The following is a 71,629-nucleotide window of genomic DNA, read 5'->3' as shown; positions in this document are numbered from 1 at the left end:
CCAGGTACTGAGCCTGCTGTCCAGCTGAGTAAGTCAGTTCCCTGGGCTCTCAAAGTATAAATTCTGAGCCATCTCAGGGCACATGCTCTGTTTGCTCAATCTGTAAACACGTAATTATTGAACTTGCCTTCTAAAGTAACACCACACCCTGGATATGATGCAAAACCCAGCATTACAAGATAAGCTCTGTCTCAAGTTTCTGCTCGTTATAGTGCCTGAAGTATTTGCTCATAAGCTCAGGGACTGAAGCAGAAGTAAACAGTCAGGCCAGCATTATAAGGACACCTGCGTTACAAAACTGACTTTCTGGTGTTGTGAAAGCCATGAATGAAGTTCGGCAGGACTCCTGTAAGAATGCCGATTCATCCCACATCACGTTGGTCAAACAGGACTTCGGCCGTATCTCCTCCTCCCTCCCCCCGCCCAGGTCAGACTCCTCTCCTCTCATATCAGGTCGCAGCTCCAGGCGCAGAGGCTAGGTGAGGCTCGGCGGCCACACCTCACCCCCGGGTCTGTCTCCTACCCCCACCTCACTCAGCCGTCTTGGCCCTACCTGCCCTCCGTATGCCCGGCTCTCAGGTCGAGAACAAGCCTATGCACAGAACATTTAACATGCCTGGGCTAATGATTCTTTTTATCTTTAAAACTCGACAACTCTGCACACTTCCTCTGTGAATCCTTCTCTGATTAGACAGAATAGAGTCCTCCAGACCAGAGGCTCTGCCACGCCTTTGCGCTGTAGTTAGGTATGATTTTTGATTTCCTCCTCTCCCTGTCGAGATGTGACATAGCTGAGTGATTAATAGTGAGAACTTGGAAGCCAGATGACCAGGGTTGGAATTCTGAATCCACCGCGCATTAACTATGCCTCAGTTTCTTAACCCGTGACTGCTAGGTAGATAGGGGAACCAAAGAGCTCACAACAGCACCTGGTGTGCAGTACGTGCTGTTTATAAAGGACAAAAAATGTGATAACGGGCAGCAGCTCCTATCTGTCTCGGTGTTCAGGAGGCAACAGGAAGTGACAGGGCTGCCTCCATGACGAACTGTCAAGGACGTGCCGGAAATAGCCACAGCTGCATCTGTCCCCCTTGGAGGGACATGGCCTCGTGCGACCAGCTGTTCACAATTTTCAGAGAAGGGAAAATCCACATTTTTGGATTTCAAATTATTGGGTGACATTTTAAAAAAAAAAAATTTATTTTTAAGTAATCTCTACACACAAGGTAGGGCTCAAATTCACATCCCTGACTGAGATCCAGAGTCACGTACTCCACCGATGGAGCCAGCCAGGTGCCCCTTCTTGGCGTGCTTTCTAAAAATGAGTGTTTGAGCCAGAGAAAGCCTGTCTGGAGGCAGATGTAGCCCTCAAGTCACCAATCTGGGACCCCTGACATTTATGAATCTATAATGGTGTGTGAGTGTATGTGTGTTCGTGCACTTCATTTTTCTGTTTCTTTTCTATACATCTTCCTCAATTCAATATCCTAGAGGCAGTAGAAAGCATGCAGAAGGGATTCAGCTGAGTCCGGCTGACCAATGAAGGTTTGTTAATAATGAGAAACCAGTGGAATATTCCTGAAATAAAAGAAAGGGTAACTTCATGTCCCCCACATTTAGTGCCCTCTCCTAAAGTACATCTTTTGGTCACAAACCAGGCCCCGGAAATACAAATATGAACCAGGTGTCCTCCCTGATCTTGAAGAGCAAACAGATTTGTGGGGGACACAGAAATGCAGACAACTGTCGTGTTTAGAAAATGTCTGGACATGTGTTATCTCATTTACATCACAAAAACCCAATGTAGTGGGTACCGCATGTGATTTTTATACCCAATGTACAGGAGAGAAATTGAGGCACAGAGAGGTTAAATGTCTTATCCAAGATGACGCCACTAATAAGTGGAATTTTAACAAGAGCCCAGTTCTGCTGTTTGCAAACCCAAGGTTCTTTCTGCTACACTCTGATATTCTAGTGTAACCCCCATGTTTTCCAGCACTTGTGATGCTGGAGAAATCAGATTCAGTGAGAAGGTTGGTAGCCAGTGAGTTAGAAGGAAGCATTGAGAGCATCTTGGAATGTGGGCTTCGAAAAGCACCTGTCAATGGTTAGGGAAATATTTTTCTTCTCATTAATTATAATTTTTCATCTACTGAAAAAGAATTTGAGGCCACTTTCAACAAAGCATAATGCCATATATATATTTTTTTAAAGATTAAAAGAACAAAGTAATGAAGGAAAATAGGTGAAATCACTGTTTCAGAAAGTTGATGGTAAAAGTAGGTAGGACAAGGGGATACAAGTCTTCGCACTGAGCTTCCCACAAGACAAGACACATTGGCAGTGACAAGGTTTTTGTTGTTTATAAAAAAAGGTAGATTAATTTAAAGTAGAGTGTATATTATCTCCATTCCAAATCACACAGCAAAAATTGGTATTCTTATGGAAAACATTGATTTAAAAGTATACCATTTTACAAAAAAAAAAAAAAAAGGCTGATGTGCTATATTGATAAAATCTGTGGTTGATGAGAAAATTCAGAAGTTTATAACCTACAGACTAGCCCATGATTATCAATCTGAATGGTCTGGCATGTTCCATAAGGGGAAATGGAAGAAGTGGAATCCAGTTTAGAAGGATTGTGTAGCAGAGGACTGGAACCGTAATTTGGGGAAGAGCCTAACTGGGCGAACTATAGGCAAAAGAGCACCTCAGGGGCACCTGGGTGGCTCAGTGGATTAAACCTCTGCCTTCGGCTCAGGTCATGATCTCAGGGTCCTGGGATCGAGCCCCAAGTCGAGCAGAGAGCCTGCTTCCCTCTCTCTCTGCCTGCCTCTCTGCCTACTTGTGATCTCTGTCTGTCAGGTGAATAGGTAAAATCTTAAAAAAAAAAAAAAAAAAAACACTAGAAGGGTGCCTGGGTGGCTCAGTACGTTAAAGTCTCCACCTTTGGCTCAGGTCATGATCTCAGGGTCCTGGGGTCGAGCGAGCCCCGCACCAAGCTCTCTGTTCAGCAGGGAGCCTGCTTCCTCCTTTCTCTCTGCCTACTTGTGATCTCTGTCAAATAAATAAGTAAAATCTTTAAAAAAAAAAGGAACCACTGGAAGAAGAAAAGCTACAGCAGCTGTAGAAATTGTTAGACAAGGTCCAAACAGAAGTAAATAAGGGTTTTGAAAACCCATACAGACATTTATTCAACCAATATTGATTAAATCCTCATTCCATATGTAAAAAGCTCCATGCTAGGTACTGGGAGTAGGTGGGGGGAATGGGAACACGGTCCTAGTCTTCAGGTGTCTTACATCCTAGAAAGAGTCCGACATTCACCAGGTAATTCTTTCATTAATTAAAAGTAGAACAGCTACTAGGAAGAACTATTGGAAACTGTAACAGCAAATAAGAATTAACCTAACGCCAGAGATTCCAGAAACCCTTGTACACAATCCCACTCTCCCTTTCTCTCTCTCCCTCCCGCCCCACCCCCATCTCTCAGCCATGCGCACAAACACACACACACTGGGGCACACACTGATACACACACAGGTACACACACACAGACACACATAGCTAGGGTGTGATAAAGCATCTCTTGTCTTCCTCTCTCAAAGAGGCTTTCTTGGGGGCTGGCAATGCAGGAGATGCGGTTCCCTCTGGTTTTTAGGCCAACAGGCTGCACCACTGGTAAATACGATGGCCAAGCTTCCCCCCCCCCCCCCCGGAGCTAAGAGGGAGCCAGATCTAGAGGAAAAATAAATACTTAGATCGATTACACCTCCAAATGTCCGTAGATCTTTAAGTTGAGAGCTGTGCTTGATAGCTGATTAGAATGTGCAAGCCTAGAACATGAACTTGCCCGAGAGAATAGTGTTCAAAACGAGAATGACAGCTTTGCCCTGGATTGTGGGCTGATTGATATGAAGCCAAGCCAAACTACATAAAAACAGAAGCGGTAAAAGTGAAATTTGAAAAAAAAAAGTAAGATTTCAAGTCTATATCCACTGAGCTTTGATGGGCTATCAAATTATATTAGTCAATAACGTCAAATCAGAAAAAAAAAACCATAAGGAAAAGAGGTAAGAAACATTATTTTGGATAAAACGTTAAGCTAGGCAGATTTTTAAACTTTTTACTTATATAAGTATAATGTGTGGTAGATAAAAATGGGAAAACACGAACAAGTATACGAAAGAAGGTAAAAATGCAACCATATAGGACTATGTCAAGATGTATTTAAACAATTCTCTATTATTGGGCATTTGTGTTTTTTCCCTAATCTTTAACACAAATGCTTTAACGAACACCTTCATATGTATGTCTGTGCACATATCTCTCATTATTTTCTCATGATAAACTCTCAGAAGTAGAATCCCATCATTGGACAGCATTCAGATGTTTTAAAATCAGAATCGAAGCAATAGCCAAATTCAAAGCCACTTTAAATTCTTTTTTTAAGATGCTTACAACACTTTCAGACAGAGAAAGCATCCAAAATTTGATAGTAAACAGCCTTTATTTCCATATCAAAGTCAATAATAATATTGCATATATATAATTTCAAGACTCTGACATTTCTTAAAACCTCACCAAAATACTAACAGACAGCAATACCATATGGTAATAGACACTTGTCAAACAGCAAGCCTGTTTCCCATTGTAATACAACAAATATGTTAACTGACTGTTGCATTTCTGGATTTAAAATGCCGAAGAGAAAACCAGTCACACCAAGCATATACAATATTTGTATACATACGCAATCGCATTACCCACCAAGCCGAAGGGTCCTGGACCTAAACGGTTTTTTCTTTGTTGACTATGAGCAAAGTGATAATCCCTCTGGGTCTTAGTTCTGAGGAGAAAGACGACAAGAGGCAGAGTTTCCAGATTTTCTTATTTAATAGACCAATTAAACTTAAAAAAAAAAAAAAACACTCTACTAGCACATAATTCATAAATAACCTTAAAATGGGAGAGAGACAAACTCTGAGTAAGAGAGCATCCTTTAAACCAAATGCATTAAACCTGATTTTTTTTTTCAGTCTGCTCTATTGCTCATGTTTTTCTCATTCTGCCTCGGAGTATGAAGCCTTGCACTAATACACAGACTTTTGATTGAAAACAACTCCCCTAGATAACTCTTAAGTCCTTTCTACTTTTAAAGTGCTGTGCTTTGGTGGGTCTAAATTTTTAGTTATATTCTATGGAAAGAAGTAATGTGTGAGGAATTCTAAAATCTGGTCCCCATACTTCTTTGAGGCTGCTAACGAGTGAATCCCTGGAAGGGGGGGGAGAGCACTGCGCGATCCAACAGCCGCTTGGTAAGGGCCTCTGGGAGCCAGGCATTGGGATATGCAAGGCCCATATAGTGACACAAAACACAGCCTCTGCCTTCAATAGGTTCTCAAACTAGAGGGAAATAGGATGCTAAAACAGGGAGGCAGTGGGGTACCACAAGTAATATCATACAGGGGATACGCCTGGAGACATGGAGCATTTGCGTCCTGCCCAGACCAGAGTGCCGCTGGCTAGTGAGCTGGATCTTCCGGAGGAGGTGGCATTTACAGGACAGAACACATATCAGGTAGCAGAGGCTGTCTTTAGAGGCAAGTACAGCTAACGTGTAGCAATAATCCCGGAGACGCCTCGGAATCCACATCCAAGCATGATCTGGTGAGGGCAGAGTCTGTGGGTTGGAGGATTGCTGAAGACACTGTAGGGGGAGGCAAGTGGCCAGATTTAGGAGAGCCTGCAATGCTACTCCCAGGAATTTAGACTTTTTTTTTTTTTTTTAGATTTTTTATTCAGTTATTAGAGAGAGAGAGAGAGAGAGAGAGCGCAAGCATGAGCAGGGAAGGGACAGAGGGAGAGGGACAAGCTGACCCCCCGCTGAGCACAGAGCTCAACACAGGGCTCGATCCCAGGACCCTGAGATCAAGACCTGAGCCCAAGTCAGATGCTTAACCCATGGAGCGACCCAGGCGCCCCAGGAAGTTCAGACTTGAGCCCCAACACATGGGACATCACTGAAATATTTTAATCAGAGGAGGACGCTAGGGCACATCTTAACTGTTGGCTTCTTCCCCATCTCAAGTTTTGAAGTTAGAGCTGTACGGTTGAAAAAAACCTCAAGGGGAAGAATTCTCCATGAACTTTATTCATTTTAAGAATGAAGACCAGATAGTATAGGCTTGTTAAAACAAATTCAAATAGTATAGAAAGTGCACAAAATCAAAGAGGAAAATTTCAGGATTTCCTCACTCACCCCTTTAAGTCCTACTCCCTTGGGTTAATCACTATTTTGGATTTCATATATATCCATGTATTTATTTTCTAAATATATACAAAAGCATTTATATAGAACAAATACTTCTGTGAGTTCTCTAATGGAGAATGTGTTGGGTTACACATATTGGTCTGCAATATGCTTTTTCACTTAATATATTCTCAGTACAGATCAAGTGCGTTCTTTTGGATTGTATGGTATTCCACTGTGTAGCCTGGGCATGTCCTAGAGATATTTAACCATTTCCCTGCTGGTGATCACTTAGGTAGTTCCTAACTTTCTAGTCATTGATGCAGTGAACATCCTTGCCTATGTGCACACATACATCTGCTTTCCTACAGGATAGTTTCTTAGGATGGAATTACTAGGTTGAAGGATCTAGGCCTTTAAAATTTTGAAAGGTACTGCCTAGTTGCACTCTCCAAAGCTGTTCCATCTGCGCTTACCCTGAATATATAAGCGTGCTCATTTACTCCCACAACCACCAAGCTGGGTATTATCAATCATTTCCGCCAATCAATAGAAGATGTTATCTCCTGGGGTGCCTGGGTGACGGTTGGTTAAGTGTCAGGCTCTTATTCTCAGCCCAGGTGTTGATCTCAGTGTCTTGAGTTCAAGCCCCGCATTGGGCTCTACGCTGGGCATGGAGCCTACTTTAAGAAAAAGAAAAAGAAAAAAGGTGTTATATTGTCATTGGCTCCATTGATTGTTTTTTTTTTTTTTAAGATTTTATTTATTTATTTGACCGAGAGAGATCACAAGTAGATGGAGAGGCAGGCAGAGTGAGAGGAGGAAGCAGGCTCGCCGAAGAGCAGAGAGCCCGATGCGGGACTCGATCCCAGGACCCTGAGATCATGACTGAGCCGAAGGCAGTGGCCTAACCCACTGAGCCACCCAGGCACCCAGGTCCATTGATTGTTAATGAGTTTGACCATCTTTCAAAAAATTTATTGACTAAATATATTTATTTTGGTCTGTGGATTGCCATTTTACAAACTCTGCAGGTCAGAACTTCTTAGTCTGGGGTCCCAGGGGCTCCTGATACATGATACGACATTTTCTGCGTGTATTGGATGCATGCTACTCTCAGGCTAAGGCCCGAGGAACATTAGGAACCACTGATCTTAAACTGTAGTCTCACAGGAGAATGCGGAAAGAAAGAAGCAGGGCTAGAAGGAAGGATGGGAAAGGAGTGAGGTTCCATGATTTGTTATATGCATGTACACACAAACACACATGCCACTTTTATTATCTTCCCATGGTCTGTACAGCCCTTCTAGATAGCATTTCTTTGTTTGCATCCCCAGAAGACCCACCAGCCCCCGGGGACCACTAGATCACCACGGATTGGGCCAATTCTTAATAATATCCATATACATATCACAGAGGATGCTGACAACTCAAAGTGCATCTTTATTTATAGTTTGGTTCACACAAACATAAGAAAACCTTACACATACCGGGCACCTGGGTAGTTCAGTTGTTTGAACATCTGATTCTTGATTTCAGTTCAGATCATGATCTTGGGGGTCGAGCAATCGAGCCCAGCAATGGGCTCCACACTGAGTGGGGTGTCTGCTTGAGATTCTCTCTCTCCCTCTCTCTCTGCCCCTTTCACCCCGCTCCCTCCCTCCGTCTCTAAATGAATAAAAATAAAATCTTTTTAAAAAATCTCTTATACATACAAGCCGTTACCGATTTACTTGAAAGTACAAAAAAGCCATTAACTTCAATTTTATGCCTTAATTATTTCTCTAACCTACCCACAGCTTTTCATCCCTGGGACCATCACATCTCCTGTTAAGCTCTGCACCACCCTCCTACCTGATACCCCCATAGCCCTGGGATACTCCCTAATCTCATGCCTGCACTTCAGCCTGAGCTATCTTTTCATTTCAACATCCCCTAGCTGACAACCCCTCTCGCTGTTCCTCTTTGCTCCTGGCCAAATGGTCAACCCCTTAAGGCCGGCGTGCACCTGGAGCTGCTTGGTCTGCCCCGCCCACCCATTCGGCTAAGCCCCTCCTCCCCACTGGCTTGGCCACACCAGACACTCAGCTCTGCCACCGCTTAAAAATCACTTCCCTGACGTCCCAGCCCAAGTCATGCACTATGGTTTCAAGCTTTCAGAGCTTCCTGTACATTTTTTTTTTCTTAGCAGTTATCCCAAATTTGCAATTACACAGCTCATTAATGTCTCTTCCACTCTAGCGGATGAGCACCACGAAGACAGAAAAGAGCATCTGTTCTGTTCTCTGAAATCCAAGTGCTCAAAACAGGGCTGGCGGGGAGCAGGTGATTAGTAAACGCCAGTGACGGGAGAGAGGGAAAGGATGCTATTAGAAACGGTGGTCCCTTGTAGGACTTTATTTTCCTCCACACTTTCCTTCAGATGCGAGTACATGCAAATTATGTCCTGGAAACAGAAATTCGCTCTTGCAGGTCTTTTTGCATTATTTATCAGGAAGCTGCTGTGAATGGACCAAGCACTTTTCCAGGAGCTGGGGGGACACGGAGTGAGCGAAATAAACGAATCCTCTCTTTCAGCTTATCTTATAGGAGGACCAAACAGGTAGTAAACATGCCAGAGAAGTAAATGACCTAGCATATTTAGAACGTGTAAAACTCACTGACCCTGCTGTGAAAAAACTCAAGCAGGGTCAGCTGGAGAGGACAGTCAGGTTGGGGAGACGAAAACAGAGGGGGTGTGAGCACTCTCGCGAAGTTTAAAACAAATCTGAGAAACGCCAAAGAAACAGATGGGGCGCCCCATCAGCCCCGCGCCCCAGTGCCCCTCCCGCCTGTGAAGAGAGCCCCGTGGAGCAGCCTGGAGGTTGGCTTGCGGTAGCTCCCCTGGCGACCCCATGCCTCCATGTCTATCCTCAAGAACTTCCTACATTTCAGTGTTAGTCTTCCCCACGGAGCCCTCCCTTCCACCTCCGCGGAGCTGATGGATCCTTCTTCCAGATTCCTATGCCCATTTGATCATCTCTGGCTGTACCACTTATCTCTCCGTCCTGATACGCTCCATCTTCAGGGGCCTCTGCCCAGCAGAATACAGCAGTTCCTCAAGGGCAGGGACCCCCGTCCCTGCATCCAGGATCTGATCCTTTCCAACCCCTGGTAATATGGGAAGTGCTCAAAGTATTCCATGAATGAGAGGAGGAAAGAATGGACAAGGAATGAATGAAGAGAAACAGGAGTAAGTGTACCCATAGGAATTAGAACCCCTTCAGTTCTCCAGAACTTCGTCAAATTCGTGCACGCTTCCTTTTAGCACTTGGGATCTTAGGAATATTTTAAAGGGCAGACAAGACATTCTTTAGAAGAAGTCAAAATATCTGGGTAGGCAGTCAGAAGGGCTAAAATGAACAAGTCAGGAAATGATAGATGCTGGCAAGGATGAGGAGAAAGGGGAACCGTCCTATGCTGTTGGTAGGAATGCAAGCTTTCACTCTGGAAAACAGCATGGAGGTTCCTCAAAAAGTTGAAAATAGAGCTACCTTACAACCCAGCAATTGCACTACTGGGTATTTACCCTAAAGATACAAACAGTGATCCGAAGGGGCACGTGCACCCAAATGTTTATAGCAGCAATGTCCACAATAGCCAAACTATGGAAAGAACCTAGATGTCCATCAACGGATGAATGGATAAAGAAGATGTGGTATATATATACAATGGAATACTATGCAGCCATCAAAAGAAATGAAATCTTGCCATTTGCAACGACATGGATGGAACTAGAGGATATTATGCTTAGCTAAATAAGTCAATCGGAGAAAGACAACGATCATATGATCTCCCTGATTTGAGGAAGTGGAGATGCAATGTGGGAGGTTTGGGGGGTGGGAAAAGAATAAACGAAATAAGATGGGATCAGGAGGGAGACAAACCATAAGAGACTCTTAATGTCACAAAACAAACTGAGGGGGTCCCAGGGGAGGGGGATAGGAAAAGGGTGGTGTGGTTATGGACATTGGGGAGGGTATGGGCTATGGTGAGTGCTGTGAAGTGTGTAAACCTGGCGATTCATAGACCTGTACCACTGGGGCTAATAATTCATTATATGTTTATAAAAAGATTAAAAAATTAAAAATAGGGTGCCTGGGTGACTCAGTGGGTTAAGCCACTGCCTTCGGCTCAGGTAATGATTTCGGGGTCCTGGGATCGAGTCCCGAATCGGGCTCTCTGCTCAGCAGGGGGCCTGCTTCCCTTCCTCTCTCTCTGCCTGCCTCTCTGCCTACTTGTGATCTCTCTCTGTCAAATAAATAAACAAAATTAAATTAAATTAAAAATAAATAAATAAATAAACAAACCCATGCAGAGCCTCCAGGCTTCTGAGAAAAGCCAAAATAAATAAATAAATATATTTATATGTATATATACATATATATTTATATGGGTAAGGATTCATTAGTGGGATACAAAATCAATTTAATAGATCCTGAAAAGCATCTTTATAATTAACTAGAATGCATGAAAAAACAATAAAATTGGGAAACTATAAAATAAATAAATAAATAAATAATAGAATACAGATAAAATAACAGAATGCACCAAAATAAATAAGGTTAAGTGGTTTTGTGACATCTGACTCGGTTCTTCCAGAATAGCCCCAGTTTATTCCTGGTGGATCAGCATAGTTATTACTTTTGTAAATAATAATTTACCTAATTTTTACAATAAATTAGGTAATCACTTTTATTATACATACGTACATATGTATATTAGGGTTCTATTGATTTGTGATCACTGTGGACATGGATCAAAAACAGTTTCTAAACGGCCTTTCTGGAGAGGTTGAAAGTTCTGAAACTCTAAAGAAGCATCACAAAGGATGAAGGCTAAGAAGAAACAGAGGGAAGGAAAGAATACTGAAGTTCACCTGGGTACCTTCCTCATCCTCACACTATCCAGCTCAGGAGGCAGAAAGATTCTGTTTCACAAAACAGAGAACCAAAACTCCAGGGCTCAAAGACCCTGCCCAAGTTGCCATCAAGTCTTAGTGCCAGCATTGAATTCTAGGTCAACCCATGGATGGGGGGGGTGGGGGGCACGGTGGGCAGGTAAAAAGCATTTTGTTCTACACATAGGAAAGGGAAAATTGGTTTTGGTTTGTTTGTTGGTTTTTTTTTCCCCCCCCACTTCTTGGAGACCACTTTTGTAACAGCATAAAAATTTAGGAAGGGGATAAAGGAGTACATATTCCATGCTAGTGTTATAAGTTTTATAATTTAATACACATACTTTTATTTCAGAAGTATTTGTGTTTTGAACTACTTAATATTTTTACTCAGATGGAAGTTCTTAATTATGGACTGAAAAAGTGGATAAATGTTTAGGAGTGATGAAATAAGCCTTGCTAGGCAAAAGCACAGAAGATGAGCAGTTCACTGTAGATAGAGTGGTACATTATTAGCAAAGAGTGCAGGATCTGGAGATGGACAATATAGGTTCAAATCCTAATAGCTATGGGACTGTGGATAGGTTTTGAGGTTTCTCTCTGCTTTGCTTTACTCATTTATAAAATGCGCACAACAATAGTATCTACCACATAGGGTTCTTATAAATTAAACAAGAGAATTCATATACTGCTCTGAACCTGCTTCCTGGAGTGTGGTAAATGTTCAGAAATGCCAGCTGTTAAAACGATGAAAATCAAGACTATGGAAGTTAATGATGCTCCCTTTTTACTTTTTACTTCCCATTGGCATACACCTCCCTTCAGAGGTCTTTCTCTAGATTTTCAACATTTCTGAAATAACCCCTCAACCACTATGTATTGTTCCTCTTAGAGATTGTTGGACTCAATTTGTTAGTATTTTGCTAAGAATTCCTGTGCCTATGTTCATGGGTCATACTGGTCTCATGTTGTTTCATTTTTTCTCTCTTATAACTCACTCTCAGATTTTCATATTAAGGTGATGCTGGCCTCATGAAATGAGTTGGAAAGTATTCCATTCTCCCATTTTCTGAAACAGTTTGTGAAATGTTGGTATGTTTCTTAAATATTTGATAGAATTCACAAGTGAAACCTTCTGGTCTTAAAGTTTTCTTTGTGGAAAATTTTTAAATTCTTTTTTTTTTTAAAGATTTTATTTATTTATTTGTCAGAGAGAGAGCAAGCGAGAGCGAGCACAGGCAGACAGAGTGGCAGGGAGAGTCAGGGAGAAGCAGGCTCCCTGCGGAGCAAGGAGCCCGATACGGGACTCGATCCCATGACGCCGGGATGATGACCTGAGCTGAAGGCAGCTGCTTAACCAACTGAGCCACCCAGGCGTCCCGGAAAATTTTTAAATTTACACATTTAATTTCTTTATGCAATACATGGCTTCTTTGGGTTTTCTACTTCTTCTGCAGTCATATTTGGCAAATTGTGTCTTCTAAGAAATTTGCCCATTCATCTAAGTTGTTGCATTTATTGACAACAAATTTTCATAATATTTATTTATTGTCCTTGTAATATTAGTAGCATCTGTAGTATGTAACTGATATTGATCATTTGTGTCTTCTCCCTTTTTTTCCTTAATGTATCGAGCGAGGGGTTTATAAGTTTTGTTGAAATTCTCCAACTAGCCTTTGGTCTCAGTGATTTTCACTATTATTTTGTTTTATATGTCATTGATTTCTGCTTTTATCTTTGTTATTTTCTCCCTTCTATTTTTTTTTTTTTAGGTTTAATTTGTTCTTCTTTCACTTTTTTTTTTTATTTTTAAAATTTAAATTCAATTAGCCAACATATATTCTTTTCTTGTTTTTTTTAGATAGATTCTTATTGATTTTAAATCTTTCTTGTTTTCTAATATTAACATATAATGCTTTACATTTCCTTTAAGACTCTGTTTCAACTACATCTCATAAATTTTGATGTGTTTTCCTTTTCATTCAGTTAAAAATATTTTTTAAATTCCCTTGTGATTTCTTCTCTGGCCCATGTGTTGTTTAGAAGTATGCTATTTGATTCCTAAATATTTGGAGGTTTCCCAAATAGCTGCTATTGATTTCTAATTTAATTTCACTGTGGTCAGAGGACAGACCCTATGATTTAAATATTTTAAAATTTGTTTAAACTTGTTCTGTGACTAACATATGGTCTCTCTTAATTAATGTTCCAGGTGAATTTTTTAAAAAAACACATAATTCTGCTGTTGTGGGTAGAGTATTCTATGAATGTCAATTAGGTACAGTTGATTGATGTTATCATTCAAGTCTTCAATAGCCTTGCTGATTTTGCCTTCTTTCTTTATTGACTATAAGTGGAAAGTGTTGAAGACTCCAACTGTCACTGCAGATTTTTAAATTTCCTTTCAGTTCAGGTTTGTTTTGTTTTTGTTTTTGTTTTTATTTTCATATATACTTTTATCTAGTCTTCACAAAATACCCATGAAATATTGTGTGACTATTTTTATTTTACAAGGGAGTAAAGTTTTATTCACAGATTAAATGATTTTCCCAAATCCACCCAACTGATTCACTTCAGAGAATTTAAGTGCTTCCCAGAACCCTGACTTATTTTCCAGGTTTTGCTTCACGTATTTTCAAGCTCTATTACATTTAGGATTGTCATATCTCCCCCCAATAAACTGCATACTTTCCCATTATTCCTAGTATATTCTTTTTATCTTGCATGCTTTATCTGATACTAATATAGCCACTCCAACTTTCTTATAATTTATGTTTGTACAGTATATCTTTTTTTTTCCTCTTAGTTTTAACCTATCCTGTCTATATATTTGAAGTGGTTTGTTCCTACACAGCATATAATAGAATCTTAATTTTTTATCTAGTCTGTCAATCTCTGACTTTTAATTGGAGTCTTCAGACCATTTACATTTAGTATAATTATCAATATGGTTGAGTTTAAGTCTACCATTTACTATCAGTTTTCATTTTGTCTCATCTTTTCTTGTTACTTTTTCTTTTCCTTCTTCTTTTGAGTTAATTCGTACTGCTTAATATTCCACTTTATCTCCACTGTTGAAGAGAATTATTTTATTATTTTATTTTAGTGATTGCTCTACACTTTACAATATGCATCTTAACTCATAATTTACATTCAAATAGTATTATGCCGGTTCATATATAACATAAAATACTCTAAAATACTTAAGTTCATATATAACATAAAATACTTAATACTCTAGACTTCCACTGCTCTCATTCTGTCCTTCAATCTATTGTCATACATACTGTTTCTATGCATTTGATGAATCTCAAAAATACATTGTTATTATTTTTGCTTTATGTGGTTATTAGCTTTCAAAGAAATTTTAAAATGAGGAAACAAATCTTTTCTATTGTTCACATATTTACCATTTCTGGTATTCTAAATTTCCATCTGTTGTCATTTTGCTTTTGCCTAAATAATTTTGTTTAACTTTTCTTTTAGTATATATATGCTGGCAACAAAGTTCCTCAAATTTTGTTTGTCTAATAATGTTTTTACTTATTTATTTATTTGAGAGTGAGAGTGTGTGTGTCTGTGTATGAACAAGGGGACAGGCAGAGGGAGATGAGAGAATCTCAAGCAGACTCCTTGCTGAGTTTAGAGCTGGATGTGAGGCTTGATCTCATGACCCTGAGATCATGACCTCAGCTGAAACCAAGAGTCAGACACTCAACTGATGAGCCACCCAGGCACCCTTATTTCACTTTTGTTTTTGAAGGCTATTTCCATCAGTATTGAATTCCAAGTTGAGTTTTTTCTTTCAGCACTCTAACGGTGTTATTTGATTTGTCTTCTGGCTTGCTAAATTTCTGAGGTGAAGTCTATAATCATTTTTATGTCTATTTCTCTGTACTTAATGTGTTGTTGTTTTGTTTTTTTTTCCTCTGACTGCCTTTAAGATTTTCTTTTCAACACTGGTTTTCAGATATTTGATTATTGTGTGACTTGGTCTTTTTTTTTTCATGGGTTTTTAAGCTTCTTGGATTTATTAAATATAATTTCCACTGAATTTTGTAGTGTTTTGGGTATTATTTCTTCTGATATTTTTCTTCTGATAATTTTTTCCTTTAAATACTTATACATAATAATAAAATCTGTCTTAACATCATGTCTGCTAATTCCATTATTTTGTCATTGCTAGGTTTGTTTCCCTTAACTGATTGTTTTTCTTCTTGTAGTTTTTTTCTTGCTTTTAAGCATGTCCAGTGATTTTTTGTTTAATCCTGACATTGTTATTGTTACATAATTAAGTGTCTTTATTGTGTTGTCTTCCTTGGAAGAGCATTGGGCAGTGAACTTAATTGTTCCATCAGTTTGATTCCTTTGAGACCTGTCTTTAAGCTTTAATAGAAAGGGGTGAGAGCTGTGCTATCCAATGTGTTATCAAGTGCTGTGGTAGTCACTAACTGTATGTGGCTATTAAAATGTGACTAATCTGAATTAAGATGTGCTTGCTATAGGTATAAAATACACAACACATTTTGAAGACTTATTTTGAGAAAAAACACAAACTTCCTCATTAATAATTTTTATATTGACTACAAGTTGAATTGATAATAGTTTGGATTTATAGAATTAAGTAAAATATATTATTGTTTACCTATATGTTTTTCCTTTGTACTGTGGTTACCAGACATTTAAAACCACATATGTGGCTTGCATTATATTTCTATTGAACAGTGCTGCTCTAGAGCAGAGGTCAGCAAACCACAGCTCACAGGTTGGCCACTTGTTTTTTGCTAATAAAGTTTTACTGGAACACAGCCACACCCATTCACTTATGTATTTTCTATGGTTGCTTTCACACTACAAGGGCAGATTTGAGTAGTTGTGATGAAGACCATATGACCCACAACCCAAAATGATTGTGTTCTCTAAATTTAAGAAAAGTTTCCAACCCCTGTTCTAGAGTATCTCACTCAAAGGATAGTTCAGAACTATTCCTAACATATGATGATGTTAGGGTATCCTCTGAATGTTCCAAGGATGAACAAGGATTCTCTCCTTTGGCTAACCAAACTTTCTCCCAGTTTGTGTGTGCCCTGAGATTAATTCAGCTTACAACTCACCAGTCTTTTCTATCCAAACTTGTGGACTGTCATTCTATACACTTGTGTCTTGGTACTCAGCAAAGATTCAAAAGATTCCTGTACATATTTCTGGAGCAATTTTTCTGCATAGTCTCCTCTTTCCCAGAACTCTGCCACACTACCTCTAGCCATCTCAGCCTCCTTAAACTCTGGCCTGCATTTTATCAACTCAGCAAGGCTATCAGGATCCATTTGAGTCCCTGTTCCTGACTGTACAGTCTAGAAAGTTCTTCTAGGCAGAAAGCCAGGGGAATTACTGAGTTCACTTGTTTCTCTTCTGTCAGTAATCATAATCCTATGCAGACTATTGCTCAATGTCTGAAAAAGATTGTTTCATATTTTATCCAGCTTTCTAATTACTTATGGTGAGCATTGAAGTCTGATCTTTGTTACTCCATCATGCCTAGAAAGAGAAATCCCCTCTACTTGCCTTTGGTTAGGTGGAACTTTTTAGATAGCATACTCTGAGTTTTCAGACTTTCCAAAGGAAGTTTGTTGGATTTGTCTGACTTGTGTGGAGATAGAGAAGTAAGCATATATTTGCCTAAATAGTTGATGATATGCTGTATTATTGCTGACTTGGGTTTTTTATGTCCAGGTTATGACAGAAAGGACAGAAATTACTTTATAGGAGAAGGTAAAACCAGGCTAATCTTGATCTATGCATTTCTGAATTCATTTGTGCTTTTATTTTATTTTTTATTTTTTAAAGATTTTATTTGTTTATTTGACAGACAGAAATCACAAGTAGGCAGAGAGAGAGAAAGAGGAAGCAGGCCTCCCACTGAGCAGAGAGCCCAATGTGGGGCTTGATCCCAGGACCCTGAGATCACAACCTGAGCCTAAGGCAGAAGCTTAACTCACTGAGCCACCCAGGTGCCCCTCATTTGTACTTTTATATCAGAGTTACATCAAGCATATTAGCAGACCCATAAAGGATGTGCCTTGCCTCTTTTAAAAGCATATGAAAAGCTTAAGAAGTTATTACTATTAGCTCCAGATTTTATATTAACTTACACAGATAGATCTGCCCATCTCTAGGAGTTTATAGTTAAAAGAAAGAAATGGTCCCAAATAGAAACAGATGATAGATATAGGTAGAAAGGTAGAGAAAGAGAGATTCCTAGATGTTTGTTTTTTATATTAGTGATAATTCTGTGTTAAGGGATGAAAATACTAAGTAGTTGACAAACAAACAAACAAAATTTCATTAATTTTCTTGCACCTGATTATAAAAATTTCAGAAAAATGTGAGGAAAGTATGCATTTGTTGAAAACAGGAATAGAAATGATAATTTAGCCCAAGGGAAGGGAAGTGACTGGTCTGGGAAAGGCAGAAGACTGAATATGTGAGTCAAAAATAGATTCAAGAATCAGAAGGTTAGGGACACCTGGGTGGTTCAGTCAGTTAAGCATCCGACCGTTGATTTCAGTTCAGGTTATGATCTCAGCGTTATGAGATCAAGCCCCAAGTTGGGCTGGTGCTCAGCGGAAAGTCGGCTTGAGATTCTGTCTCCCTATCCCTCTACCCCTACCCCACTCGAAAAGATAAAGCTTTAAAAAAAAAAAAAAAAGAATCAGAAAGTTAAAGCAGTCAAAGGAGAAAAAAGAAGAGAGTGAAGATGAAAAAGAAAAGGATTCAGGGCGCAGTAGTGCCGGGCTCATAGTTGATGCTCGATGATGAAGGGACAGAAGAGTTGGACGGAGAGAATAGAAAAGAATAAATGGAGTGGCTGAGGGCAGGATTTGATCTTGCTGTGGAGAAGGAGGGAATCTAATGAAGACAGAGGGAAATGAAGTGATGGGTTGTGTAGGATGGCCATTTGTAACAACTTCAAGGGCAAAAAAAGTTTTCCTCTTTCTAAGTCATGCTCAAAACCTCAGATCCAAGGTCTCTTCCTTAAAGAGGTCTTCTCTGATCACTAATCTGAATTAACTCACCTGTTGCTTTCTTCTCATGGTACCCTATTTTTCGCTTCATAATGCCAATCAATTTTTTTTTTCAAGATTTTATTTATTTATTTGACAGAGATCACAAGTAAGCAGAGAGGAAGGCAGAGAGAGAGAGGAAGGGAAGCGGGCTCTCTGCTCAGCAGGGGCTCGATCCCAGAACCCCGGGATCATGACCTGAGTCGAAGGCAGAGGCTTGAACACACTGAGCCACCCAGGCACCCCTGTCAATCAATTTATGAACAAGTGTTTTGCGGTATTTGTTTAACGTCTGTTCTTCCACGAGACTGTAAATTCCACGAGGGAGAGAACTATGTTCTGCCTTTGTTGCTAATCCCTGTGTCTTCCAGACCCAGCACGAAACCTGGCACATAGTAAGCTCTCAATATTTATTGATGTATTGATTGATTAAATGCACAAATAAATGCATGAATCCATGAGTAAATGAGGTTGGACCATGTGGACATGCAGAGCAGTGAGGTCTCTGCAGCCTCGGGAGGACAGAAGCCTCATTCATCCAAGGAGTGGATGTAGTACAGTATGAAATGCCTGGGTGTTGGACTCAGAAAGTGTGAATTTAACACCTGCCTCTGCTATTTACTCACTGTGTAAACTAGGGCAAGATAATTTACCCAAACTTCTGTTTTTTGATGTCTTAAATGAGGATAATATACCTCGCATGGTTGTTAAGAAGACGGAATGAAGAAAATTTCAGAACTTTTCAAACGCTTTCTCCTGAGGCCCAACCCCCTCACCCCACCCCACCCCACCCCACCCCACCCCCTGCCCCAGGGCTCCGGCAGCCCCTGGGGCTTCTGAGCCCCAGCCCTCGGAAGGAGAAGAGCAAGTTCACATCTCTTTTGAGCTAAAGGCACAACTCCCAACAAAAGCCACTCCCTTTAAATGAGTTTCATCTTGAAAGTTCATACAAATGTTGCATTTTGGACTCTAATATATACCTATATTGTTTCAATATTTATTTTTTTTAAAGATTTTATTTATTTATTTGTCAGAGAGAGAGCAGGAGCAGGGAGAGCTACAGGCAGAACAGGCAGAGGGGGCAGGGGAGAAGCAGGCTCCCCACTGAGCAAGGAGCCCCATGTGCTGCTCGATCCCAGGACCCTGGGATCACAACCTGAGCCGAAGGCAGACACAACTGACTGAACCACCCAGACATCCCTGTTTTAATATTTAAATTACATTTTAAACTATCCACTGGTTACCTTAAGTTAAAAAAAGAAAAAGTACTTTTTTCCCTGTAAAATAACTGCATAAAAATTGGTGCTCATAAAAAATGCGTATTATCCTTTGGTTTTCCATATTTATGAACCACGCGGATTTCCATGAAATTGCCTGCCGTATGACAGTACGCCCTCCATAAGTTTCTGAATCTGAATCTGTCCACCAGAGGAGCATCACGATGGAAACAGGCAAAACAGATAATATGAGGATTCCTCCCATAGGAGTAGTGCTGAGGCGAGCTTCCTAGTCTGGAGATGAATGAAAAGGTGTGGGTCAGAAGTGACCTGGAACTTTACCTGAATCTAGCTAATCCAAAGGAAGTGATCATTGCTATAAAAAATGGAGCATTTATTTAATAGATAGCTATATATTTACTATAAATAACTGTGGTTATTTGTAATAATGTGTTACTATATATAATACTCATAAAATAATATACAAGATTATTTATAGAGAAAAGAGATACTTAATTATCAAATATTATTTTTATCTTTTTTTCTGAGAACCTAATGTTAAAAAATAAAAATGAAAAGACCCTTCCCTCTTTACATTAACATTCAGAAATTGCTTCTGACTCTGAATCAGCCACAAATATATAGCCTACACATTCAGTCACAGCTCAATTTTCCTTTCCAAGGCCTTCACCAATGAAAACATTAAGCACGGTGCCGCTCAAGCAAACACCCCTAAGAACTAACGTGGTCTGCCCTCAGTTTCCTCATTGTAAAGTCTGGGGAACTATACTTACCTCCGGGGCTGGTTACTGCATTAAATGCGATGAGGGACATGAGCATGCCTGGAACTGTGCCTGGCACACAGAGACCAAGACCACCCACGTTCTAGACTTGATTCACTGCTCTGACATCAATGCCCTCTTGTTATGGGCTGAACTGTGTCCTTCCCAAAATGTGTATGTTCAAGTCCTTACCCCCAGCTCCTCAGAATGTGACTGTATTTGCAAATAGGGTCTTTCCAAAGTAATTAAGTTAAAATGAGGGTGGGCCCTAACCCAGTGTGACTGGTGTCATTGTAAGAAGAGGAAGTTTAGATACAAACAAGTATAGAGAGAAGACAATTTAAGACACAAGGAGAGATGGCCACAAGCCAGGGAGATAGGCCTAGGATAGATCCTTCCCTCACGGTCCTAACACGGAACCAGTCTGGCTGATCGCTTGATCTCAGGTTTCTAGTCTCTGTATATGTGAGGAAGTAAGTTCTGTTGTTTAAGACAGTTTGTGGCAGTCCCCGCAAACTAAGATACCACTAGAATACAAGCTCCATGAGGACAGAGATGTTTCTTTTTGTTCTATGTTGTACCCCCAAGTACCCCTAATAAGTAATTGTTGAAATATTACATAAATGTTCAGTCTTGTACTTGGCACGAGAGTCAGCAAATATTTTATGACTGAATAAATTATGTTATTTTCCAAATACCATATCAGGATATAATCTGAGGAAAACAAAGTTACGTAAATGTATTTACATAAGCGTTGCAAAACTTTAAATATTGAATCGCACTTAGCAGATATCTTAATTGAACAGGGCAAAATGTGATACTCAAGCTGGCCTTGGATAATCTAACTTTTCAAATGTTTGACGTCTCCACTCCTTGGCCTAAATTTAAGCACTGTCCCATCTAGCTCTCACTGGTCTTTAAAACCTGTTCCCCAAGTCCACAAGCCCCCCCGCCCCTTGTTGGAACCACAGTGGCCTGGGCCTCTTCTGGCTACCTCGTGTTTCTAGGCTCAGCGGCTCTCCCAGGAAGCTTTTCCAGACCCTCTGAAGCCACAGTGATACCACACTTATTTTGGACTACCATTCAGAAAATATATCACTTACTTCCTCATACCAGTAGTTATCTTGGTGTGAAGATATGTGTCTGGTTTCCATTTTGGACTAAGGTCTCTGAGGACAGGAACCTTGAAAAATACCCAATTCCACCCCTATCTAAGTAGGGGTCAGCAAATATTGTAAATAGATTTTGAATTAAATCACTGGAAAACAGCATATCAGTGTTCACACCCAGCCACAGCCCTGACAGTATGAAGTGCCAGAGAAAGCACTGGAAAATCCAACTCTCTTTTATGTACTTGGGCACAAATCCTCCCGCAAGTGGGAAATAGGGAATAGTAATGACATTGTTAGTCTGATGTCACAGCCCCCAAAAGTATAGCACGACCATTGCCGATCAATCTAATAAACATCCACCATGCCCTATATTTGAATAATGCCGGTTTAATTAACATTGAGAGTTTCCTATCTAAGGACTTCTTACTCTCTTTTCTCTGGGTGTGTTTTTGATCAAATAGCCACTTACCTCAGATAACCAAATCAGCAGCAGGATGCGGGAATTCGCTCGGTCTCTGCCTCTGTGGGCTTCAGCAAATAGCTAGAGCATGTTTGTACAATCACAGCTAAAAGAAATACTGTACAGAACTAATTACTTTTTGTGTTATTGTTGTTTTTCACAGTCAGTGATTTTTCTGATTCCCTTGATAACAATACGTGGGCCACTATAAGGAAGTCTTTTTTCTTGATTTAAGGCAAAACCTTTAGGAAAAATGTAATATTCCTCGAGTTGCTTTCTGACCACTTGATCTCATCTTCATAGGACCTTTACAAATCCTATTATGTTTCTTTTCATTTAATTGGATCCAAGCAACAATGAAAACTGAAGATAATTGGAGAAGGAGGGCCTTAACCTCACGCGTAAGCATGGACGTCGCCATCTTTGATTATTTTCATGGCCATTCCTTTTTTAATCCCTATTCTCATTCTCTCTCCATTTTTATGTGTTATAAAAAGGACACTCTGAATGGATTTTTAATTACAATATTTTAAATATAACATTTAATTATAATATTTTCCCTAAAATGTTAGGCTCTAATAAACACTGTCTTGAATAAAGCTTACATTTTCAGGAACATAACTCAGAGATACTAAAGCAAGTAATATGTAATAAGGTATAAAACATAAAAATACAAATTGACACTATATAAATCAGAGTAGCAACGTCCTTATATAGATACTTAAGTTCTAATGAGAAAACAAGTTATTTAAATTGTAAAGTCAGTTAGCTCTTGGGATAATACAAAACTGTCTGTTAAGTATAAAGAATTGTAACAGGAGCTATAAAAAGATAAAACCCTTACCCTAATTAGCTTACAAACAACTTATCGGAGGTCAAGCTAACTAAAAATATAAATTGCACAGAGAAGCTGAGGGGGGTAGATAATTCTAGAGTATAAAAACAATTCTTAAAACTCTTTTGGAATATTTCTTTCTTAGATTCAAAAGGAAAATCTGAATTAGACTCATTTAAAAAAATAATACAAGAAACATTTTCTTTAAAATGAGCTGAACAAATATTGCTTTCCTTTTCTAGTTTGTAAAGACTATGGAATAAAAAGACTGTTATCCAGACTTGAAATAACATAATCAACAGTGCTATTGGGGCAGGCATCAGACATAGCAATCACTGTGTCTGAATTAGACAATACATCTTCATCAGGTCATCGGTACCAAATGGTCTAAGATAAAATTAGCTGGGTTTTTTGTTTGTTTGCTTGTTTGTTTGTTTTTAAGGCTCTAAGTGTACTTCTGCTTGAAGTACAGAAGAAAGTAAAGGAAACTACATTAGGAAATGTGACAGATGTTATCATCCAAATGGCACTATTCATTTCTTAGAACCATCATCTAATCAGAATCACAAAGTCCTGAGGACTAGACTTTTGGCAAAGTACCTTCAAAGGCAACAGAACAGGGAACACCTTGAGAAATTTGGGGGGTGGCAAGAAGGGGAAGCAAACTAAGATTCTACCAAAATCATCTCTCCTGGGACATGGTAATAAACCCTTGTGGAGACCTTTCCTGTTTCCTGAATCTTCTTGGGATCTTAAGATGCCCTTGTCTTTTCAGCACTAAATGAAAGAAAGTGAATTGTATTTGAGAAATTCGCCAAATAAACAAACATGGAAAGGAAAGAAAATGTGTGTATCTGGAGGGAATCTTAACCTTTCAGACATTTACAAAGTATTAGGAGAAAGGGGGTTAAAAATACATCATGGTCCATTTCTGCTCTTTTGAGTCTCTATTTTTCTTATCTTCAGCAGAGAAAAAGAAACTGATTAGATAAATTACTGTGTAGCAAAAGATGTATTTAATGAGTTTGAAAGCGTTTTCCTCCTTTTTTTAGAAAATGAATTTTCTCTCCTGTGAAGATACCACTACTAGGCAGAACCATATATTCAGGGGGGTACTGGTGACTTTTTCATGCTGGTATTCTAAAACAAAAAAAAAAAACAAAACAAAAACTTTTTTAGTGTTTCTCTAAACCTGCAAGACTTAAGAGAGGCCGGATTCAATACCGTTTAATAGCTGATAGAACCATTTGCAATAATACTGAGTAAAATCGAAATGTAAGTGTAAATAGTTCATATAAAATTATGGACAGGCTGGACAGGCCAAAATATTCTTTAAAATTTAATAAGCTAAAGATTATCCCAATGTGAGTATAAACACAGTATACATTGCAGATTTTTTTGTTCCTATCAAAACAGAGTAATTTTAAATAGGCAAAACTCACCAAAAAAGACCCTGTCCATCCATTCAAAGTTTCCCATATTTTCTCTTAGGCTCTCTACTCTTCCAAATTTTCTGGAAGTACAGGGTCTTCAAGACAAGGTGGGGGAGACACACATTGGAATGTCCATGGCACACATTTTAAAATTTTTCACAGGAGAAGCAATCATAAGCCAGTGAACACAAAATGAATCTACGGCAGGCCTCCTGTGGTATGAAGAACACTGACAAAGACAGAAATTTAAAATTTACTACCTGAGGGAAGCAAAACATGGCTAAAAGCTGGGCGGGGGTGGGGGTGGGGCGGGGGACAGTCAGGGAGACAAACAGGATGCTGGGAGGTGAGAAATAAGGGTGGGGAGTAGTGGGCGATCTCAAGAGGAACTGACAAGGTCTGTTGCTTATAGTTACCCAGAAAACTTTAAGAATAACAAACAGATGTAACTTAGGAAGAAATCGGAGAGAAGCTAGAACCCCAAGAGCCGAGGCTCCGTCCTCGCCCGTGTATCCATGATGGTGCTTTGGGAAGCTGAACCGAGCCTCGCGCACAGTCAGGCCCCGCGCAGCCCGCGGACTCTTGTGTTTCCCGCTGAATCGACAGATCCCGGCGACAGACCCAGGGACAGGGTGAGTGCGTCGACCTTGTGCTCCAGGAAGTACACTTCTATCTTTTTAAGAAATAGGAACTTGGGCTCTACTCAGTCCAACGTGCTGGGCTTTCTATTTTTGTTTTTGTTTTTAACATTTACTCCTTGGAGTGGTTTCTTAAAATAAATACGGATTATTCGGGGCGCCTGGATGGCTCAGTGGGCTAATGCCTCTGCCTTCGGCTCAGGTCATGATCCCAGAGTCCTGGGATCGAGCCCCACATCCGGATCTCCGCTCAGCCAGGAGCCTGCTTCCTCCTCTCTCTGCCTGCCTCTCTGCTTACTTGCGATCTCTCTCTGTCAAATAAATAAATAAAATCTTAAAAAAAAAAAAAATACGGATTATTCTGAGGATGAATTGCAGTTCCAAGAATCCGCACAGGTCCAGTGATTCAAGCAGCCGTGAACAAGTTAGAGTCACTAAAAGGAGATGTTCACCCTCTCCCACAGTTCTCCCCTGCGAGAGCCCTTCCCTTCTCACTGCAACCTGCTTCAAAAGTCACAAGCACACAAACACACCTCTACGTCCAGGGTGCTTTCAAGGACCCCGCCTGCAAAATTTGAGGGCCCACATTTAATCATACACAACGTACACATTTCTTTCTCGACTTCTTAAATTTTTATTTTTTTGAAGATTTGATGTATTCATTTGACAGAGAGAGTGAGGGTGCACAAGCAGGCAGAGCAGCAGAGGGAGAGGGAGAAGCAGGCTCCCCACTGAGCAGGGAGCCCAATTCGGGGCTCGATCCCAGGACCCTGGAATCATGACCGTCGGGATCATGACCCCAGCCGAAGGCAGTCACCTAACCAACAGGGCCATCCAGGCATCCCTCTGGGCTCTTTTTAAAAGCATACCTTCTTCCTCTTCCTCCTCCTCCTCCCCTTCTTCTTCTTCTTCTTTTATCACAAAAGTAGTATATGCTCATTAAAGAAAAAAAAAACAGAAAAGTATTCAAAGGCAAAGAAAAAAAATCACCCTACTCCTATCACTTTCATAGGACCATTATTACGACTTTAATATTGTCTTCAGGTATCAAATCTTTTTGAATGACGAAGATGATAAAGAACTCTCTATCATTTAAATGATCCTACCATCTGTTGACTGTTTCCCAGAACATATCAGCAAAGCTTCTAAAGTATTTGTAAGTCGGGTCTCACTGGCTGGCTGGCCTGAGAGGCTAAGGAACGAAAGGCCAGAAGTCTTCTTCCCCGGCAAGTACCAGTGAAACATGTGTGCTTTGCCATGGAGGTAAGCACTTAAGTCTTCAGAGTTTGGGGTATCGGTTTACAGCACACTTGGAATGAGCAGAAAAAGGAAGGTGGCCAGGCCACTTCCCTAGAACATAATCACACACCCTCTCTGTGCTAGCTTTGTTACTCCTGCACCCGCCCCGCAGACCTATGGGAAAGGTTCCACCCATACTTAGCTCAACTAACTTAAACCCAGGACTTCAGTGTCGATAATTTTTCCATGAGAGGGGAGGGCGGCAAACATAAAGAATCAGGCTCATTCTGAAATCAGTTGAAAAATGGCAAGTGTTTTCTCTTACTTTGTGGGTTCCCCCATTCATTACGCACTGTGCTCCCAGCACAGGAGAAATCTAGGTAGTCCCCCAATTCGAAAGAAGTCACATTCTACATCTTTATATGCATAGGTCATTGATTTGGAAATTACCATTCATTTCCCTTTCAAAGAGTATAGTGATATATTCCCTTTGAAATGATATAATAAATTGTATTTGAGATCCCTGATAAGTCCTCTCTTCCCTCCAAAGGGGGATTCGAACTCTCAATGAAGCAGAAATAGTACATTTGCAATAAAAAGTACAAAACTATTGACATATTTTATTAGTAAAATAACTAATAAACAACCCCATATGAATGATTATTTTTAACTCAAGTCATCATGATGCAGGGAAAGCAAATTTAATCATAGATAAAGGAGGCTGTGTCTTAACTGTTCTCTCCTGGTTGCTGTTGGTCACCAGGTCCTTGAAGTCTTTTTCTCATGAAAGCAAGATGTGGTCTGATGGCCTGGGTTTTGTTCTTGACCCCAAGTCCAGCCACAGTTCTGAGTAATTTTTAGGCTCCATGAACTTGCTCAGTACCCCAGTCATTTTTTTCCCTTGGTCTTACCACCTCTTCTAGTCTCCCACATTCAGAGGTACACCCTGAGCCTTGTCATCTCTGGTGCTGTGCCATCTTTAAATGTTAAGGCCACATGTCCCCACTCTCAGACTGCTCATCTCCTAACCTTTCAGGTCACTCACTACATTATTCCCAAGATGCCCTCTCCTCGATGTGTTTGAAATGTTCAGTTGCTGATCCTTTGGCCAGTGTCCCCTTCTGTTTTAGCTCTTCAACTTCGATTCCAGGATCCTACATTTCAACTGTTTTGTACCACAGTCCTTCAATTGCATTGCCTTGCCAGACACAATCCACGACAGTTCCAATTGTACTAGAAATGTTGAATTCCATCTGTCCTAGAAATGTTGAGAGCTCCTGGAGGGGTCGGGTGGGGGAATGGGAGAGATCATACATTCAGTTTCATGTTTATTATAACTCTTGGTCACCTAACCCTACCTCAATCCTTCCTGGCAAACCGAAACTGAATGAATGGATGGGTTGATGGATAACATTGGTGGAATCTGGGAGAAACCAAAGAGAATCTCCGGGCCCTTTCTAATGCTTTTGAGATAGATGACCCTTAGTCTAGCATTTCTAATTTTATTTCAAAAACATATGGCTTCACAAATCTAAGAACAAAGTTGGAGGCATCAGAATCCCTGATTTCAAACTATATCACAAAGTTATGGCAATCACAGTATCATGGTTCTGGCATAAAAACAGACACATAGAGCAATAGGACAGAACGGAAAACCCAGAAATAAACCCATAGATATACGGTCAACTAATATTTGACAAAGGAGCCAAGAATACTCAGTGGGGAAAGGATAGTCTCTTTAATAAAAACAATATTAGGAGGTGCCTGGGTGGCTCAGTGGGTTAAACCTCTGCCTTCGTCTCAGATCATGGTCTCAGGGTCCTGGGATCGAGCCCCAAGTCAGGTTCTCTGCTCAGCAGGGAGCCTACTTAGCCCTCTCTCTCTGCCTGCCTGTCTGCCTACTTGTGATCTCTCTCTCTGTCAAACGTAAATAAAATCTTAAAAAAAAAAAACCAACGATATTAGAAAAACTGGATATTCACATGCAAAAGAATGAAACTGGACCCCATAGCTTAATACTGCTTACAAAAATTAACTCAAAATGGATTCAAAACTTAAATGTAACACCAGAAACTGTTAAATGACTAGAAGAAAACATGGGAGAAAACCTCCTTGACCTTGGTCTTGGCAACAGTTTTTTGGATATGACACCAAAAGCACAAACAATGAAAGCAAAAATCAATGAATGGGACTACATCAAACTAGAAAGCTTCTTCCCAGCAAAAGAAACAATCAGCAAAATGGAAGGGTAGTCTATAGGAGAGGATATTTGCAAACTATCTACCAATGAGGGGTTGATATCCAAAATGTATTACAACTCAGTAACAAAAACCAACAAATCATCTGATCAAAAAAAATGGGCAAAGGACTTGACTTGAGTAAATATTTTTCCAAAGAAGACATCCAAATGGCCAAGAGGTATGCGAAAAGTGCTCAGTATCACTCATCATCAGAGAAATGCAAATCAAAACCACAATATTATATCACCCCACACCTGTTAGAATGGCTGTTACAAAAAACATGAGAGACAAGTATTGGTAAAGGTGTAAAGAAAAGGGAGGCCTTCTGCATTGTTGAGGGTAATGTAAATTGGTATAACCACTGTGGAAAACAGAATGGCAGTTCCTCCAAAAGTTCACAGTAGGACCACAGGATCCAGCAATCCCACTTCTGGGTAGATATCCGAAGGAAATGATATCACTATCTCAAAGAGACAGCTGCATTGCCATGTTCATTGCAGCATAATTTATGATAGCCAATATATTGAAACAAGTACTGATGGATGAATGGATTAAAAAAATGTCTCTCTCTCATTCTCACTCTCGCGCAGTATATATATAAATTTATATATATATATACACACACACATACACACACACAAACACACACACATATACACACACACGTATATACACACACACTATATATATACCCCACACACACATTAAAAAAGAAGGAAATCCTACCTTTTGCACAGATGGACCTTGAAGGCATCATGCTAAGTGAAATAAGTCAGACAGAGAAAGACAAAGAAGTGATCTCACTTCTATGTGGAATCGAAAAAAGCCAAAACTCATCGAAACAGGCGATAGAATGGTGGTTTCCAGGGGCTCGGGGGGAGATGGGGAGATGTCAGTCAAAGGGCACAAATTTCCAGCTAGCAAATGAAAAGGTCTAGGGATCTAATGTGCAGCATGGTAAATATAATTAACAATATTGTGTTATGTCCTTGAGAGTTGTTAAGAGGGTAAGTTTATGTATGTCATCACCACACACCCATACATGAGGGGGTTGAAATGTTAACTAACCTTATTGTGGCAATCATTTGCAATACATAGGTGTCTCTAACCACCATGTCATACACCTTAAACTTACCTATGCTATAGGCCAATAATATCTCAATAAAGCTAGCAGAGAAAAAAAAAAAAAAAGAAAAAACTATATGGCTTTGTTATCCTTTAAGGTAGATATTATCTGTGTTGTTCATAATTTCTTGAACACATGACACTTTTCTACCTTTGTAATATGCATTGTCAAATGAAAAAGAGAAACTTTCCTATGGGAAGGAATGGAAAAGCTCTGAAAGAGAGTAGGAGAAGAAGGAATCTTAGGAATATGTCATTGCGTAGCAGAAAGAGATCTTCTGAAATGGAGCTAACTATGATACGAGCCACAGAAGAGAAAATGGTGGTGTGCAGTAGTTTGGGTCCCTGCAGCTCTGAATCAGTTTCAACACACTGTTACTCTTTAGTTGTCAGCCATTAATCAACAGTTACTTTTGGAATGCCTTCTATTTACCAGACCCTGCCGACTAAGGATGAATAAAGAGCTCTCCGTATGGAAATCTGAAACCTTGGTTTCCTCTCTTGTTTACAAGATGGCTGCCACAGCTTCAAGAATCACATTCTCACATAACTCCCAAAGCAGGTCTAGGGGTTTATCCTTGCAAGAGTTTCCTTCACTCAGGATGAAAAACAAGCCCCAGCACACTTCCCTTCCTGTCCTACTGGCCAGAACTACGTCATCTATCTACTACTCTCTGGCCAGTCACTGGCAAAAGAGACCAGGACTGCCATGACTGGTTGGGAGCAGAAAGGCTGGGGCCAAGGACAGGCATCCTTCCCCCAGTATGTGCTGCCCCAAACTTAAACCAGACAGATCTACTGTCCTCTAAGAACAAGAGTAAGCAGCTAGAACAAGGACCAAGATTGAGATATATCGTTTCTGGGGATGGTCTTGAACAACCGAGCAAGTGCGGGCACTGTGCTAATGTTAAGGATAAAGAGAAGACCCAGGCGCCACTTTGACCATCTCACTCTACTTCTTGAAGACATTCAGGGAGAGAGAACTCCCTCCTTTTCACTATCTCAAAGGTATATACAGTTCATGGCCACTGCCACCTTAACCCTCACCAATTCTTCTCTTATTTGTTTAGTCTCTGAATGACTTCTTCCCAATTCATAGCGGACACTTGTTCATTTTACAAATATACATTGAGCACCTGGGCCACAAGGATACAATTTTGCTAAAAATAAAATGTCCATGCCCTCACAGAGTTTCTTATTTCAGAGTCATGGAAAGAGAGTTAAATAACCAGTTATAAGAAAGAGTTACAAGAGGTGGAGCGTGAGTGCTATCAGAGGGATGGTGGTAAGACAAGAACCATTTTGTTGAAAATGTCATGTAAGTCAATAATTAAAGGATGGAAACAATGTATAGAAATGAGAGTGGAAGTCAGGAGTTGGGGGAGAAAGCAAGGAGGCTAGTCCACCTAGAAAAATCAGCATGTGCAAAAGGCCAGAGGTGGGGAGAGTGAGTTGGAGGGGAAAAAGTTGAGCATTGCTGGAGGGCAGAGTAGGGTGGGGGGTAATAGAAGGAGATGGGTCTATAAAGATAGATGGAGGCCAGGTCAGCACAGGTAGTAAACTCTTGGACTTTATCCGATGGGAATGTAATGAAGACATTGACACATTCAGGTTTGCATTTTAGAAAAAGTATTCTCATTGTTCCCTTGCTCCAATCCCTTTCCCACACTTGAGCCCCCCCCCCACACACACACACACTACAAACAAGATGACCAACAAGACACTGTGGCAGTGGGCTGGACCAGAAGAGTGGTCAAAGATCGGGTAGGGATTGAAGAGGTCCAAGATTCAGTGAATGACAGTGCTCTGACTAGCTAGGGGAAGGGAGGAGTCAAAGACGACTCCAGGTATTTCTGGTGTGATAGATACCTGGATGGATGGTGGTCTCCTCCCCTGGATCCTTCATTTTGGTACAAGCTGTGTTTCAGCTGTTCCCACAGGGCACTGAACACAGTGTGTTCATTAATTAAACTTTTTTACAACTTTTCTCCTCCTTCCCCCACCTTCCATATCAAAGACACTCCCTGCTTATCTTGGATCACACTTTTCTCAGACCTATTTCAAGTTTCTCCTTTGGGTCCACACCCACATGAACAATGTAAAGAACACAGGTTTATGTGCTTTAGGTTTTCACCTATAGTGTCCTCTGAGCAAAGCCTATGGTTTTGGAGCCCCCATTACAGAGCCAGACCTGGAAATGCAATATGATTTCATCAGTCATCACTAATACGGTCTTTCAGCTAATACACATCTAAACCATCCAATGAGACATTTGAAGTTACTGATCAATGAATTGCAATTAGTAATTGACACAAATCCAACTTATTTTCCTGCATCTGTCCTTTTCTTGTAAACAGAAACTCCTCATCCCTTTTACATTTAAAGCTTAATCTTATGGAACAGAGAGATGGCACAGGAACCAGTGTCAGAGCTGGCTGTTCTCCACGTGGTCTTTTATGTTATGTGCATTTTTTTTTTTTTATAACATGCAATTTCACTACTTGAGGTTACCCGGTACTAATTTTATAATACTGCGTAGCTACATGATGGGGCTCGGTATATACTGTATCTCCAGGTTTTAAGTAGTACCATGCCTGGATGAAGCTTCAAAGTGAGAATGGTGAACTTAAAGGGCCTTTAAAACATCTTGAAGCAATAACAAGCCATACACTCAAGCAGGGCGTTTTTAAACATTACGCAGGACTAAAACAATTGAACCAATTTGTCCTTTGTTCTTTTTATTACATTCTTTATTACATTAATACTGTTTAAAAGAAATTCAAAAAAGCATTAAACTCGGGGGCTATGCTATACCAAATTGTCCCAGGGGCCTGGCTAGGACCGCAAGAGCGTTTCCGCCGCCCCGCACCGAGCACGCTCGCGCTCGGTCCCGGAGAAGCGACAAAAAAAAAAAAAAAAAAGAGAGAGAGGTCGCCGGGCCGAGCCCTCTGCTGGCCCGAAGTCCTCCCTCCGGGCAGGAGGAGCCCGACCGAAGTTTGCCAACTTTTCAGGCAGGCCCGGCTGAGCAAATGCTGCTGCTACCGGTTGCCTTTTCGCTCCAGTGGCAGGCCCGGCCCGTGGGAAGTTTGCCTCCGGGGGTCCCAGGACCTTCAAAGAAGCCCGGAGCGGGGGAGGGGACGGCGGGGACGCGCCCCCCACGCCCGACCCGGGCCGCCCCTGCGCGGGGAGGGCGACGAGGGGACCCAGTGTCCCGGGCACAAAGAAAGGTCGCTCTTAACACTGCTTCGAATGACCTTGGAAACTCGGGAGCGTTTTAGGGTTTAAGTCCTCCCCACTGCCCTCCCCTTTCCCGCCGCTCTTCTGCCCCGAATCCGCCCAGGTCCTCCCGCTCTTTCACAGCCGCTGCCTTTTCCTGCTTTTTCTTTAAGAGAGTTGCACGCACTCGGCCCAGGAGGGGCCGCGCTGGCCGCGGGGCCCAGCCCTTCCCGCCGCGCCCGGGGCCGCCCTTCCCGCCGGAGCCGGCTGATTGATGGCCCGGCCGCCCGGGTCCCCCGCCTCGGCCGGCCCGCGCGCCCGGCTGTGTGTTTTGGAAGCGGCGCAGCAGGCTGCAGCCCTGTGACGCCCGGAGCGGGCAGCGCCGCCCTTCCTTCCCCCCGGGCTGGGGCGGCGGCGCGGCGGCGGGTCCCGAGCGGGCGGGGGACTGGGGGGACGGGGGGCGCAGGGAGGGGGCGCGGGCGGGGACTCCGGAGCTGGGGCGGGTGCGCGGGGCCGGGCCGGGCCGGGCGGAGGGTGGGGGGCGGAGGGCGAAGGGCGGAGGCTCCGGGGCGGGGGCCGCGCCGCGCACGCCCAGCCCCTCGGCCGCCCCGCGCCTCGCCGGACAGGTTGGGCCGGCGGGGCGGCGCCCGGCTCCGGGGAATAATGAGTGTCTGTCAGGCCGTCCCCGGGTGACTGGGCGGGGCGGGGCGGAGGCGGCGCGGGAGGCGGGGGTGGCGGGGGAAGGGCGCAGGGCGGGGTGCGTGTTTGCGCGAGTGACTCGGCCGACCCCTCCGGCGGCTGCCTCCACCCAAGTGGGTGGGGACCCGCCCAGCCCGGGCGGCCGCGGCGGCTCCCTCTCCCCTCCCTGACCCTCCCACCCCGGGTCCCAGCCTCTACTTACCCCGCCAGCCCCGGGAGGCTCGCAGAGCGAGCGGCGCCGGCGTCATGTGACTGCCCGGAGTTGGTGCCAGGAGCCAGAGGGGAGCCAGGAGCGGAGCCGCGCGGAGCCGGGGCCCGAGCCGGAGCGCAGCGCGAGCGCCCGCCGCACGCGCGCCCGTCCCCGTTCCTGTCCCCGTGCCCTGCGCCGCCACCGCCACCGCCGCCCCGGCTGGCGCGCTGACATTACTGCATTCGCGGGGTTCAAGGCGGCTCGGAGCCGGGCCTTTATTTCTCGTCTGCAGCGCTCAGCACCGCGCCTCGAAAAGTAAGTCCCTTTCCCTCACCTTCCCTCGCCCCGACTCCTGCTGTCGCCCGCTTTGACTAGTCCGGTCTCATTTCTTTTTCCCCCGGAGGGGGGTCGCGCAGTTAATGGGCCGGGGGTGCAGCGCGGGGGTGGGGGCGCCTGTGGGCTTGGGAAAGTGCAACAGCTCCTCGAAGCCGGGGGTGGGGGCGGAAGGGGAGGCAAGGGGGAGGGGGAACCCCGGGTTCGGCGGTTGAAAGTGTGGGATTCGGGGGAGCCACCGTGCGGATCCCGCGGTGCGGGGGACCGAAACCCGCGGCGCCCGCGGCGGCCGGGGCGAGGCCGCGGGCGGGGGCTCACCTGTGTGGTCCCCCGGCTGCCGCCCGCCCTCCCGCCCGCTCGCAATTCCCTCCAAAGCCCCAGAAATCTCAGTGCTCTCCGCGTGTGGCAACGTTGTTTGGAGAAAGGTAGCGAGGAGGCCGCGCACTCCTGCTCCTCCCCCTCCGGGTCCCCCACCCCCCGCTCCCGCGCCCTCCCCTCTCCGCCCCCCGCCGCCCCCCTCTTCGGACGGGGCGCGCGACCGCTCGCCCGCCGGAGCAAACTTGGAGCAGCCTCCCGGGCCCTCTGGGAAGAAACTTAGGGCCGTTGGGACTGAAGGCAGCATCCCATTCTCGCTCTTGGAGCCCAGGAGCTGCCAGGGCGTCTGGATCCTCAGGGGCGGGAGAAAAGAGCTGGCCGGGTTTGGAGAGTCCTCCTCGGGGGCACACCGAGAACCTGCCGCAGTGCCTGGAGCAAGGATTGCAGCGAGGCTGGAGGCGGAGAGTGCCTTCGGCAAGTGCCTGCAGCGTTAGGGACTCGAGCGGTGTGGGGACTTAAGAGAGTGACCCCTGGACCTGGACCCTTGGGACTTACCTAGCATTCCAGATTGGCTTTCGTGGAGATGGCAGATAATACTTGGAATTGTCATATCCACTTTGGCAGATATCAGGGAGGATCTTCTGTGTTACATTTCACAGCTATAGACAGTAATAATAGATGGAGAATCTGTGTGAGCTGGACTTATTTTTAATAAGTCAGGTGAAACGGAACCTGGAAATTGCTCACCCTGTATTGCACTAAAATAAACATTTTGCACTGAATTTTTTACTAGCTCAGAATGCATTTTTCCACTAATATCACCCAGGATACTTTAAATATATCAGTTATAGTCTCACAAGAGTCTGGTATTTGAGGAGAAGTATGTAGTGGTGTTCTGACTTCATTTACATTTAGTGTATAATTATTAGCAAAATGGAGTAGAATGGACAGTTGTTCATTATAGGTTTTTCCACTGAGCAATTTTGCACTTTTTTTTTTTTTATAGTGCTTTCTGTATGAATTTGAGCAGCATTTTTATAAGAAATCCATCTGGATGATGATCTGCCACTGGAGGAAACACTTGCTTTTAGGGGAAAACCAGTCTGATAATATTAATATCTCCAAAACGTGGAGGGTTCGTGTTTTTTAAAGAAAGAACGGACAGATGAGTTTCTTCTGGCTCCAAGCATGGAATATGTTGACCTTAGCTCATTAACAGAGACCTGAAATGAGATGTTTGATGAATTTCAACTCTCTAGGGAAACTGTGTCCTGTCCTCCAGTCAGTGGGGTTTGCATCCGAAGTCTTAGAAGAAAAAGAGCTCAGTGTACTATTTAAGTTCAATAAAGATACACTTCAAGGAACACTGGGCTTTCATGAAGGGGAATGCAGGTATAAAAATGTTAGAACAACAAAGAAAAGTAGCTGCTAAGACCACAAAATCTTGTCAGATATAAAACATGCTATTGTTTTTTCACTGCAAAGTTTCTAAATTAAAACCCAATCTTCTGGTTGCTATGGGCACAGTAATGCCTTTTTTTTTCACCTGTAGTTTTGTCTACACATATTTTGTTCAGTCTCTGATCGTGGAAACCTGAGTTGAACAGTCCTGACCAACTAACCAAAAAAAGAGACATAATGGGGGGGGGGCTCTAAGAATGGTTTTTACTACCTTAAATATACTTAAGGGAAAATAGACGTTTTCAGATATCTTGTAAAAAATTGATATTCTGGTCTCCAGATTGTATGACACTCTTGGGTTAAATGAAATGTCAGGAACAGAGTGACATTCTCCAAAGGTGAATTTCTTTAGATGTGTGGACAGGGAGAACAGATGTGCAGCTGGGTGCGGATAGGTTTCTAACTATGCAGTTGAAAAAGATGGTGAAATTTGGGGGGGGGGATGACTCTAGGTGGCCCACACTCTGGTGTCTAGGAATGTAGTTCTGTGTAGTGAAGGGACACACGGAACTGGTCCAGTTGTCGGTTATATGGACTAACCCAGTGTCCTCTGAATTCTTACCAGTGCTCTCTCTGCCTTCTCGGGATGCTGAGACTGAGCAGTGATCATTACCCTCACCCCCGATCTTATGGAGGCTAGAGACCAGCCATTGGGATGGGGGAGAAAGAGACAAAAGAAATGGGAAAGGAGGCTGGTGTTAATTAGGAAGGGTCTCTGCTGCCTGCATGTGATAAAATTACATGTTCACTTACGGTGTTTACTGTATGTGGAAGCTCCTATTTGTAAATAGGGCAGGTCCCCTGTATAAAGCTGGTGTTATTATTCACACCCATGGAACAAACACCTCCACCCCCCTGTTGTTGTCTTAAAAAACTCCAGCTGCTCATGAATATAGGGTCAGGGAGGGCTGGCTCAATGTTTCTCTGCTCGCTCTCCAGCACAGCCAGCAGAGCTGTTTCCTGTTCTTTGTTTCAAGGCTGGGGTTTGCGTCATACATTCCAAGTGGCATATGTGTGCTCTTTCCTGTTTCAGGCTGTTTTCTGGTTGATCAGTAGCCGCGACCAGGCCGTGGTCCCTGCCCCTAAACTCCCGATCTCCACCCAGGGAGTTATCCTGTCTCTACACACTTGCGATTGCCTAAGAGGCCTGTGTTATGTCATAACGAGGAGTCAGTTAACCTTTTTACATATACCCTTTGCTCCAGTGTGTTTCTGTGAGTGAATAAATACTTGCACCTTCTTAAATTCATCATCGCCAAAGTGTGACTCTGAGAAATGCGCGTGCAGGTTGGCCCGAAGGCTAAACGGAGGTTGCATTGGTTGGTTTTCCATTCTTGTGTCGAGGTGGGCAGGGTGTTTGCTTGGAGATAGGCATTTGGCCCTGAAGCTGTCAATTTTGGAGGGGAGGATTGCCACCTTACAGTCACCAAGACCTAGCATTATCTCCAGGCTGTGGCCCACCCTTGGCCACACCCTCGTTCCCCAGCCCCAGTGGAGCTCCAGACTGGAGGGCCCACTGGATGGAGGGAGAGTTGAAGTGTTCCTGGCCCCCTGGGCTGACTGGAAAATCTCGCCTAGGTTTTTAAGGAAGAGATATTTATTTAGGAAAAGTATTGAAGCTAGAAACATAAGCTACATTTGAGGGAATCAGCCCAGGGTCATCTCTTTTAAAGACAAAGATGGGAGTACTAGGATCATTTTCCTAAGGACCACGATGGATTCTGCATCTGATTTCTGACCTGTTCTAAGAAGAAAAAGCCCCAAGAAAAAGAGAACTGGAAATAAGTAAGAAATTCATTTTAATGACAGTCTGGAAAATTTTAATCTTATACTCTGAAAACAGAAGGAGACTTCTCTTGTTTTTATTGTCTTACAACACCAACTTTTTCATAATCCCCATTTTTTTGGGGGGAGGGTATATTCTGTCAGTTGTGGGCTAACATTTCTAGGTTAACTGTTTAAAACCTATTAACTTTTTCTCTTGGTTCTTCAGAAACTAAGTTTTTAAAGAAATAAGTTGGACAAGCAACTTCTGGCAAGGTTTTTTTTAAACTTATTTTTGGATTTTTGTTAAAATCCAAAGGAATTATGTACAGTGTTCTCTAATGGAATTAATTCAGAGTTGCCACGGCAGCAAATCAGACCCTCTCCTCCCAAAATTGATGATAATAGTACTTTGGTTTTTAACTTCACATTCCACCACATTCTTTATGGGTAAAGGGAAGTACATAGTATGATACTGAGAAAACTATTAGAATCAAATAGAAGGTTACTGATAACCTTCTTTGAAAAAAGATGGGCCTCTTGGAAGTTGCAGTAAGATTTGTTCTTTCTCCTTTGGGAGAAGCAAACTTGAAATACTAAGCTGACTTACAGCGCAGGGGACCTTTAAGCTAAAATTTGTAAGTAACCCAAATTCGAAGCAACTTTTTCAGTTTTAGTTCCAAAGCTGTTAACAATCCTCCTAGCTTTTGTAGACAGAATCTTTGTTTAGCTTACTCCAAGTTACCTTTCCTCCCCATTTGGGGGGAGAGGGAGGTAGTTGGCTAATAGATGTCTTTAGGGTCTTATGTATTTTATCAGGAAAAAAGAAAAACGTCAAACCTTTAAAAGCTAAGCTGAACAATTTGGGAAAATTACACCAGTCTGATAATCACTAAAGTTATAAAAGGAAAAAAAAATGGGAATAACCGTTTCATCTCTTGACCCTGTAAATTATTATTCCTAACTTAATCCCATTTTATTTCTCCCCTCCCCCTTGACATACTTGTCTTAATATTTCCAAGTCAACCTTTCTGCTACAGTGAACAGCTTTCTTAGGTGGTATTTCTTACTCTCTTTTTTTCATACCAGTTGTGTTTAAGAAAAAAAAAAAAACACTAAATATAAGCAATCTTATCCTTGAAAGACTAGGAATTACATTATTCTGGAAATTGGGTTTCTTTCTGGAATGCTTCATAGTCATTGGTTCTAACTTCAAAAAAACCCCACAAAAACCTAGATTCATAAAGCAGTTGATACTCTGGTTTGCTAATGTGTAATGTTCTAGTCTGAATTCATCTCGGAGAGAGTTACAAGAGGATTGTGGTGGGTTTTGGTATTCTCATTTTCAAGCCTCATCTGTCCCTTTTTTGGACCCTGGTTCTCATCCGAAGCAGTAAGCCAGAGTTTGAGACAGGAAACCAGACAGCAGTCTGCCCTGATAAGGGAGAGCATTGTCTAAAGGAGGCAGCCCTGTTTTCCCCCCTTAGCTCTCCTTCCTTGAAATTTGGTAGTAATGAGAAAGAGACCCAGTGCTGTAGACTCAGTTCTGCACCAGAACTAGGACTGTTAACTCCCAAAGCAAAAATACCCTTTTAATTGGATCTGTACTTTGTCTAGAATGTCACCATAGTTCAATGAAACATTAAAAAAAAAATTACAATTAGTATATTTTGTATGCCTAGTCAGGGTTTTTAGTAGTCAAGTTCATTTTCTAGCAGAACAGGTTCCTGGAGCTTTTTGAAACTCATTCCATTGTGTTGGCCGGCTGAATACATTATCATTGCCTCCATCCAGTTATTAAGGGGAGCTGGAGACCAAACGTAGCAAGTTAAGTGGCCCTTATTCGCATGCATTCTGAACAAAGCTGGGTCTAGCCCCTATAGGAAGGGGGTGCTTCCTGAGGCAGTCCCCTGACCAGAAGATACTGAAGAGAACCCAGCTTAGCCTGGGACCTGCTTGAGGTGGTTGCCGGTGTCTGGCAGGCCTGGCCATCTCCAGGGATGGCCTGGGGCTAGTCTCAGTCCGGATCAGTGGAGTTTCGCCAAAGCTTAGACATTAGAGACCAAGTGGACATTGAGGTCAGCGCATTCTACCCTGGAGAGCGACCTGTGAATGAACTGGGGGTTTTTTCTCCTCTGGCCTGTACACCTTCCATGTGCTAACTACCGTGCTCGAGTTCAATCACTGAAATCCACTCCTTTATCTCTTCTTGCGCTTTTATACCTTATACCCTGATACCTTCCAAAGCTTTGTGCCCCAAAACTACTTTCCTTAGTAAGTTCAAGTTCCTGTTCCTCTCCGTTCTCCGAACAAGGGAGTTTTTCTCTCCCAAGCCTCCCAAAGCATTCACACTTCCTTTGCGTTTTAGGTTTTAGAAGATGATTTTCAGGCTAGCTTCACCGGCCTCTGGGCAGGGTTTCCTTGTGTGACACCTGCTGCACAATCATTGGGAGGCCCTTGTCCTGCTTTTTATCCTCACGTGTAAGAAGGGTAGTTTGACGTCCATTCATTTATTCATCTCCCAAGTATTTATTGAGCACCTACTCATTAGAGGTAATCTCACATTACGTGCTGTCATTATTACTAGTTAGGCCACAGGATGGAGTAGGTCCCGGGTGATCCAACCTGAAAAGGCATTTGGAAATCTTAATGAACCTCTGGAACCTCCCAGGGCACTGCCTAACACGGACCGGCAGGCACGGTACCCACCTATCCCCTCTGTACCCAGGGACTGATCCCAGTTTGAGAGGACTTGGCCACAGCAGAGAGCAAGCCCCGGGTCCGCAGGGAGACTCGTTTCTGTTCTTGGCTGCAGCTCCAATCAGCCCTGTGAATTCGGGCAAGTCAGTTCACCTCTGTTCCTCCATTTCCTCATTTCTAAAATGGGGATGAGGACCTGACCCTTCCACCTTCGTACAGTTATTAGGAGGATTTCCGTATTTACTTGGTTAGAGCTGCCAGGTTTTTTCTGAGCAGTTTTATGGACCAGCCACAGGTGCATTGGCTGGGAAGAATAATAGCCTAATTTGGGGCCTTCAGAATGTGTCTTTTGATCTCGCGTCCAAGCCTGCACACCCAGAGACAGGGTAGGCAGTGGGGGCCAGTTGGGAGGAGGTGAAATTGCCAGCACTGTAAATACTGTGTCCCTGCCTTCCGCGTCCCCTATGGACAGATGTGTTTGCAGAAGCGTCCACCCACGATTGCCGCTAGTGGTGTAATGTTGTCCTCTGGCTGGGAAGGGAGGAGAGGAGAGCGCCAGGTCCGCCAGTTTCGCAGTCCTACTACTTCAGGTTCAGAAACGCGGCTGTCCCGCTGAGCAGCTAGCTCTGTGATCTTGGGCAGATCGCTTTACCTCTGTGTTCCGCAGTTCTCCTAAGTAATAGGAAAGTAGTGTCCACCCACCTGATAGGCATTCAGGTCCATGTGAAGAACAGCACCTGGGTCCTGAAGGTGGTGACAATCCGCAGAAAACCTGTGACATCACTTAGCCCTTTTCCTTGGTCAGTAGAAGTGTCCTTGGTGGCTCAGTGGGTTAAGCCGCTGCCTTCATTCTGCTCAGGTCATGATCTCAGGGTCCTGGGATCGAGTCCCGCATCGGGCTCTCTGCTCAGCGGGGAGCCTGCTTCCTCCTCTCTCTCTCTCTCTCTCTGCCTGCCTCTCTGCCTACTTGTGATGTCTCTCTGTCAAATAAATAAATAAAATCTTAAAAAAAAAAACCAAGAATACCTACCATCAGCACACTCTTGTCTCATGTAAAACTTCCTCCCCTTTCGCTCTTTTATTCTGCCCCTCACTCCTCCTTCTAGGTTGTAAAACAGGGTGAGTGAGAGCTGGACACTAGATTTGTTCAGAAGATCTCTGGGTAGTTAATACAAAATTCTTGGAGGATGATACTAACAAGGTCTCTGGAGGACCCTTAAGAGGCAAGGTTAAGGTTAGGAGCAGTAACTTTTTTTTTTTTTTTAAGTATTTTTTAGTTGTTTATTTTGTGAGAGAGAGCATGAGAGGGGAGGTCAGAGGGAGAAGCACACTCCCCGTGGAGCTGGGAGTTGGATGTGGGACTCGACCCCAGGGCTCTGGGACCATGACCTGAGCCAAAGGCCGTTGCTTAACCAACTGAGCCACCCAGGCACCCAGGAGCAGTAACTTTTTTTTAAGGATGTTTAGTTTAACAAGTTTCAGGTTAGGCCTCCTCACCCAAATTACTTGTTTAGGGAAGATTTCAAGTGTTCTCAGAGGCAGAAGGAAAAGGAGGGACACCGGTGGTCCTAGGATGGGCTGCGAGCTCTTGGAGCCCCTCCTGCCTGCCAGAAAACATCATCTAGTAAGCAAGGCTGTCCTTGGGGGAGCTGGGAGGGGACCCGCTCTGCTCCACCAAGGAAACAGGAGGTGCGCGCGTCCTACTGGTGCTCCCAGTCCGGGCGGTGGTCTTGAGACAAACCCTCTCCAGGGCCTCGCCCGTCTAGGTAAGAAGGGTGGCCTGCCATCAGCCCAGGCACAATCAGCGGGCTGCACAGGGTAGAGAGGGCCTTGAGCTGGTCTTTGAAGAATTAGGAGGATTTAGATAAGCCGGAAGGGGATGGGGCATTCCACGCCGGTTGCCCAGCATCAGGGCCAAAATTGAACAAAGGCATGGGGGTGGGGGGAACGGGGCAGCCAGCAGCGCAAAGGGCCCTGTGAACCAGGGGTGAGGGGGGGTATCACCCGGTTGGAAACGGGGTGCGGAGCATGGGCAGTTGAACACGTTCTGCAAGCCCTGGGGATCCCTGTGGAGGAAGGCAAGCTTGAGCAAGACCGAGGAGAAGAGGGCTTGGAGCCATGTCGGTGGCCAGGAGTTCAGGATGCATTGGAGGGACCAAGGGGGCTGAGGGCAGAACCCAGTCACACAGTCGGGGGAGGGGGGGCCCTGAGGGCCTGGCCCCCAGTGGCAGTAGCAGGAATGGAAAGAAAAGTTGGGGAGGAAGACTTGTGTGATGATGACCTCGAGGTTTCCACGGTGCAGGACCCGAAAGTAAGGCAAGTGGGGCCTGAGGGGGGGCAGGCTTCACGAGGTAGGTGCGAGGAAGGAGGTGGAGGATTCTCTCTCCTCGCCGGGGCTGGGAATGCTTTCCTCTTTCCCTTTTGTGTGCTTTTGAAGGGAGGGGGCGCTGTTAGCTGATGGTTTCACATCCGGAGGTCCAGGTGGCGCTGTGTGGTCTAAACTTCTCGCGGAGAACCCTCAGGAGCCAGGGGAGTGACCACCACCACCCTAACGATTCTTTCTGGTTATTTTTAAGGTTCCAGCTATCCCTGCTTGGGCCGGAATTTCCAGGAACTGGCTGCTGACCGGAGCCAGTTCCACGGTCCCTCCCTGCCTCCCACTCCCTCCAGGGTGGGGCCCATGGGCGGAGGCCCCTTGGGGTCGAGCCGGGCGGGTCCCCAGTGATAGGGCACCAGCCCCGAGGCGGACTAGGCCCTGTGGCCTCACGCAGCCCTTCTGGATTTGATTATATAACGCTCCACCGAAGAGAATCCTGAGGGCTGTGGCCGGCCTTGTAGGATATGTACACAGCAGGATTATTGCACAGTATGGGCGTGGTGATTTTTTTTTTTCCAGTTGATCTTGGGTTGGTAGTCCTTAAAACTAAAACACCAGAACATCAGAGAGCCTAAAGAAGGAAAACAAGTGTGTAACCTTAGGAGGAGAAATGACTTGTATTTGTGAACATTTTTTTTTTTTTTTTAAGAGAAGTGTGGAATGCCACTAGCTGGCTGGCATTGAACTTGAGAGTTTACCTGAAGGGTATGGGTTTGGGTTTCCCCGCCCCCAACCCCTGCTGAGCCCTGGGCCTCTCGGGTCTGCAACTGTGTTGGGATTTTACCTGGTGGTTACCTTTGCACCTGTCCCTATTTACATGCAAAATCAATTGCTTCACTTGGTCTTTTCCGAAGTACAGGGTGTGGACAGAGTCTTATCTGAAGCCATGTCCTGTTTGGACAAGTTGGACTCGCCTTGGCAGCTCTCCACAGGGTGGAGCAGATGGGTGGAGGCAGAAAGTAAAATTGGGTGGCTTGTTAGCAGAGAGGAGAGAGGGCGGGCTGTTTGCTCGCCGGATCCTTATATTTAACCTAAAACTAAATAATTAACTTCATGCCCATTTACAAAACATTTTTGTGCAAAATGGCTAATCTGATTTATGAGGGGGCAAAGATTTAGAACTACTGCGTGGCATTTTTTTCCTCTCAAACCAACGCTAGGAGACGAAGGTAAGGTGAAAAATCCTTCCGTGATGGGAAAACTGGGGCTCGCTTCCAGGTAGAGGCTGGCATCTGGCTGTTCTGACAGGAGCCCCCAACCTAAACATGCTTCCCCCACCCCCACCCCCACATCTGTTGCCTGGCTCCCTGCATTTCTGGCCAGGCCAGCTGCCATGAAATACTTGACTCCTCGGGCCCCGTAAAGAGTTTGGGTACAGAAGTGGAGAAGTGTTTCTTTTGTTTTTGTTTTTTTTTTTAATTTTTTTTTTTTTTTTTTTTTGACAGAGAGAAATCACAAGTAGATGGAGAGGCAGGCAGAGAGAGAGAGAGGGAAGCAGGCTCTCCGCTGAGCAGAGAGCCCGATGCGGGACTCGATCCCAGGACTCTGAGATCATGACCTGAGCCGAAGGCAGCGGCTTAACCCACTGAGCCACCCAGGCGCCCCAAGAAGTGTTTCTTTTGAAACGCAGTTAGGTTGCGGTTGCAGGGATATGGCCTGCTTGCCCTACCCCTGGTCCTTCTCTGGACCCAAGAATACACACACACACACACACACACACACACACACACACACGATTATTTTATATATCTATATATATATATTTTTAAACTTTTCTGTTTTTCTCCTGCAGTTCCTTTGGGGAGTAAAGAGTAGGGGGAGGCAGTGCACTTCCTCTGTTAGCATCTAAACCCTTGGGAAAATTGAGGGTGCTTGCGGACCGTGTCTTTCTTTGGTCATCATACTGTTTCTCTCCTTGCATCTTGCTGAGGTCAGCGGGGAGCCCGAGCTTGCTCCGAGGGTGGCAGGTCCTTTGGAGTCTGAGGATGAGGAATCGGGCTGGGTTGGGGAAGGATAATGCAGGGACCCCTTGAGGATCTGAGGAGAGAGATGGAAAGTGCCCAAGAAGGGAGAATGGCAGAAGCAAATCCTGCTTGTATCACAAACTTCGCTGCAGACACATTCTGTGTGTATGTTTGTGTGTGTGTGTGTGTGTGTGTGTGTGTGTTGCTTCTAAGGAAGGGACAGTCATTAAGATTGTTTCTATAATAAAACTTGCTGTTGCTTCAAGACAAGCTACTTTTCAAAGGAGGTTTGTACCCTCATAAAGAGACTGTTGAGTAGGCCTTACTGTGGACAATGTGATTGTGACATGGAACTGTATTGCTTTTGAAAGTTAATGTAAATGGTTCACCAAAGCCTTTAAATACCTAAATCCCACGGTTTTTGCACTGTGGCAAAAAAAAAAAAAAAAAAAAAAAAATCTGACCCATATTTTGACTTCTGAAAAGTCAGAAGTGTAAGTTGAGAGCGTGAAGGGAAGTGTGTCTTCCTTTTGGAGGAAAAATTCAGTCGTATCACCCTTCCCAGTAAAAGAACACAGAGAAGGTATTTGTTCCAGTTATGGAAAATTATTCTGGCAAGTTCAGTACAGCTAAGATGTAAATGTATTAATGATTGGAAGATAGTTGTTTGCAAACATTTGGGGCCGCCTCATCTCTGTGATACATAAAACAGTTAACAGAATTCCTAGGCTTGCTTAAAATCCACTAGGTTTAAAGACTCTGAGGTTGGCAAACTCAAATTCACTGCCTGCGTCCTTAGTCTCTAATACCTGTTATAGTGCGCCACCTGCTGGCTCCACTTAAGACTGCACTCAGTGTCGTGTGCTAGAGTTCCGTCAGCGTTTGTGTTTTATTGAGCATTCTTTTCGAAGGATGGCAGTGGCCCGTATGTAACAAAAGTCATTAAGTTCTAATTCTTTCAGTACATAAGTTAATTCTCAGTTGTGTGGAAGGCATCTTGGAGACATGGCAGTCCCTCTTTGATTCTAGACCAAAACCCAAAGACAAGGTCAATACCAGTAGCAAAGTGTTCTCTTCAGAGATGGGCACAGTAGTTACAGAGTTTAGGGTTTTTTTTTTTTTTTTTTTTTCCTGCAAATAACAGATGCCTCATTTGTGTTACTGTGTTCGATTCTCTTCCTAAATTTGGTTTCTATCTAGCTTACCTTTTCTTATTGAACGTTTTAATTACGGAATTAATGTATTTAAAAATTGGCACACAGAGGCACCTGGGTGGCTCAGTGGGTTAAGCCGCTGCCTTCAGCTCAGGTCATGATCTCAGGGTCCTGGGATCGAGTCCCACATCGGGCTCTCTGCTCAGCAGGGAGCCTGCTTCCTCCTCTCTCTCTCTCTCTCTCTCTCTCTGCCTGCCTCTCTGCCTACTTGTGATCTCTGTCTGTCAAATAAATAAATAAAATCTTAAAAAAAAAAAAAAGAATTGGCACACAGATGTGTGTAAGGCTGTCCCCCTTCCCAGCCCCTCCCAGAAAGGACTGTCTTCATAACAGCTGAGAGTGGACGGTTTTCTTTGCATGCCCTTCACCTACTCTTATTCCGTATCCAGTGACGACCACTGAAAGTATGAGCAGTCATTTTAGAAGCAGACCAAGTTGAGAACAGAATACTACTGTTCACCATGCAAAAGAACAGTGAGTGACTTTGGTTCTGTTGGTAGTAATACGTGACTTCTGCAGAGTCATTGACTGTCCAGCGATGGCTTGTTCAGGAGTTTTGAAATGTACCCTAATTCTAACAGTCCTTTCTCACTTACTAGCTGAAATACTTCTACAATAAAAATAGCCCTCCTGCAGTGATGGAATTACTCTTGAGGTACCATTCTGAACACATAAGCATACCTTTAGAATTAGTTTTTAACGCAAATAAATCAAGTGTCATTAGAGCAGATGCTCCCTATTAGACTTGACTTTTCTTCTGCGATTTCAAGTCCTGTGACTCATTCTTGTGCCTTTAGATTTAGATAAAACTTAAAAGAATGCAAGTTATTTAAATAATATCTTAAAAATGAGAAGAGATGTAGTAGGTTAATGTGTCATTCATTTCTAAGTGGATTTAGTAGTCCCTGCTGTGGGCATTAGGAAAAGTTGTTAAAGGCTTTCTGAACTAGGTGGTGGAGTTAGAATTTGAACCAGAGCCCATCCTAATTCCACTGTGCATTCTTGCTGGTGGCAAAGGGTGTACGGTAAGGTGGGGCCGGAAGCTAAGTTGTGGTGCATTTGGGAAGTGACCAGGCCCTAGGTGAGGTTTCAGGCAGGATGTCCGCTGTTGGTCACTTGTAACCATTCGGTCTGAGGGGTTTTTTTTTGTTTTGTTTTAAGATTTTATTTATTTTTCAGTGAGAGTCAGTGTGCCAGAGTGTGTGCATGCAGGGGGAGTGGTGGATAGAGGGAGAAGCAGGCTTCCCCCACCCCCCAGCAGGGAGCCCGACAGACTCCATCCCAGGACTCTGGGATCATGACCTGAGCTGAAAGCAGATGCTTAACTGACTGAGCCACCAGCCCTGCTACCCCCGGCGCCCCCCGCCCCCCCCGCCCCCCCCCGCCCCCCCCCCCCGTTATGAGTCTTTTAAAGGGCGGTGGGGACTGACCTCTAAGCCTGGGTATGTTAGCGCGGAGGCCAGTACTTGATGTTGTTCCAAATGCTGGAACCGACAATTTTAGTGCTGTGAATACAGTATGCATCTCCAAAATTTGTATGCGTATTTGTGGATATAAACTATTTACAGGGCAAAGAGTTCTGCTTTGCTTTAAATTTCACAGCAAGCATGCAGATCGCCTGCTTGAGTCTGCAGCCCGGGGCTCTTTCATGATGCACCTGAGACTTGGACTGCTTCTATTTAGAAGGATTTGCGTCAAGACCCCCTCCAGTAGAGTGGATGAATCTGTAAGAGTAAATTCAATTTAAAAGACTTGGGGGAGGGGTGGCCTTTACATTCCATTTAAAAGGCTTGGGGGGAGGGGTGGCCGGCCAAGGGTCAGAGCTGCTGAATTTCCTGACCTCATTGATGCGAGCAGGAGATCTCTGCATCTTTTGTTGACCGTCTGCTAGGAGGCACTGGGCAGCAGTTCTCAGAACCATATCCATCTCTGCAGCTGCTAGGCTGGGAACTGGTTAATAATAGATCCTAAGACACAAAAGGGGTTTTCATCCTTCATTATGAAATCATCCATTTTTCACTGGCTGTTGGGGTTTGTTTTTGCTGGCATACATAAGAGGGTATTAGCACCATTGATTGGAGCAGCCTGGTATCAAATTGTGTTCACAGATTATAATACCTCCTGTGATGTAGGAAAATAAAATTCGAAGTCAGAGCCTTATGTGGAGTTAATGACGATTCTCACGTGTTGTCATGAGACCCGGAACAGTCTTTCTTCAATGGAGCAAGGACACGCAAGGAGGACAGTATTATTTTTGTCATTGTACGTGAAGCTTTCCTAGTGTATGACCCACAGAGCGTGGATACAGCAAACCGCGGGACTGTGGTCCTGGAGGTACGGGCTGGGGAGTTTTCATACTGAAAAATAGGAGGTAACCGAGAACCAGAGACTTCGGCAGCTTTTTGGGGAACTTGCTCACTTTCCCACCCAAACCAGAGGGGTCCAGAAAAGACCTTGTCTTCAACCAAAGCTCTAAACGACTTAAGCCAAATTTGGATTTTAGGTGCCTGAAGGAGGTTGTTGAAGATCTGGACAGTAGCTCGGCAGCAATTCCAAAGCCTATGAAACGCAGCTGATTGTTGAGCAGACTGAATATTTTGTCTTGTGGGGAAGCAGTTGGCTTGATGGAGAGAAGTGCCAGAAGTGAGCTTAGTCCAGAACACCGAAAGAAAGTGAAGGAAAGAAGAGGAGAAAGCCAAACAGGATTAACATGGACATTTCCTTTACATTAGGCTGAATGAAGATCAGCTAATTTCCTAACGAAGAATGGGAATGAATACAAACTAATAGTCTTCATATATAAAAAGTGCTTAGAAAGCAATGGGCAGCCTTGGGGGCGGGGTGCAAGACCCTCACATAGGGTCTATAGAAGACATGCAAATGGCTAATAAACATGGGGGGGGATATCCGACTTTAATAATTAAATCAATTTAGAATAAAAATAGTTTGCAGTTTTGAAACTAACAAAGTTTTGTTTTGTTTTTAATAAATGATAATACACATTGCAGGTGGACATGTTGAGAAGTGGGTTCTGTTTTGTTCATGGAAATCGTATTTTCGCTGGAGGATACCTCAGCTGCTTTGGAAAATGTACAGTGCTTCTCACCCAAGAATTCCCCTACATAAGGTTTACCCTAAAGATGAATTACGGATATGCAGGAGGACCTAAGTACAGAGATGCTTGCTGCCATCCATAATGGTGAAAATTTAGAAGCAACCTCGGTGCCCAGTTAAAAGGGAAACTTGAAGTAAACTGCAAACTTGAAGCAAACTGTTGGCACAGTGGCACACTCAATTCAATAGTGTGGAACCATACTTGCTGAAAAAGAAACATTTTCACAATCCGTTGTCAAGTGAAATTATGGGTGTGCTATAATCCATTTTAAAAGAGAGTTCAGAAGGATGAAAACTGAAGATGGGAACAGTGGTTGGTTCTAGGTTTTCTTTTTGCCTGTCTTGTTTTTTCTTCATTTTTTTTCTGTAATGAACATAAGGAAAAACATTTAACACTCATATATCATGTGAACTTCTGGTGAATTGCACAGCAATCTTAAGCAGGCTTGGCTGCCCAGAGGGGGCTGTGTACATATTGTTCCAGAAATGTCAGGGTTTATGTATTTGAGTTAGAAATGCCAGTTGGCTCTCATCGACTTAGGACCATGGAATCTGGTTTTAATTCTATCAGATGGCATCTTTTGTAGGTAAGGAAAATAAATTCCAGCCATTCTGGAGCCAAGGGAGAGGAAGGAGCTAAGGAAGGGGTTTGAGGACTCTTAAGTTTTCTTTTTACTAGTTTATATTTAAAGTAACCTTGGGATTTATTTGGACGGCTTGTTTTGTTTTCTAGGCCAAACACCAGAGCACCCTAGAAAGCTGAACTAAAAGAATGCTCATGTTTGACCCAGTCCCTGTCAAGCAAGAGGCCATGGACCCCGTGTCGGTGGTAAGTTTTCCAAAATTGAGCCACCTCTTCTCTTTTATTCCCAGTGCCAATAACATGACTGTGTTGTGTTACTCCTTCAAGTTACTCATCACTGGACAGACATTTGGTGAACAGACTTTTCTTAAAGCCTCAGTCAGTGAGTGGGGTGAACACCCTTTTAGCAGTGTGCGTCCTGTAATCAGTGGGGTCCATTACCCCATGCCCCCAAGATTGGATCCGCACAGAACTTGGGTCATAGGTGAATCTAGGCCATGACTGGAAGGAGGTTTACAAAAACTCCTGTTACCAGCTTTTTAGTTTGAGCTCTCAGGATTATTGGTTTGGGCAAAAAAAAAAAAAAGGTCTGGCCAGACTGATTTTTTAACAATTAATGTGCATCTGGGGACTTCCAATCCCCACCCTGCCCCCGCCAATTGCTCCCAGGAACATTTAAAAAAAAAAAAAATCCTTGTATGCAATGTTTATCATGGTTAGGAAGCAATTTTCAGATGTACTTTTATAAGAAATTTCCATCAAAACAGTAATCCTGTGAGGTGTTTTTTTAATCAAGATCACCACCCCGATCATAATAGAAGAGTTTCTTTTTTTCTTTTCTTTTATAAGATTTTATTTATTTATTTGACACAGAGAGGGAGAGCAGGGGAGGGAGAAGCAGGCGGTCTGCTGAGCAGGGAGCCCAGCGTTGGGACTCGATCCCAGGACCCTTGGATCATGACCCGAGCCCAAGGCAGAGGCTTAACTGACTGAGCCACCCAGGGGCCCAGTAGAAGAGTTTCTTAAAAATGTTTGTGAATGTCTTTTTCTTTTTAATACTGGAAGAAGAAAGCATTCCATTTTGTCTTCTGTAGTGTTCAGCATCTCCTTCATGGAGCTGATGAAATAAAAAAGGAAACGGGGTGGGGCGGGGGGAAGTCCTCAAGTCCTGCATCTAAAAACTTACTCAGAATAAAATGATTTGCTTAAAAACCGACTGACAGCAGCGATCCTGAGATGTTTGAGGAGATGGTAGTGAAAGAGAACATGGCCTTGAGGGTGGGATTCCTTTGCACTTGGAGGAGTCTGGCTGGGAGGGAGTCTGCTTGCCTTTCTCAGCACCAGTGTGTGAAGCCAGGGCGGGGGGCTGACAGGCAGGGAGTGGTTTGGACTCCCGGCCATTGGTTGGGCCAATAGGAAATAACAAGGCAAGGCTCCCACTCCGACTTGTTCTTTTCTTCCACGGGCTTGGAAAATAGTCACAAGGGGAAAAACTTGGCCCGAGTGGTGTATCCGAAGGTTGGTAATGACACGCTTGCAAAATTAGATCATCCTTATGCATCGGCCGCTGAAGCTCCTGCCAAAAATGTTTATACAAGACACAGGGGTCACTCAGAGGCCCTTGGAGCTGAGTTGCCATGGGTAGGACTGAGCCCGTGAAGTGTTTACTGCTGTGGACAGTGAAAAGTGAGGTCTGAGTGGCTTTCAGGAAATAACATTTACATTCTGGTGTGATAACTGGATAAGCAAGTGTCTAAATACTCAGTAACTGAGCAATAAGAACTTCCTTAATCAAAAAACTGAATTGACTTCTGATGTTATGTGGTCCTTTCACTGTACTCATCAACCCTTTACCCCAAACTATTGCTTGATCACACGGGAGGAAAATTGAGGTATAAAATTTCCCTATTAATTATATCCTTGAAATATGAATAGGTTTTTAGTACTGGAGAATATGATTAATTTTATAAATGATGCAGAACCATCTTTGATGCATTTTAATACTCCGTATACTTCCACTGCCTTTAATCAAGCATGAAAATACGGCTGAAGAGCCAATTTAAAGCTCAAATGAAGATCGGCATTGCCAAGTTGGTATGATATAATTTAAGAGCAAGCAAATGCACTTGACTGAAAAAAAAAATGGAAGGGAAATGAATTTGAAGTAACATTTATACTTATAATGCTGTAACTTAAATAAATATATGAAGTTAAAACATATAGAAGTGTCTTTGCAATTAATGATCTTTTTTCTCTTTCATACTGCAGTTCTCAATTTCAGCTTCCAGCTGACACTTAGAAAATTTAATTAGATCATTTCACCAAAAGTTAGAATCAGTCCCCACAAGGAAATGTCTTTCTCTTAACAGCAAAACCTCAGTTAACTGAAACATTTGGGGGGTGTGGGGTGTTATGATTTATTTTACTTAACAAAACTAAATAAAAAGCCTTTGTTTCCACTCCTGAATATTCCGATTTTATCTTTCCTGCCTCTCTAGGTAGAATGTGCTAAACCTAATTTATTATTCCTTTACTCCTCTTTTTTTTTTTATCCCACCCTTGACCTGAAGGTTGGTTACTTATTTGGTATTTTGCTGTAGTTTAGAGAAAATAAGGAAGTGTCCTTTCTCGCTTAGGGAAATGCAAGACTTCAGTACCCTCCCCTGCTTCAACCTTGAGCTTTGAGGCAAACAGGATGGCTTTGAACGGCCCTAGGAAAAAGTGCAAGAATGTGGGGCAGAGTAGACCACGGCCCCCTCCCCTGGCTGTGGATCCCTGCCACCTCCTATCAGTGTGATGTTGGCAAACCACCCATGGCTCCCTGAGCCTCTTTCCTTTCTGTCAAATTGGAGATGATCATATGTACGTGAAGAAACAGCCTGTGAATACAAAATGCACATGTGAAGAGTTAACTTTCACCAGTATATCATCAAAGAAAGCTGGAGATTAAGGAATTGAATTCAGGAAGTGAGAAAGAAACCAAAGTTTTTCAAAGTAGTCTTTCTTAATTTTATTCCTAAGGAAAGATAACTTCTTGGTGTGTGGGGGGGGGTGTATTCCCCCCCCCCTTCTTGTAATGAATATTACCCTCTAACAGACTCCTTGCAGGTTGAGAAGTACTTAAAATCAGTAGGACCTCTGTTCTGTTCTCCCAGAAACTTTCATGACTCTTCTGAGCCTGGCAGAAAGAGCGCTTTCTACTTTTGTTTGCATAGAAGGGTATGACATCGGCTGTTTCCAGAGTGTGTGTTTATAAACGCACCACGCCTTCCAGCACTGGGAACCCCACCCTTGGTAGGAAGATTCCTCTGACTTGCCTTGGCCCTGTCACAGACGCTCACTCTTTTTTTCATATTAAAGAACAGTGAACTAGAGACCCTACTGCCAGTGTTTCGTGCAATCACTTTATCCGCTTCAGCTGTCTGGTGATGGAAAACTCACCAAAACTCTTCCCAATAAAACAAACGATTGAAATGCTCACTTAAGGGATGCATGGGTGGCTCAGTCGGTTGGGCCCCTGCCTGTGGCTAAGGTCAAGATCTCAGGGTCCTGGGATCGAGTTCCGCGTGGGGCACCTGCTTCTTGCTCTGCCTACCACTCCCCCTGCTTGTGCTTGCATGCTCTCTCTCTCTCTCACAGATAAATAAATAAAATCTTCAAAAAAAAATGTTCACTTAGGTACCAAGTGTTCGCTTTGGAAAATCATCCAAACGCTGTGCCTTCTTCCCTGTCACAATTAAAATCCTCCTGCTTTTCAAGAATCCAAAGAATGGGTGCTATCTTTAGTCTTGACAGTGATAAAAACCCGCTCAGTGTGTACTAATTCACTTCATTCGTTCATTCCGTGTTTATCGATGAAAGCCAGACCCACATCTCCTGTTCTGGTAAGAGGAGGCAGTCTGCAAATAAATGTGACATACATGTCTGTCACAATGGGAGAGAACTTTCTGGAAAGTTAACAGCCCATTCCCACCCCCAGTGAGGGCCAAAAGATCGGAGAGACCCTTGCTGGAGTCTGTCTTGAGGCTGCTCTGTTCCAGGATAGAAGGTCTCCCCAGGTGAGCACTGTGCACAGCGGGGCTGGGTGGCCATCAGGGGCCGGAGGAGGGCTGGCTACCTCATCAACACTTGAGTCTGGTTTGGATTTGGGGCTCCTCCAGCGCCTGTTTGCACTGCTTTGCTAGGAGATAGGAAAGGTCTGGAACAGAGACAGGCTCCTATTACTGTGGTGTCCCCCCGAAGGCACACACCCGGAGCGAACCCTGTCCTGCGGAGATCCGCACCGTTGCTGGCTGTGTAGTAGCTCGCGTGCTCCACCCAGACAATGGAAGCAGACGCATCTCAGAAGGCTCTGGTAACCACTGCTGTGGGGTTTTCTGGTGAGATGGTATGAGGAGCTGCGTTTCTTCACCCTTTAACAAGGCGGTCAGACTGGAAATAGTTAATTGTGTACTCTGTTGTGTGTCCAAACGTGTCTCCCTACTTTTAGCCCTGTAGCCTTACATACACTGCAGGTCGGGCCAGGGAATAGGGGATGGAGGGTGCGGGGCAGCCACTGGGGAGCAAAGTCAGCAGGAATGTGCATGTTTATAAAACTTGGCTTGATGTGTGGCTTTCTCTTTCTTTATGGCTGGAGAAACCCGAGATGATTATTAAATTTGCAAATCTCCCAGGTTCTAAATTCCTACTTTTCCTTAAATTCACCCCACAGTTAGAAAAATCCAGCAGTGACAGCAGTAAAAGTGTGTCCTCATTCTGCTTTCTATTTAGCTGCCAATAACTTGACATTAAAATCTAGGTCATAGGGAGGTCTTTGAAGAATAGGGCTGAAAATAAGGGAGAAGTACATTTTGGTGAGGAGAAAAAAATCCTGCCTCCCATTTCCTAACTTTTTGTTTCTAGTACCATGACTTTTGCCCTTTTGAGAATCCTATGAAGTGAGTTAACCTTTAGAACTAGGAGAAATCTTTCTACCCCTGTATTTAATGACTTCTTTAAACCTTTGTTGTACATACTAGGAATTTTTTTTTTTTAAGAAGCAAATCACTGCCTCTTAACTTTATATATTTTAATATTTAAATGTAAATGTATTTAGTATTAATACAGCTTGATGTTTTGGGTCTCTCACCCTGTGGTATATTTACATGTATTTGGTTCTAAAGAAAGGTAGAAATAGTCTTTTCCTCTGACTCTTGATATATAACTCAAAGCTGTTTTCCAAAACAGCAGTTTATAGGGGGCATTTGAGTGGCTCAGTCAGTTAAGCATCCGACCTCTTACTCATCAGGTTCCCTCCTCAGCATGGAGTGTCTTAGAGATTGTCTCCCTCTCCCTCCCCTTCTGCCCACACCCCTACGCCATGCTGCTCCCCCTCCCCTGTGCACACGGACTCTGTCTCTCTTAAATAAATTAAATCTTTTATAAATCACCATTTATATATTTTGTATTTCCTTATTTATATTCACGTCCTTGTTTTTTAAACAGTATTATTAGTGAAAAATTCTTCCCCCACCTTTAAATTGTTTCTGAATGGCTTACCAAATTTTAATACTCAAAATTGGTATTTTTATTCTACTCTGTATCTCTTTGTCATTTAGAGCCATGCTGTTCTTCAAAAAGGGTCTGTGCCCGTAGGGCTGCTCCCCAGAAACTCAGAATCTGTATTTTGACAAGATGAGTCAGGAGCATTCATGCAGAGTGAGGTTCGAGAAGCCCTGATTAGGGGGAATCAGACCTATTACAGTGCTCCTACTGGTCTAGAAAGAGAAGGGACTTCTAGCCCCACAGTGTGGGTAAAGCTCACAACATAGCTCAATGAATCCAGTTACAATTTTTAATTATTTAAAATTTCGAATGTGGGTTTTCAGTCATCCTGACAAATTTTGCCCTATCCCCATGACACCTTCGATTCTAATACTTAGTCATTTTTCCTGCCCTCTTTTGTCGACATGCTTTTATTAATATAATAGATTAATTTTGAAAAGGACGTATCACTACTGTACAAAAAAGTTTTTTCTTGTGCAATTTAAATAAACACGTAACTATTTTAAAGCACTGTGTATTTTTTGTGTACTGTCTAGAAATATCTTCGGTGCCCCCAGAGAGGTGTGTACCTACTACAGAAATCACAGTTCTAGGAGATGATGGGCGTTGACAGGGATAAAGAAAGGACAAAAGAACAAAACACACAATCTTAACAGTGAGAAAGTGATGGGGGGGGGGTGGCTCAGTGGGTTAAAGCCTCTGCCTTCGGCTTGGGTCATGATCCCCGCGTCCTGGGATGAGCCCCACATTGGGCTCTCTGCTCAGCAGGGAGCCTGCTTCCTCCTCTCTCTCTCTCTCTCTCTCTCTCTCTGCCTGCCTCTTTGCCTACTTGGGATCTCTCTGTCAAAAAAAATTAAAATTAAAAAGCAGATAAAGATGAATACTGCCTGGTCCCATACCGCCCATATACTCTCTGATCTTAGGCCTGCTATGCTCAGAGAAGGGAGTTTTTGCAACAACACCAGGGTGCTTATCCCTGTGGAGGTTTTACCTAGTGGAGGCCCAGAGAAGAAAGGGTGTGATATCCGTGGTAATCCCAGTAAAAACCACCGCTGTCCCACAATTGTTTATGTCCCACAATTGTTTATAACTCACAATTGTGGCCACTGGGGGACTGGGGCAACCCAGAAGTTTATCATGCATTTAAGCCCTTTAATGATAAGGCCCCACTGGTGGGTTTTCTTGGCTGTATTATGAGCTAGTAGTGTCTCAGGATGAGAGCAGCATTGGATTTGAGAGCTGGAAGGGAGGAATAGTATGTTACCACTTTCAGTATATTCATATACATCGCTTCTTGGCTTTCTTGCTTAGATCAAGTGTAAAGAATTCAAATACAAGTAGTTTCCTGCACAGGGACTTGAAATGGTCATCACTGAACGTTTCCATTTCCCTAAAATACCTAAGAGTAAAGAAAATAACTTCTGTTGAATGTAAATTTTTAAAAAGCATCCTACAGCAGAGATTCCCCCCCCCCCCCAATGATGACTAAGGAATAGAAGTCATTCTAGTTAATTCAGGGCCAAGGACCATACCCATAGTGTGTAGTGATTATAATTGGTTTGTATTTAAAACTGGGAGTAGTCCATTATTCTGATAGAACAAGAGAGGAGGGTATTTTAAAGGGAGGCTCAGCCGTTCGGGTGTCTGCCTTTGGCTCAGGTGATGATCGCAGGATTCTGGGATTGAGCCCCAAGTCGGGCTCCCTGCTCCGTAGGAGCCGGCTTCTCCCTCTCCCCTGCTTGTCTCACTCACTCTCTGTCAAATAAAATCTTTAAAATAAATAGAATAGAATAGGAGATAAAGTAGGTCAGTTGTCGCCTCTTAGGTTTCTCCAAAGGCCTGGGTCAGTGTGCAAGTTGCTTCAAGCACCTTGTGTCCTTAACTGGAGTCCCATTAACTGTCTCAAAGTTCTGTGTCATGCACAAACTTGGACATCAGGTCACCTTCTATGGTTTCATTCAAATGGTGACTAAGACCATCGAAAAAGCTGGGGTCAAGGACGTGATTGCTTGCGGGTGGGCTTCTGGGTGTGGAGGTGGGAGGGATACTGACCTGGTTGCCGGAGACTGAGGCGGCTCCTGGGACGTAGGGCTTTTAGTGCTAAAACCAGACTGTCGGGGGCAAACCAGGACTGTTGGTTGGGGGACCCTCGGCATGGGTTGGTCAGCAGCTGAAGCCACCCCCCAAACCTACTGCCTGCAGCCCCGGTTCTCCGTATTCTACACCAGCGTATGGTGAGAAGGACAGACGTCCTCCTCTGGAAGGGTGTGACAGCATTTCCTGCCCGCTGAGGAGCCACCATCAGCAAAGCTGCGGGGGGGGGGGGGGGGGGGTTCTTGGCTTGGCTAGCTGTTGGTGAACCCCAACACCGACTCCCACCAGTCAAGGCCCATAATAAGTCTTCTGTTTATGACCTGTTCTAGAATTTTTGCCTGGTATCAACCTGAACCTCAACCTTAACGTCTGACGGGGAATTCAGTTAGAATTTTTCATGAGACACAGTTATCCCATTAACCTTAACCTTTATTGCACTAGCCCCCTCATGGCATTGTTTAGGGTCAGTAGCTGTCTGACCGTACCCTGCTTATTGAGCCCACGGAAATGAGCGTGCCTTGGAGGACCTCTCCAGTTTCATTCCCATGTCCGAAGCGAATGCACCTGTGTCGCGGCTTAGACGCTTCTGTGTTTCCTTCCCGACAGTCCTACCCATCCAGTTACATGGAGTCCATGAAGCCCAACAAGTACGGCGTCATCTACTCCACCCCGTTGCCGGATAAGTTCTTCCAGACCCCGGAGGGCCTGTCGCACGGGATGCAGATGGAGCCGGTGGACCTGACCGTGAACAAGCGCAGCTCGCCGCCCTCCGCGGGCAGTTCTCCTTCGTCGCTGAAGTTCCAGCCCTCGCACCGGAGAGCCTCGCCCGGCCTGAGCATGCCTTCCTCCAGTCCGCCCATGAAGAAGTACTCGCCGCCTCCCCCGGGCGTGCAGCCCTTCGGCGTGCCGCTGTCCATGCCCCCGGTCATGGCCGCCGCCCTGTCCCGCCACGGCATCCGCAGCCCCGGGATACTGCCCGTCATCCAGCCCGTCGTGGTGCAGCCGGTCCCCTTCATGTACACCAGCCACCTCCAGCAGCCGCTCATGGTCTCCTTGTCGGAGGACATGGAGAACTCGAACAGCAGCATGCAAGGTAAAGACCACCGCCCACTGCGCAGCCGCTTGGGGGCTGCACCGGGGGCTGCACTGGGGGCGGGACCAAGAGCTCCTGTGCTCTTGGAGGAGCTAGTCCCCTTGGGGTCGGCCTGCCTGAGGCATTTCCTTTCTGATGTCCTGGGGTGGGCTGAGGGGGTCCTTTCTCTCTCTCTCTTTTTTTTTTCTTAAGTGTTGCTACTAGAAGAGCTCCCAGGAACCAGGCTGTTTAATGCCATGAAATGGTTACGCCCACTGCATAATTGTCAACTTCAGGATACTAAAAATCCTGACTTTGTATTCTGCTTTATTGAATGCTGACCTGGTTCCGTTAAAACGGCATTTAATAAATGCCTTTGATCGCGGTGATAAGTAATGGTTACTAAAAGCCAGCTCATTTACTGGCTGGTCGCAGGCAGAAGACTGTGGGGTTAAAAGGAGATTTCCTAGAATCCTAAGGAAGACCCATTTGGGGCCAGTGTGCTCAAAGGTCAGCTTCTGATGCTTGCTGCTTGCTGGTGGAGTAGTGGTTGGGGGGAAACGAGATCTCCCCCACCCCCCAGATTTGCTTTCTGCTGTAAATTTTGCCAGAAGCCAATAGATACTCCACACATCCTTGTCGTAGATAGAAGCTGTGCAGTAAACTTTTAAAAAAACCTGAAATCGGTCGATTGTACATGGAGTGACTTTTCTATTTTTATTTTTTAGTACCTGTAATTGAATCATACGAGAAGCCTATATTACAGAAAAAAATTAAAATAGAACCTGGGATTGAACCACAGAGGACAGATTATTATCCTGAAGAAATGTCACCCCCTTTAATGAACTCAGTGTCCCCCCCGCAAGCACTGTTGCAAGAGTAAGTATGTTCAGGTCTGCCGTACTTTGCGTGGCAGCGCGCATCTTGGGACCTGGGTTGGAAGCACGCGCTTCCAGCTCATGCTGTGTGGATTGCCAGTAACACCTTGCAGCCACTGGGAAGGATGGGAAATCTCTCCAAAGGCAGTGTGTTCTGCTGTATGGACTGCATCCTGACATTCTCATCAAGTCGACAACAGATTGAGCACTTACGATTGCCACTTTTCACAAAAGTTGTTTATATCTTGGGGTTTTGGGGTTTGGGGGAGTTTTTTGGTGTTTTTTTTAACCCTCCTAGACTATACATAGTTTTCCCATAATCTTTATCCCAATATGGATTGAATTTGATATCCTGGATATTCTACACGAGGTTGGATCGTGAAAACTTGAAAAGACACACCTCGTCCTTCCAGTTGTCACCTCTAATACTGTTTCTGTGATGGGGAATGTCTTCAGTCAGAATTTTCAGGCCACCTGTGAGCCCAAGGAAGTCATTCCAAGAAAGACCTGTAGACAGTGGTGGCAACAGAAAGTTGCTATGTAGCTCGGAGAAGTTCAGTGTTGGAATAACCCATTATTCTCTGGTCTCTGGTCTTCATCACATCTGCCCTTAGAATGTTAAGCGTGGTTTAGAACTGCCATCCAGGAGGAAGGTTTCTGTATCAACTACATCCAAGCCCTGAACATTGGTTTGTTTTAGGTCTAACTTGTGATGGGTGTCCTACACAAGTTCAATAGCATTATTAATGGAATTCGCTGCAGTAGATAGCCTTGTCTGGCCTTCTACTAGAGGCTGTGTTTGTAGGAGCTCGGAAGGTGACCTTTGGGTCAGGCGTCTTGGATCCCAGCTCTGCTCTCCACCATATGTATGACCTTGGCCTAGTCAGTCTTGCTGCCTCAGTTTCCTCTCTGTGTTCATTATTGGTTGTGATTATTTTCCTTGTTCATTGTCTTGTGGTGTGGCACTTTCAAGGTTGACTACCACGGCCGACTTCCTGGTACTAGGCAGTAGGCTTCCTTCCCTCCAGGCCCCTTCTGTCCTCTTTCTCCCATAGTACTTTTCTCCAACTTGAAACAGTGTTCTGCCCTCCTTTCTACTTCGTCTTTTCCCATCTCTCCTACCCAAGGCGTTCTGCAACAGAGTGTGAATTCTCCGACTTTCCAAGAGCTATTTTCTTGAACTTAAAATCTGCATTCTAGTGCTGTCCACATCTAACCCAGGCAGGCATCCCTTCATAGTAGGTCATGTTCAAGGTCATGTTCAGTGCCCATTGCAACAAGTCCTAGTTGGTTATTTTGGGGGGAGGGGTTGTCCTTGGCTCCCTGAGAACTGGAGAAGAGAATGAATCCTACGAGCAGCCACATCAGCAGGGAAAGAGTGTCTGGTGAACTTGGACTAGTACTACCTTTCACAGTTCACAGTTGCATCATGCTTCCCCCACCCCCGGTGAGACTTTCCCACGTGCTTCCAAAGGAATTATTTCATTGCAGCACAACAAGCTTGTGGGAGTCAGAGCAAATGGAGACGGCTGAGCCAAGACATTAAATAATTTGCCTAGAGTCACAGTGTGAACAACAGCAGCAGGGTCCAGCCTCCATCCCCCTGCCACCTGATGAGGGCTCTTCCTGCCATGTCCCTATCTGACCAGTGGCCCCCCCACTCCTGCCCTCGGGTGGAAGGAGACCCAGAAAGACCCAAAGAAAGACCCAGAATAGACATACCTTGTGGGCCAAGTTCCCTCCTCTTTTATGGTGCCAGGTGTCTCTGGCAAGGTGACTGGCTACATGACTTGCACTTATTGTTCTTGCCCACGTGGTGAGTAAGATGGAATACAGCCAAAGTGCCCGCAGAGAGAGGGAGGGATGACCCACGGACTGCAAAGGGGTGATTCCAAAGTCGAGGTGACTGTGAATTGCAACGTAAACCGTCACAGAAGAAGAAGATTGGAGAGCATTATTTTGCGCTCAAAATGCTGCTGAAAAGAACATACTTTCTGCTTGCTTTGAGTGATGTCCTTTTGATGATCTCAAGCTTGGTGGCTTTTAATGATCAATGAGTAATATGCTTATTTTAATGCTGACCAATGAATGCATTTTGCTCCTCAAAAAATTCAACAGATTAGCCACAACTGGGACATGTAGTCTTTAAGTAATTCTCTCACAGATGTGATTAAGTAATGTCTTGGAATGTGCCCAGTAGCAGCCCACATAGGAAGCCAGCTAGCCAGGAAAGAATCGATTGAAACCAAGTGCCTAGTGCCATTGCAGTGAGGCGGTCCCAATAATTCTCTTTCCGGAAACTCTTCCTGTCCGAAGGCAGACTTTGAGATACAGCTTTGCAATCCATTTGCTTGCACAGAAGAGTTAGAGCTCTAGGATGATTTTTATTTTTATTTTTATTTTTTAAGATTTTATGTATTTATTTGACAGAGAGAGATCACAAGTAAGCAGAGAGGCAGGCAGAGAGAGAGGAAGGGAAGCGGACTCCCCGCCAAGCAGAGAGCCCGATGCGGGACTCGATTCCGGGACCCTGAGATCATGACCTGAGCCAAAGGCAGCGGTGTAACTCACTGAGCCACCCAGGCGCCCTAGGATGATTTTTAAAGGCACTTGAATGTCTATCAGATTTCTTCTCTCTTCTCTTTTTTTTATATTTAAATATATGAAATGTATTTAGAACAAAGAACTTGAAGATCAGATCTCCCCATTTAATTGTGTCTGTGAATTACAGCGCAACCCTTGGTTGTAATGATCCCAAACAGCCTCTCTGAAAATGAGCAGCGGAGAGTCCAAAAAGGGGGCAGTCTTTTGAGACCCCAGCCTCCAGCTGCCGCCTGCGCCAGCCTCCGGCCCTCTAGAGGTGGGGCCACCACCCGCTCTCAGAATGATGCTACTTTTCAAGGTAGACATTGGCTCGAGCAGGGATTTCCTTTCCTGGTGTTGGGAGATTCCCCAGAAAACGCCTCATGAAATTAAACCACTGTAGAGGCCAAGTTTGCAAATGGGTTTCTTCTGAACTTCAAAATATTAACTGAGACCATTTACTAGATTCACATCTGGAATTGATGTTACCCTGCAGTCCTCGGTGTATGTTACTCACAACTTTCTGACATCATATTATTACCAGCATCCCCACTGTACAGAGGACATGGAGGCACAGAGAGATCGGTCCCTTGCCCTGGGTCCCAGGGACTCTGAGTGACAGAGCTGGGATTTGACGTCGGAGCACATAGCCTTTTAACATACCTTTATATGCAAAATGAGCTGGGGAAAGCAGTCAGAACTACCGCACGGATACTATGAAACAGATTTCCAACCCATAAAATCTAATAATTGGGAGCGATTTCTAAAATCACCTGGGATACTCCCCTAGTATTCCAGCGGCAGAGGAGATAACATTTTAACCATTCCGTTTTTCCCCCAGCATTTTATTTCCTGAAGTTCTTTTAATGAAGATGAAACTTTACAGTTGATGGCATTAAAGTTGAAAGTTAAAAATAAACCGACAACTCTTTTCTTTCTCTAGGAGAGTAATTAAAGTACTAATTCCACTTTCTAAAAACCTGTATTTGTGCCCAGGTCTGTCACTCTTCTATTTTCTCTCTGTTTGTACATACATATAATTGAAGTCCTTGCGCACTCCCCCTTCAGTGTTGACTTTTCCACCTAAACCTGGCTATTCATTCTTCTGTATTGACCCCACTAAACATTAAGGTAGGGGTAAAGTGAGACTCAAAACTGCCAGTTTTTTTTGCTAATAATAGAAGTGAAAAATAAGTAGTCACTTAAAATCAATGCACCTTTTATTCTTTTCCTAGTTACTTAATGGGCCTGGAAGAGCTCCTGATAGGGCACTGTATTGAGATTTTTACCAAGATCAAAACAAGCTTCATTTCAGGGGCTCCCTTTTGATTTTGATGGTGAAATTTTTTTTTTTAAGATTTTATTTATTTATCAGAGAGGGGGGGGGCAGAGAGAGTGAGCACAGGCAGACAGAATGGCAGGCAGAGGCAGAGGGAGAAGCAGGCTCCCCGCTGAGCAAGGAGCCCGATGCGGGACTCGATCCCAGGATGACCTGAGCCGAAGGCAGCTGCTTAACCAACTGAGCCACCCAGGTGTCCCTGATGGTGAAATTTTATTACCCTTTTTTTCTCTCCCAAGCGTGTGTATTTGCTTTCATCAGATTCCTTTTCTTCTCCTCATCCACACTTAGCACAGAAAAACTCAGATTTTATTTGGACCATTTAAAGAACTTTAGATCCCAGTTTAAGAGACAAGTCTTTTATTACCTGTTACCATTGGAGGCCAGTTCCATAAGCTTGTGATGATGTATCAAGTAATCAGTCGTTAGGAAAGCTAATGAACCGATTAGAATTTTTTAATTACTGACATTAATTAGCAGAGGAAGCCCCAGAAAGCTTTACAGACCTTTCCCCAGATCTTTCCCCATCTGCCTCTTCTCTCCTTCTGAAAAAGAGAAAGTTTAGAGCAGTGGTGATTGACCTGATTGGTTTTCAGAGCCCCCCAGGAAAGGTGTGCGGACGCAGGAAGGGGTGTGGGCAAGCAGGCAGAAGGCAGGGAGCTGTCAGGTGCCCTTAAGAACTGGCTTTGCACCAGAATCCTCCCTCACGCAGGAAGGACAGCAACAGGAAAGGTCTGAGGTTTTGAAAAGAGCAGTGCCTTTCTTTATTCCTTTTGAAAGAGCCAGAATTTGAAACTCAGACGTGGATTGGTGATCTTTAAGCGAAGCTCATTGCCAGTTTCGGAAAGGATAAAATGCAGATGAGCGGGATTGCCTGAGCTTTAGGAATTTGACCTGTGTTCTTCCCTACACGAAATGACCATTAGGGCAAGCCGTGGAAGGACGCTGGAACCCTACTCAGCTTCGCTCTCCTACCACGAGATTCTGTAAATAGGCGAATCTGTACTGAGGGAAAGCCTCTCCTAGCACCTGTGTCTCCCTCTAGCGTAGCACCTAACCCTTCTTACTGTCATTACTTATCTACATGTCTGTCTCCCCCTAGAGTGTGAGCTCCTCGAGGGCAGGAACCCTGTTTTTATTCATCTTTGTGTCCCGGTGCCAAGCACAGTGCCTGGCTCATGGTAGGTGCTCACTCCATGTTTGTTGAATGACTATAGAAGTGCTTCTTGGGTTGATCAGCTAATTTCTTTTTGTTGTTGTTGTCGTTGGGTTTTTTTGTTTTGTTTGGTTTGGTTGGTTGGTTTTGCCTAGTGTTGTTAATGCCTTTGGTAGTAGACTGAAGGAAAGGAGAGAGGCTTTCCCCCGGATATTTCACACTGCACGTTGGCTTTCCTAGGAATCACCCGTCGGTCATAGTGCAACCGGGAAAGAGACCGTTACCTGTGGAATCTCCGGACACCCAGAGGAAGCGGAGGATACACAGATGTGACTACGACGGGTGCAACAAGGTGTACACTAAAAGCTCTCACTTGAAAGCGCACAGAAGAACACACACAGGTATCAGACACGCCTCATGAGAGAGAGTGAAATGGAATATTAGGGATGTTCTAGCTTTCAGAGGTGATGATAAGGACGTGGTCCAGGCATCTTGAAAGGAGCAGAGCTGTCTCCAGTTTCTTCTGCCAGTTGTAAAAAACGCACTTTTTTGTAATGAGTTAGAATCCCGTGGGGTTGTGTGCTCTGTGTTCCAGGGAGATGGGGGGTGGGAAGGGGTGGTGGGAATGTTCTTAGCCCTGGGCCTGTTTCATCAAGGATGTGGCCTTTGTAGGCACCATCCTTTAATAAATGTAGTACATCACCAGATTCACAACGGCAGCAAACAAGCAAACCAAAACCACCACAGTTCTTTATGCAGAACAAATACAGAAAAGGAAAGATATTTGGGTGACTTGCATTTTCTAAAACGGAGGGAACTTCTTTGCTCTCGCCTGCCCTGTTTGTTCTGGGGTATTATTTCTTCTGCCCAGGATTGAACACAGAGCATGCCACCAGATCTTCCAGAAGTGATTCCACGGGTGAAGAAAACACAGCTGTTCTGTTCGCTCTTGAACGTTTCATGAGCAGAGCAGCTCGAGGAACCCCTACAGGAATGGTGCCCACAGCCCGCTTTGTCAGTCAGTGTGGGAGATCCGTGCTGACAGCAGGCCTCGTCTGCTCTAACCTCAGACCCTTGGATGTGAAATTCTAGTATAACAGCCATTGTCCCCTGGGCACATTTTCCTTCACTCAGAATGTCCGTTGTTTGTTTGCTGTTTGTTGTTGAGCCTTGGGAATCACTCCTGTTAGGAATGTTTACAACAAGGAAAATCGGGGGTTTGAAAGAGAAAGGGGAAGGAGAGGGGCAGAGTGGAGTGAAGATACTCGGTGATTCCCAGGGAAAGGGAACGGCAGCTTGTGGACAGCTGAGTTCCTGGGTTTGGTCACAGGGTTCTTAAAGGGAACTTGGGGTAGGAGGTGCGCCTTGCGTTTAGAGAAGCATCAGGTCTCAGATGCCAGGGAAACCAGTAAAAAAGCATTCCCAGGGCATTAATGCGACCTGAAAGGTTGGATGTTAACCAACTTCAGCTTAAGATGAAAAAAGGCATTGGTTATTTGAGCAACAAATTAGATGTAGGAAAAACACCTCAGCATTTACATTCTCTGAAGCAAAGCAGGTAAGACAATTCTGAAGAGCTCCTCGAAATACCAAGGCATGTCAGTCCTTAAAATTTCTAGACAACGAGGAAGATAGTAAGTGGGAATTGATTTGTGAGGCCCATTTGCCCTTAGTGACTCACATTAAACATGTACGATGGCCACTAACAGCCTTTTTATTTGTAAGGGCCTTCATGCTGGCTCTCCCTGTGATTTCCCGCCAAGGGTCTTCTGTTCCTTACCTGTCCGCTACCGTTATCCCACAGGAGGGTGTCCGAGAGACCTCGTTGCTGACAGGCCGAGGAGGAACTACTGTATTTTTAGGGTGTCTCAGAGCATTGTACCTCGGCATGATTGCAGTTGACTCAAACAAAAGATGCTGAAATTCCTGTCAGTATCTATCACGCTTCTTATTTTTAGGAAACTTAAAATAAGAAGGAAATCCTGTAAACTTTCAGTTTGGACTTCTCCTTAAGTGGAAAGCATTGTGTGTAACTAAGCACCACGGTGGCTTAAGACTTGAAGATAAATACAGATCACAAGTTGATTTCCTCCCTGCTATTTAGGGCAAAACCGAAATTACTTGCGAGCTCCTCCAAATGGATTTCAGTGGCTTTATGCTGTGAAGACTTTTAAGATCTTTTCTTTGTGTGGGGACAGGTGCAGAGTGCTAGTTAAATAGTAAGAGAATTAAGCCCCTTGTTTTCTTGTTTGGGGAGCGGATGGAGGGACATACCTCGGAAATAATATTTGCCCAGAGTTGTAACTCAAACATCTTTACAGTTTTTACTAATGAATAGCCTTTCACCCTCAGGGGGGGAAAAAAAATAAGCTTCTCCGTTTTTCCTTTTTGCAGGAGAAAAACCCTACAAATGTACATGGGAAGGATGCACATGGAAGTTTGCTCGGTCGGATGAACTAACAAGACATTTCCGAAAACATACTGGAATCAAACCTTTCCAGTGTCCAGACTGTGACCGAAGCTTCTCCCGCTCTGATCACCTTGCCCTCCATAGGAAACGCCACATGCTCGTTTGAACGGCTCCGTCCCCCGCCTCAGCGTGGCTCCCCACTCTCCTGGCTCGCTCTCTGTCCTCCTCCCCATGATCTAACTCATTTTTTACATGTACATTTTAATTTGGATTCAGCTGGCCTGAATCTCGGAATTTATATCATGCAAACTTCCATATGGTCAGTAGTAGATGTTCTCTAATCTCTCCTTACCACGGGTCAGACCTAAAGAATGTGAACACTTCTTTTTTTTTTTTTTTTTTTTTTTCCGGGGATGCTAAGCAAACCCTTCTTACAGATACGTTTAATGTAATGAGAACAAGGGAACATGTAAACTTAAAATAGCCAATTGTCGATTTCTCCATGTATTTCTCAAAAGAATGTCAAAGTAAATGTATTAGAAATACAGTATCCAGCCTGCAAGTCCTTGCCAGGGGACCTTGATACCTATGTGCCCTGTGAATGTATTTTGTGCTTGCCAGCAAGAAGTAGGGCGGCCCCTCTCCCGGGTTAGGCAGACAGTGCAGCCGGATTTCAGGTAGGACTGTCCGTCCACCCTTCCTCCCTTCCGGTGCCCTTCACAAACCCTGCTTGTCGACTTGGATTTACCATGTCCTCAGTCCTTGATGCACTTCTGTGCCTGCAGCTAACAAGGTCTTTGCCACCCCCCGGGGCTGAGCCGTAGTGCTGAGTTAGGCGGGTGATCTCGGTCAGTGAGGGGCCCAGCCTCGCAGGGAGTCAGAATGAAGGGGCGTGGCGCAGGGGAGAGGCAGCAGCATGGGCGAGGGAGGAAGCCGGCCCCTTCCTCCTGGGCTCGGACTTTCCCACTGAGGTTTCATCACTGGATTAGCTGCACAGGGCATCCCCAGAGCCTCAGTCTCTCTGCTCGACTGTGCAGAAGCATCCAGCAGAGCCGAAAATTGATGGAGTGAGTCCTCCTCATCCCTGTCACCATTCCTCCGATGCCCTTAATGTGGGTCATCGAGCCTTGATTGTCGAAACACCATGAAAATATTTTGCCCAATAATGGTAGGAAGGGAAAAAAGTCTTTTGAGGAAGAGTCTGGATGGCCTTTCTTTCACTCAACCTACTTGCAGCTTTTTTTTTTTTTTCTTTGCAAACAGGGAAACGTTGGGTGTATTTGTATTTCCATATCAAATTAATCGTAGAGCTTTTATACGGAAAGTCTGCTGTGGACCATAGGGTGCCAAGTGGGCTGTCACTTGTGTTTGTGACACATACCGTAAGTCAGCGTCTGCTGATCCTCTAGTGGACATGTTCATTTTAAGACCCGAGTGACCCGATTTGTAAATAACAGCTGGTTGGGAAGCGCACATACCTTCAGTCGGGGGACAGATTTCTGAAAAATACAGAAAACCCCAGTTCAGGGATTCAGATCTTGAGAGTTCCAAAATTTCCCAACATTACTATTTAAGAGTTTGGAAATCGATCACTCAAGTATCCCCTTAGAAGAAGCTGAAAATGACTCGTGTTTATGTCAAAGAGAAGTAGCGCGCCATTCTTTGGGGGGAAGTTTAATGTTTTGTGGGGGGTTTTTTCCTTTTTTTTTTTTTTAATTTTTTCAAAAGCTGGCTTTTGAGCACCATAGTCTAAATGCCAATAAAAATAATTCATGCATAGAAAAGTCATTGGTCCTAAATTTGAAGAAAGTGGGCAACAGTGGGTGTGTGTCACCAAACGCGCCTTCATCCCTCGATAAAGGATGGAAGAGAAGGGAGAGGAATCCTGAAGAGCCACCCCGGCCACAACTCAGGATCCAACACAACCTTAACTGGGAGGAATCCATTGCTCATCTGTTTCTAAGACATCAATGAATGAGTGATTCTGGAGGCCCGCGAATCGTGTGGGGAGCTTACTCTGATGGCTTTGTGTTAATAAAAAGTTAGTTGTAGGGACTGTGCACCTAAGAGATCCCACTTACCAGCCCTCTGAACCAGCTGAAAGGAAATGCAGTTGAGAAATGCAGAGTTACTTGTTACCTTCTTGGCACTTGGTTCTGTTGTTTTTTTTTTCTTCTTCTTTTTTTTTTTTTTTTGTAAGCACTGCGAAATTTGTTCAGAATATTAAAACCTCCTAATTGGGCTTTCTTTGTGTTTTTGCAAACTATGACATGAATTGAGGGATAAAAATGGCTCTTGGGAAAGTAGGCATGGTCCGTACTGTAAATGCTGTCACTTTCATACCAAAGTGTGTATTTCTAGGAGGGGTTCTTCTGCAACACACTGAAGATCAAGTTGGAATGTGAGGAACTTTTTTGTTTTCATGGAGATGACCTGTGTGTGTGTGTGTGGTGTGTGTGTGTGCGCGCGTGCACGTGTTCAACCTATAGAGAAGGTAGGGGGAAAAGCAAGAAAGGGTAGAATTGATCATCTTGGAATAATTAGCTTTTGAGTGTGGGTCTGGTTGATAGAAAGCTTCGTAGGTTCTCATGAAATTTGGTGTGTTTGTTACAGCATATTTAAATTTTTGTCGAAAGAGCAAGCAAGACCCTGCAAAGACTTTCCATTACTGTTCAGCTTACTTAGATTATGTTAACAAGTTCATTAACAAAGATTGATTTTAAGTCTGAAAGAAAGGCAAAGCCCCACTGTTCCCATTGCTGGTCTGTATACTTCAGTTACCGATTGGATCTTGACCAAATTTCCTTTTTTTATATATATTTGTATTTTACTATGATAGTTGAGAAATTTAGTCTCTTAGACGTTTTTAGCTGTTATGGTGGAAGACCTCAAATACAAAATAGGATGCCCTTGAACGTGTGGATTTAATGATGTTCCAGGTCACCATCAGTGGTTTTAATTGCAATATTTTACATTGATGAGAATAATTTGTATACATGAAGTTAGCGTGGTATAAATCTTGTTAAGGAGTTTCTTTTGATTATTGTCCAAGGGTCATCTTGGGGAAATCAGAACATTTAAGGCTGAATGCATCATATTGTAGAGTTCCAAAATGGAAATCTACATCATAAATGGGCATTAACATTCTAAATCGTCCGGTAGGGAGAATGTGTTAGCAGCGTAACTAGGTCCAACCAAGGAAATGCTACATATGCGGGAGTTTCAGGAGCCTTGGAACAGATTTCTAGGGGAACCATAGATGTAAATGTATATTTTATTAAAACACCCATCTGCACTATCAGTGTTGCACTAATGTGGGATCTGAAAGACTTTATTGCTGATACTGTATATCTGCACGTCATTCCTCATTAGATTGTTTTAAAGACAATCTCAAAGATCTAAGGTTTTAAAATAATTTGGTTTGCAAATACACCATCATCTTGAAGGAATCGCTGTTTTACATGAAGTTGCTCAGAATTGTCTTTATTCTCTTCTGGGTCGAGGTTAACAATTTCTAAATGATCGCAAATTCACTTAATACATTTACAAAGCCATTTTACATGCATTAAACGAGGGCTACAACAATATTACGTTTTACAGATACTAGCACTTTTTTTTTTTTTTTTTGCTGTTATGTACTTAGTGTTAGAGGGTCAAAATAATCTTTCTGCTTAGCATCTCTTAAACCATACCTGCAAGTGTAGCAGGATTAGTACATTTACAGTACTTTAATACTTGTATAAACTATGCAGAAATTTTTAATAAAGTGTAATATATTTTATAAGCTAATAAGACTGAATGGGTAAAGGTTTTTAGCATGCATTAGTATACTTGCAAATACTGAAACATTTTGGTAATCTTTCTTACTAAAGATGTGAATGTTTAATGTACCTTCGCTGTTTCTACTCTGTAGTCCAATGGGAATTCAGTAATGACATTTTGTCATGTCAAACTGTGAACATAAATTTGTACTGTACAGTCCTCATATACTATATACAGTATGCAATATATGTATTATATACTTGTTAATAAAACCATCAGAATATTAAGTGTGATTATGTGATTTCTATCTGTGCAGTGATCACTAGGATCAGAACTTGGCCATGGAACATGAAACAGTTCTTAGAAATTGCAAAGCGAGTCACCCCTTCATAGGCAAATTCGATGGAGGGGAAAGAAAAATAAATCTAGGAGCGCCTGGGTGGCTCAGTGGGTTAAAGCCTCTGCCTCAGGCTTGGGTCATGATCTCCAGGTCCTGGGATTGAGCTCTGCATTGGCCTCTCTGCCTAGCAGGGCTCCTGCTTACAACACCCCCACCTCCCCCCCCGGCTTCTCTGCCTACTTGTGATCTCTGTCAAATAAATAAAATCTTCAAAAAAGAAGAAATCTAACTGGCATCTGCAAGGAGTGAGTTAACTTAGCCTTGAAGTCATGTCCCTGGGTTCTGGATAACAGCAGCAGGAAGTCGTCTAAGCCACAAACCATAAGCTTGCAGACAATCCCCCTCCCCCACCAAATCCACAAACTTACCTAGTGCATTCTCAGAATATTTTTTATGATACCTTCTTTCCCAAAAAGGATATTCAGTGTCTTGAATTAAAAGAAATACAATGTCTAATACAAACATATTTCTTTAAGTTTTTAAATAAGAGATTAGTATTTGTAGCTTGGGGAGTGGGGCATCAAACAGGTCAGTAACTGCATCTACTAATTCTGGATCAACTTTAAAGCTCTCAGTACACCATGTCCATGGACACTGCTATGTCCTTCGTAGCCTAGGAACGACAAATGGTTTCTGATGGAGACTTAAGAGTTCTTGTTTAAAGCAAAAGGTAATCACCTCTTTACCCTCCCCCTAAATGTAATTGAAAGTAAGACAGTGGCTTATTAGGTCTCACCGCAGCTACCTTAGGCCTGGACTTCCATTGTAGCATAATATAAAATACCATGGCTGGCCCTTGCTACACAATACCTGCACAGCTTGGAGAGGGGAAGAATGTTTGGGAGGAGGCTGAACTCAAACCTTGAATGAAGCACGCTCCAGGTTTCCCCAGGAAATTTCCCTGCTTTTACACTGAGATAGTTGACTGTAAGCTCAAAAGATACACCTGACTGTTACATCACAGTGGGACACTGGCTGGGATTGGTCCAGGTGATTGGCTATAATCTTCCAACCATTTTTTATATATGTGTGACATGACATTTGCTGAGTTCAAAAACAGACCCGTCTTTCCAAGGAGGTACTATATGAGAGCTGGATTCTGCCTGGGTGAATGATCAGAATGGTGA

At 43.7% G+C, this 71,629-nt stretch overlaps 1 protein-coding gene and 1 long non-coding RNA gene across 4 annotated transcripts; one reads left to right on the top strand and one right to left on the bottom strand.

Annotated features, from left to right (window-relative positions):
- Window positions 1-26,569: 26,569 nt before the first annotated feature.
- On the bottom strand, window positions 26,570-43,767 carry LOC309863736. Its single transcript, XR_014311222.1, has 2 exons — window positions 33,774-43,767; window positions 26,570-27,246 (listed from the first exon to the last, which is right to left on the bottom strand). It is a non-coding gene; the product is annotated as an uncharacterized lncRNA (long non-coding RNA).
- KLF3 (KLF transcription factor 3) lies at window positions 33,274-70,389 on the top strand. Of its 3 annotated transcripts, XM_082728895.1 has the most exons (8): window positions 33,291-33,754; window positions 47,170-47,293; window positions 47,676-47,901; window positions 49,415-49,510; window positions 57,509-57,995; window positions 58,703-58,853; window positions 64,171-64,331; window positions 66,325-70,389. In XM_082728895.1, the coding sequence occupies exons 4-8, from the start codon at window positions 49,454-49,456 to the stop codon at window positions 66,504-66,506; spliced, it is 1,038 nt and encodes a 345-aa protein (XP_082585021.1). In that variant the 5' UTR covers window positions 33,291-33,754; window positions 47,170-47,293; window positions 47,676-47,901; window positions 49,415-49,453; the 3' UTR covers window positions 66,507-70,389. The 3 variants fall into 3 exon arrangements, with proteins under 3 accessions (XP_082585019.1, XP_082585021.1, XP_082585020.1); XM_082728894.1 differs by lacking the exon at window positions 47,676-47,901; XM_082728893.1 differs by lacking the exons at window positions 47,170-47,293; window positions 47,676-47,901 and having other exon boundaries at window positions 33,274-33,754.
- Window positions 70,390-71,629: the final 1,240 nt, after the last annotated feature.

Source organism: Mustela nivalis, assembly GCF_964662115.1.
Source record: "Mustela nivalis genome assembly, chromosome: 4".
NCBI lineage: Eukaryota > Metazoa > Chordata > Mammalia > Carnivora > Mustelidae > Mustela > Mustela nivalis.
Note: the sequence above shows the minus strand (reverse complement) of the source record. Positions and strands in the feature narration are given on the sequence as shown.

Excerpts from the sequence above, each read along its gene's own strand:
- KLF3 (XM_082728893.1), top strand. The coding sequence starts at position 49,454 with ATGCTCATGTTTGACCCAGTCCCTGTCAAGCAAGAGGCCATGGACCCC. Across the intron at positions 49,511-57,508 it reads CCATGGACCCCGTGTCGGTG|TCCTACCCATCCAGTTACAT; the intron begins GTAAGTTTTCCA and ends CCTTCCCGACAG. Across the intron at positions 64,332-66,324 it reads GCACAGAAGAACACACACAG|GAGAAAAACCCTACAAATGT; the intron begins GTATCAGACACG and ends TCCTTTTTGCAG.